The sequence below is a fragment of the Lactuca saligna genome, chromosome 9, assembly GCF_052625555.1.
Source record: "Lactuca saligna cultivar CGN05327 chromosome 9, ASM5262555v1, whole genome shotgun sequence".
In the NCBI taxonomy this organism is placed as follows: domain Eukaryota; kingdom Viridiplantae; phylum Streptophyta; class Magnoliopsida; order Asterales; family Asteraceae; genus Lactuca; species Lactuca saligna.
The window spans coordinates 48,888,774-48,960,862 of NC_136425.1; the positions used below are offsets into that span (position 1 = coordinate 48,888,774).

Below are 72,089 nucleotides of genomic sequence, written 5' to 3' on the forward strand. Positions count from 1 at the left end.
ATTAGTACGTTTGACTAACAATAGAACATTTCTTTTGCACCCCATATAGTTTTATACAAACACAAAATAAACATATAATAAATATATTATCGTTTATAACTATTTTAAATAGAATGTATATAATATACATTAATTGATTTATTACTATACACGCTTGCGGTGCGGTTCGGTTTTGATGAACCGGTTTTTAGGATAGAAACCGCACCGCACCGTTGACCTTCGGTTTTTGCAAAAATTAAATCCGCACCATTGGTTTTTAAATCGGTTTCAGTTTTTCGGTTGTGGTTTATTGCAGTTTTGTTGGTTTTTCTTTAGTCGGATCGGTTTTTGCTCACCCCTATGACAAGCCCAGAAACACAGGTGTTACAGCTGCTGCCCGACAATTCTTCTGAACTGCGGCCCCACTATCTCCCCGAGCTATCAATACCAATATAACACTTAGTCAAACTATCCTCCGAAAGTCAACTAATTCAACTCTGGTAAAAGTCAAAGTCCTGGTCAAAGTCAACCTTCCAGGTCAACCCTACTCGCCGATGCCTACTGACTTGCCGAGTTCATATGCTCAGAGTCCTTCCATTCACGACTCGACTTGCCGAGTCTACCGATTTCCGAGTCCTGACCTGTCCAACTCACTGAGTCCCCACTCAAATCACTGATCCGAGTCTTAACTCGAAGGGTTTGGGTTTTCGCGACTTGACTCACCGAGTCCAAGGCAATCTTCAACAGACTCGCCGAGTTGTCCTTCCAACTCGCCGAGTTTCTGCCCAACTTCATCCAACTCGCCGAGTCCACCCATGTGACTCACCGAGTCGCTCTAGTTCTTAATCCATTCAGTGGCTTTCGAGTCATGCAGGGGCTCCAAATCATAGATCCATACTTCCAAAGTCCATTCCCCATGTAAAGTTGCAAACTTTACGTATAACTAAGTAGATCAAGGCTCAAAACACTACAAACTAGGGTTTAAGACAAAGAGGCTTAACAACCAACCCAAAGATTGATGCTTTATGATTTTCTAGGCCAGAATACACTTAGATCTAAAGTAGCAACTTCAGATTTGGGCTCCAACTCGAAATGATTCAAGGATATGGCATAGAAGCCCCAAAACTCATAACCAAGATAGATCTAGATGCAAAGGAGTCCAAGTACTAGTTTATTACCTCCTAATGCTCTGAAATTTCTTCTTAATCCCGGATCTATATCCCCTTCTCGCACCTCCAAGATCCTTCTTCCTTCTCCAAGATTTAATGCACTCTTCAAGGCAAGAATTAGCCCAAAAACGGATATGGTGGCTAGGGTTTGGTGTTCTGGGTTAGAGATGCAGTAAAGGAACCCTAGGGAAGAGAATGAGACGTTTAAATAGGCTCCAAGTCCTGGATTTAGGGTTTTCCTCGTTCAGACCAGACTTGCCGAGTCCCCATTGCCGACTCGCCGAGTCGGTTACTTAATTGATCCCCTGGATCTCGCTCCGACTCATCAAGTTCCTCCCTGGACTCGATGAGTTGACCCTTTGACTTAGGTTTTCTTTCCTTTCTTGACCTTTTTGAATTTGGGTGTTACAATACTCAATCCCTGGTCTCTTTTATAGACCGATATAACAATTATATTCAACTATAATTGTTCAACAAGACTCTCTACTCTAGATAGTTTCATTTGATTACAGTTATTCAACGTAGCTCAAATACTTAGCTTGTATTGTACAATATTCATTATCTAAAACCGTTTGTGTACATTTCATAGCAATAAATTGTTGTATCAACATACTATAATTCATAGGCATAAATAACTACACTCACACCTCACAGCTCGCAACAACAAACAATAAGACTAGTTATTTAACTTGCATAACATAGTGCAAGTATAAGCTCAACTACGTCAGTTCTTTACTTTGCATGATAATAACTTGCTATAATACTTAGCTATACCAGCTTAATACCATTTACAAAAACATGCGAGTTTATTATCCTTTTAAGAAATAAAGTATTGATCACACATATAGATATCTATTGTCATATTTATTTCAACATATAATAATATCACACATATAGATATCTATTGTCTAGAATAGAAGTATGGTTACTCACCTGGAAATATTGTTAACATATGGAGTTCCAGCTCTTGAAGTCTCATAACCGCTCTCATTCCACATATTGTTAAAATAACATATAATCATGAGTATTATAATTTAAAATACTACCTATTTACTCATAAATGTAACTTAATACTCCTATTAAGTCTTATTATCTATTTACCTCCAAACCAACCATATTTCAGCAACTAGACATCTTAACTCATTAAGACATTAACCAATATCTCATTTAGCTACCATATTATCAATGTAGTCATCATAACTTCAAATAGCACCAATTTGACATGAATTAATTACATGTCTTAATATATTAAGTCAAAGGTAATTATAATCCACAAATATGCTATCGATATCACCTAATTTATCCAAATATCAATTCAATTTCAACCAATTCAACATTTCACTAATTAGGGTTCTTAATCACCCATTTCACTAGCTATGAATCTAACCCTAAATTTGGCGTAAAACTATAGGGGTATACTCTCTAAGCTCCCCACAACCTCACTACTATGATTTTCTACCAATTCAAACATTAGGGTTTATAAACCCTACCTCAATTTCCAGCTATATATCAAGAATTATCCAAGAATTAAAAGATTATACCTTTGATGAGAGTAAAGATCAACTAATCCCTATACTCCTTTTGATTTTTCCTTCAAAACTCAAGCTCTAATATAACCAATATTTCCCCTCCCATGCGTTTTTCATACATGTGTAAAAGAATTAAGAACCAAAAAAATATTATGGGTGATTATACATCATACTGAAGTTGGCCTCTACATGTCGCTTCCAACACTAGCATGCCTTACATGCTTATTTTAATGATGTCAACTTAAGATTTCTTACATGTTGCGTCTGACATAAGTACACACCATATTCTCCCTCTTTTAGTCGGAACCTTGTTCTTACTATACGTCCTGTAATACTCATGTATACGTCACGCACATTGTCACAAGACCACTTTCAAGATTTATACATCATTCTTTTCATAACTTAGTACCAACACACATTCCACACACATATTCAAAAAGGATTCATGTTTACATCCTCTTAATTTTCATATAAACATGCTACACCCTTCATTATAATACCTACCATGAAAAACAAATATTACATAATAGATTGTGTTAGTCCACCTTTAAGCCAGGTAAACTTAACCAAATTATGTTAGTCCACCTTAAATTGAACAATTTCTTAGTAACACTAAAATGTGACAATTTGGCAAAAATTCTTGGGTTATTTCCATAAAAGACCTTATGTTTTGACTTTTTTTTCTTTTTAAACCTAAAACATTTTTCTTTTCCGAAAAAAAATCCAACTTTTACCTCTTACTTGTTATTTTAGACCCTAGCATGTCACCAAAAAGGAATTTAAGTATTTTTATTTCATAAAAGACCCTACATTTTGTACATTTTTCCAATTTAGACCTAAATGTTTTTATTTCAAAATAAACTCAACTTTAAAATTGATTACAATCTTCAAGACTAGTTGTATAACGTACTTCTTAACTACACCGATTTAGTGAAGCTTAACTTCATCCATGCATAAAAAAGTGATTATATCATGTTAGTTTTTACATAGACATCGATTTAAATAATGTAATTATTATGTCTATATTTATTTATGATTGGGCAATTCTTTGTCCACATATATTTATTAAAAAGAAAAAGAGTAGTTGTAAAAGCTATTTCTTCCTTACACCAAGTTCATGTAGTTTAATTCCGTCAAGGCATAAAAAAACATAATTATATTCTTTTAGTTTAAATAAAAAATACCGATTTAACTTTTGCATCTTTTGGTATCATATTGCTTTACGCATGAAACATTTTCTTTGAGCCATTACACATACAATGAAATTGTTGAGTCTAATTTATTTTTCATGAATTTAATATAAATAATAACAAAATGTTTTGTCTACATTTTGGAAAATTACGTTATCATTCTTGTTATTTGGATTTTCAACTTATGATGAAATGGTTTCATTCACAAAATATAGTTTTATGTATTTATATGTGATGTTAACATTTTTAAGAAAGTCTTAAACTTGAATCTTATATATCTAAACAAAACTATTATGAATGTTTAGTATTAATATTTTTATGTATCTGTTTGACATAATTATAACATATTATTTAATAACGGGCTAATGCTATAAAATATTCTATAACTTTGGTTTAAGAATACGATAGTGAATGCGTTTGTTAACTGTTTTAAAAAAAATTAATTAAAAAAATCGGCCAACAAAATAATATAGAAAAGTGAGAGAAGGAAATATGTCTAAACTCACCAAATAAGTATAATAGACAAACTAAAAAAATAGTATACAGTTTGTTTACATGGTAATTTTTTTCTACAAATAAAAAAATGGTTATTATGTTAAAAGATTCTTCCTAACCATGTATTATCCATGTTACCAAAAAAATATCAAATTAACATAAAACTTTTTTTAGCGGTAATAATAACATTTTTTATACACAATATATCAAGTTTAATGATATAATATATATCCAAAATAAAGTTTAATTATATCTTTTAGATAAAAATAAAATTTTGCAATTCTTCTAGTTTATATTTGCTAGAATGATAATAGAGTAGATAACATTTTTTAGTGTATAAATGTATACTTTCTTTTTCGGTGTAGTGAAACAATATCTTATATATTTGGTCTTGAAGATTATAACCAATTTTAAAGTTGTGTTTATTTTGAAAAATAAAAAACATTTTAGGTTTAAAATGGAAAAAACTACAAAATATTGGGTCTTTTATGAAACAAAAATACCTAATTTACATGTTGGTGACCTGTAAGGGTCTGAAATAACAAGTAACATGTAAAAATTGGGTTTTTTTCGGAAAAGAAAAAAAAAATTAGGTCTAAAAAGAAAAAAATCAAAATATACGGTATTTTATGGAAATAACCCAAAATTCTTGCCAAAATATGACACTTTCGCTAGGATTTCTCAAAAAATGTCACATTTTCCCAGGAGTTCATCCTAAAACATATGAACTTCAAATCAATACTTTTAAATGTGAACGTTAAACCCAAGTTTGTGTTCGTATGCATCTAAGTGTTTAACCATGCTTAAGAGAATTTTATGTTTGAATTTTTCTAAAAATTAAAGTAAAAATACAAAGCTTTGGTTTCTATACGGGAAAAACTATGAGACCTCAAAAGTATTTGGAAAATACCTCAAAATGATATCTTTTTGTGATTTGGTAGTATTTTTTTTTTTTTTTTGGAAAGGGAACTTCCCTAACGAGGGTTTCCGGGCCAGCTTTCGCGCACCGATTAATCCCCCGCTGCAAACATAAAGCTTTGCCTCATACCCTGAAATCACTGCAGGCGAACCTCCATGACCACAAGGGCTGAGTGGTGCCAGGATTTGAACATGGGTCAATAGGTTATCCACCATATCTTCCACATGTCTTACCAAATCACCACAACCCAAGTGGTTTGGTAGTATTTTTCATAATTTGGTAGGAACCCCTATAAAATGACTACTTATTTATGTCATTGTTTAAGTTTTGTCTATTTTCTTGAACGAAGTTAAAAGATTTGTATTTTTCATTCAATATGGGTGGTTTTAATATGATTTATAAAACCAAGGGGAATAATAATCAACTTCTTTGGAAAAAAAAACAAATAAAACGTCGAACATATAACGGATCATGCATTATAATGGTATATCCTTTAATTCTATGAATGTAGTCTTTAAAAGATTGAGCTTTGCCATACAAAAAGGCGTAGCGGCGCAGCTTGTTGCCTGTTTGTTATCTCACTTGTTGTACGATGATAATTAAATTTATTTAATTCTTAAAAAAAATATATATTTAAAAGTTTGAAAATGCAAAAATGAGGTACCAACTTCCAAAACAAAAAGTAAGTTATCATAATACACGAGGAAGTATCCATTAGTTCTAAGACATAGTTCAAATGAATCTATTACTAAGGCATTAAACTCGTTATCTTTATTCATTTCTCTCTAAGCTTATTTGTTATGAGGACATTTCAAAATACGTGTGTTATATGTTAGGATTGGAAAGCCTATTGAGCACATTTCAAAGTACATGTGTTAGGATTAGAAAGCCTATTGAGTATACCCGATGTTAATTATTGATGAGTTTTGGATACTGCTGATTATCCACGCTTAAAGTCAAACAACCAAAACTTGTTTTTAAGACCAATATATCATATATAGGAAGAAGCTTAAACCAATTATCATTGCTTTTAAACTTTAATCATATCCCCAAACTAACACATATATAATTAAAGGATACAATGAAAATGTTTATAATTCCAAACGAATTCAATGTTAATACCCAAAATCTCCCAAACATGGTTAACAAATTTGGTAACAGTAAGAACAAAGCACAACTTTAAACTTTTGTCCATTCTAACAAATTAGGTACTTTTGCCCATTCTAGAATATTTTAAATAGATGGGCTGATGATGTTATAAAAAATTATATAAAAAAAATTCATTATTTGAGATGTTATTTAATATGAGGTTTAAATTAATGAAATAACAAGTAACAATATTTTTAAACTATAGCATAATTTTATCATCACATCGAAGATGTTTTTATAAAGATGTTGGACTTGGTTGAAGATATTCTTACAAAGATACGGGACTTCGTCGAAAGGATCAAAAATAATGGAACCTGACGATTCATTTGACCGTCGTTACCTCGAATTATAACCGTTGAAAAAAATGTGAATTTTGGATATAAAAGTAGACAAAATATCGAACTAATTATCCGAATTTGACTTTAATTCTTTATGGAGAAACACAGCTTACTTTTAAAAACTAAAATCTATTATTTTCTTTCTAAAAGTTCTACTTAATAATAAACATGTATCGAATAACGCACCAGTATAACATTCGTTTAACAGTAACAGAGATAAAAAGTCGTACACTTTTATATAATATATATTTTTTTCCTTTCATTCGTTTTAATTTTACAATTAATGTAGGATAAGATAAAGGCGTGGGAGTCTTTATTTAGTGGGTGGAAGCCGCCGGTTTGCACTTTAAAGATTGCTGCAAGTCAAGACTTAACAGGTCTTCAATGGCGGATCACGACGACCACCATAAACATCACCCCAGCTCGATTCACCACCTACTAGACCCTGCTTCACCAGAAGAAACGGACGGCAGTGGTGGTCCTACCCGCCGTTCCCGTGGTCGTCCACCAGGATCCAAGAACAAGCCCAAACCACCGGTCATCGTCACCCGTGATAGCCCCAACACCCTTCGCTCTCACATTCTTGAGGTATCCGCCGGCGCAGACATCGTCGAAAGCCTCAACGTTTTCGCTCGCCGTAGAGGAAGGGGAGTTTCTGTTCTGAGCGGGACAGGCTCCGTAGCTGACGTCACTTTGCGTCAGCCTGCGGATCCTTCGAACAACGCGGTGACGCTCCATGGGAGGTTTGAGATACTGACGTTTTCAGGCACGGTGCTTCCGCCGCCGGCGCCTCCCAATGCTGGTGGGTTGTCGGTATTTTTGGCCGGCGGAGGAGGACAAGTGGTGGGTGGGATCCCGGTTGGTACATTAGTTGCTTCCAGCCCGGTGGTTCTTGTGGCGGCGTCTTTTGCGAATGCGGTGTTTGAGAGACTGCCGTTGGATGAGCCGGAAGAGGAAGGTGGAAGCGCACAAGTTCAACCGACGGCTTCTCAGTGTTCGGGGGTAACAAGCGGCGGCGGAGGGGTTTCTGTTTTTAACACGGCAGCGGCAGGAACCAACAACAGCGGTTCCGATTACCCGTTTACAGGTGATGTAATGGGTTGGGGATCGAATTCAAGAACTCCTTACCAACGAGATTAATATTTGAAAATTTAAGTTTTGTACTTTTATCTTATCAATGCAATTATGCAAATGAAAACGAACAATAATTTGGAAATTTTGCATGTACTTTTGATCATTAATTTCATTGATAAGTTTTTATTTATTCTTTTTTAAATAGTATTTTAATCTTAAATAAAGCAACGAGTAAACAAGTCAATTCAACTTCACCTTCATAGTATCTAACGAAATATGAGTTCAATACAACTCTTTAGCAGTTTAGCTGAAAGACACATATTCTTGCTCCGATCACTTATTCACAACCTTGTTAAGACCCTAAACGAACAGATCAAACACAAACACAAATAAAGTCATGTTAATCATGTTTATATTCATTCATTTAAATTAGCCTAACAGGAAGGAATAAAATAAAAAAAATTACAATATTCATGTTCACAAACATGCTTTACCAACAAATATAAACAAACACAATCGAACATTTAATATGATAATGTAATAAAAAAATAATTGAACATAAATAAATATAAATAAGTTTAAATGGACTAAAACATTCACAAACAGTGACGGATCAGCCCCATTTAGCGGGTGCATAACCCTACTTAGAAATGTGTCCCACCATTTTTATTATTAATAAACCCTTCAAAAATCATATTTTTACTAAAAACACCCTTTTTAACACTTATTTGTACATTAAATCGCCCCAATTGACATTTTATTTACCTCAAAACCCCAAAAAAGTTTTGAATTTTATGCGTTTATATTTTTTTTTATGAAAATGGACCCCACTTATATTTAGTTGTGGATCCGCCACTGTTCACAAACATAAATGAACGAACAAAACCATTGTTTATGTTTGTTCATTTAACTAACCGAACGAGAATATTTGTTTATATTCGTAGTTTATTAGATAAACAAATATAAACGAACTTCCCATCAAACGGTTTACTAAACGTTCGGTTCGTTTACAGTCTTAGATTCAAACATTATAAAGTTGGTTAATTATGTCAAATAGCATAACAATTATTTAAATGCAACTTTAAGAGCATATTTTATATTTTATATGATTATGGTGAAGTCGATCGAAAATCAACCTTCAAAGTTTGAGGCTAACGAATCTTCCTAGAAGCAGTGAAGGAAAAACTTACTGGGTTTCTGAGATATGAAGTTGTAAAAAATAAAAATAATAATAATATATTTTAATTTTATGATTTTGGTGTGGTAAAGCTACCCGGTTGAGCGTATTTTGCATGTAGTCGGCGTGAACACCTCCGCAAGGGTGGCATGGTTGGCATTGTCATTGTTGGTTGCAATTCGAACCATGGTTGAAGACGTCGCATGGAGGAGACATCAATCATTTGGTCGTTTAAATAATATTTATTTTCATCTTTACAAATACTAAAAATATCATCTAGCATTTTCACAAATTTCACTCTTTTTACTCGATCTTTTACACAAACACAATTTAGTTATGAAAAATTATTCATCATCGTCTTCAGATGAGGAACATGTTTTTCTTTAATGCATTCCCTCAAGTGGCTGGCACAATTAGGTGAAAGTTTGAATGCCCCAAAAAGAAGTAGAAGATATCTAAATAGGGATCGTGAATCTACAAACGAACATTTTGTACATGACTACTATGATGATGATTGTTTGTACGATAATGATGCATTCAAACTTCGTTATCATTTGAGTAGATATGTATTTATGTGTGTAGGTAACGATTTGAAAGATAATTACAAGATCTTTCAACTGATAACTGATATGAGATGCTAGAAAGAGACGTGTGTTTACGATGATACAACACACTTCGTTATTTGGCATTACAACATGACGAAGGACGTATAAGTTGAATATGTGAAGATGTTTGAGAGATGAGCACGAGAGTATATATGTATTAATTTTGTGAATATGTGGTAGAGCTTTATGGTAACATATATTTACGATATCCAATGAGAAGTGATGTCGAGCAATTATATGCGGCACATAGCAATAAACACGGTTTCTCATGAATGATTGGATGCATTGATTATATGCATTTGATGTGGGTAAATTATCTCAATGCAGGCGGGGTCAATAAACATGCATATCCTACAACAATGCTAGAGGCAGTGGTGTCACAAGATCTATGGTTTTAGCATGGATACTTTGGTATGTCATGATCAAACGACGATCGGTGCATCGTCGATAATGAACAAAATTTTGTTGGGCAAAACACCTAATGAATTACCTTTTATTATGAATGGAAATGAGTAAAAATATGGTTATTATCTTGGTGATGAGATATATGCATGGTACATTATATTTGTTAAATTGTATCCATATCTACAAGATGAAAAAAGAAAATTGTTCAAAACAGCACAAAAATGGATAATAAAGGATGTGGAACATGCTTTGGATTCATAAAGAAGAAATGACATATACTTAAATACCCAAAACGATCAAAGGACATGAAAAAAACTAAGAAAAGTAATGTATGATGTTCTACTTTTACATAAGATGATAATAGAAAAAAATGGTTATGCTATTTTTATATATAATCGGAACAATGAATTTAACTTGCATTCACAAATAGTACCTAGTACAATACCATACTTTGCAAGCATTTTAGAGATACAAAATGCATAAACACACACAAACTTTGTTATAATTTTACGGAACATATATATACGAAAGACAACAACGGTATATAGATGACGATGATGTGGACGAAAATGACTAGAAACTGTTTAACAATTTGTTGTTCGTTTACCCGTTACGTTTATGTAAAATTTTCTTTTTTAATTAATATAAAAGAAAAGTATAATATTAGTTAGGCTTAAAAAAAATATTTTTATATTGTTAAAGGAAATATTATATAATTATATGTTTATTAAAATAAATAAGAAATTAAAATGATATTAATAAAGTGAAGTATAGATCATTTTCTAAGACCAACTCCAACCCATCTCTATTTTTTTCTCCATAAATGAAGTAAAAAATTAAGTAAATAGTGTTTCATCTCCAACCCTACTCCATTTTCTACCCCAAAAAATATATTCCTAAAATATTCTATTTTTATAACTTATATATATTATCAAATATACCCCTCTACTAATTAAACTCTATATTTATGATTAATTAATATAATATAAATTAGTATATAATGTGATATTATAAATATTAAATATTGCATTTAAATTATAATTAGTAGATAAAATAAACTAGAAATGTATAAAATAAAAATGAAAGGGACTAAAATTGGCAACCAAACTTCACCTCCATTTTTGGAGATATGAATATTATTCACATCTCAAAAAATGAAAGTGAAAATGAGATAGGGTTAGAGAAAAAATGGAGAAAGAAATGGAGTTTAGGAGTCGGTTGGAGATGTCCTAACGATAAAACTATACTTTTGGAATAGTCAAATAAGTGGTAGTCACTCCTAATAACCAAAATTATTTATAATAACTACTAAGCTTGTATGCTTTTGTATTCTAACTTACAAAATAGTTAAGATTTGATTATATTAAGGGTATGTTTGGGTTAGCTTTTTTAAATGAAAAGTAATTTTTAAGAAAAATGTTTATTAGCTTATGACTTTTAGAAAAAGCTGGTTTTAAAAAGTCTTTGGATGCGAAAAGCTGCTTTTTCATCAGTAAAATGGTTATAAAGCTAAAAAATTAAGATTTTCCAGCTTTTTGAAAACTTTACTTTTTCCTATCCTAAAAACTGTTTTAAAAAAATACTTTTTAAATAGATAAATACTTTTTTAGCTTATTAGCTTTTTAAAAAACTAATAAGCTTTTTTTTAAAACTATCCCAAACACCTACTGATATGATTTAATTTTAAGTCGCCCTTTAATAAAAAAAGAGTTGGTTGTCATAAACTCATGGTGATTTAATCATATATTGTCCACTCCTTTGTAATTTTATATTTTTGTTTTTGCTAACTTGTCTCTAATAAATTATTAAGACTTTCAAAAAGAATAAAAAAGTTGGTTGTCTCAAAATATAGAAACATAAAAGATGTTTTTTATTCAAAAATTATAATCTATTATTTACTTAAGAGGTCATTGAATGTGAACATATAAAATGATCATGTGATATTCGAATTCGAACATTGAAATTAGATATAATTGTATTAACACATGATACACGAGATGATTATAATGTGATTTTGATATTTGATGCTGAAATTATCAGAAAATCAATTATTTGTATATTGTTTAAAAGATTTGATTCTTTAACATATTAATATATATAAACCAATAAGAAGGTTTTTTTCTAAAAAATAAGAGTTGTGCATTGAATTGCAAGTAAAACTTTTAAATAGGTTGTTTTATTTTACTTTTGATAATAATCCAGATTGATACGAAATTCTTTATCCAAAAAAATTACAGTAACTAACATGAGATTGGAGATAAAAGAAAGGGGAAAAAATGGTTCAAGCTTGCTAAAGCTATAGAGAAAAAGAAAAGGGAGTTAGAGATCCAAGATGACAACGGCCAAGTTCTACTGATGATGAGGGTATTAGAAGTAAGCACCATTTTCATGGGATTGGAGTAATGTTTTTGCTACTTATGTTGCAAAAGCATTATATGATAATACAAAAATTACAATATACTATAGTTGGAAGATAATGCGTGACAATTATTTGATCTCCCATTAATATCAATTATTAACCACACAGGAAATTGACCAAAAAAATGTCAAACATTAATTGTAATTATAAAGATTCCACACAAAAACATAACAAAAAAACAAGTAGTTGCATTCTAACTGTTTTGCCTTTAAAACTGAAAAGAGAACTCATACTCACTAAAATTTTGAGAAAATATAGAAAACCTGAAAGAAGAGTACACACAATGAGTTGAAAACATCCTCACCTTGTACTGCTTCCATCACTCCAACCGCTGTGAGGTCATGACAGATAGAATATCAGTCACTGATGACATGGCACTCAAAGCCGCCTTCAAAACATCCTGAGAGCACCCTGGTTTCACTATCGTTCTCACCTGTAGTACAAAATACAAATTAACACAAACTTAATCTCATAATAAATCTATATATACATACATATGATATGTTTTGACATAACACAGAAAGAAGGATTTAAAATTCAGAACCTTGTCAAGGTATTCGTTTAATTCCTTAATACGACCCATGTAATCAAGATCCTCCACACACAAGCTGACAGCTTTAGAATCAGCACCTGGCCCATCAAACTGAAGGGGCCCGGGGTTTCTGTACACATCATCCATCAAGAATCTTGTTGCATTTTGTCTAAGCAACCTGTGCCATTAATGAGATTGCATTTCAAGTTTCTTTCTTTCTTTCTTTCCATAAAAATAAAAATAAAAAATGAAATGATATCACATACTCGTATACTCTGCCTCTCAAGTCCACAGTAGCAGGATGGACTACAGGTTTGCCAAGTGTTATGGCCCCTGACCCTGACCCACGGCCATAATGCTTCACTGTCATCATAGCCTTCAAAAAAGGTCAAAATAAGTCAACACATCATACGTAATAAAAATCTGATATTTAAATAAAAAGTATATGACATACTGTTATTGGAGCAGCACCACAGCGCCATTTGTTTGAAGGATTCTTGAGGTTAGTGACAGTTGCCATGTAACCGTTTAAACCAGATGCTAGAATATGGTAACAACTATGTCCAAGCACCTACAATAACAAAATTACTTCCAATTTAGTTAAATATTTTGAATTTATATTTTACAATTGGTTAAAAGTGAAGAAACTTACATAGGCATAGTCACAATCGAATTTTGATGGTAAAGAACCCCGAGCTTGATACCCAAAAAAGTGACAGATGGCGTTGAATTTCTTCCCCTTGTATGTACCTTCTTTCTGTTTACATATCCAAAGATAATGAATCATAAGTATAACCATAAGTACAGCTAGAAGCTTATTTATAACCATAAATTATAGGGTTAAATGGATGCTAACATAAGCAACTAAATTCAAAGTATTTTGCTAATTTTGTGTCTTACCAGTCGTTTATTGATTTCCGCTTCCACAAGTTCTGCAAGAAGCTTTTCTGTTTCAATCTGAGACAACTGAGCCGAGTCATCTGACTCAGGGTGGAGGAGAATCTGCAAAAATAAAGATGATAGATATGAGCATTGAGATAACAGGTTTTTACAAGAAATGAATAATTAATTAATTAGTAATTAACTAATTACATATATTTTTTTTTTTTAAAAAAAAAAAAAAAGAAAAACCTGTTTCCTAATAAAGGGTGGCAAAAATTCAAACAAAGCAGAAGCCCAAGGTGAGAGTTGTGTCGATATTTTATCAGCAGAAACTCCTTGTCTCAAAAGACTATGAATTTCCTGAAAGTACAACATATTATATTAAACTGTTAATATTCATAGCATTAATTAACTAACTGGAAAGAAAGAAATTACTGTTGTAAAAGATTTAGTTACCTGCAAAAGTGCATAAACTTCTGGAATGCTTTCGATAAGTCCTTCTGGAAGTAGGATGACTCCATGATTCTTGCCTGAATAATAAAAAATAAAAAAAAAAAATCAAAACAATATGATTACATCAATAACCATTATTACCATATCAACAACAATAGTCAAATACCTTGTTCTGCCCTAGCTTGCACGGCATCACAAATCTGTTTTGTTATGTCAAAAATGGTAAGCTTTGAAGCAGCAACTTCTTCAGCAAGAATAACCTACAAGGAAAGATACACAAGGGTAATTTGGGGAACAAGATAAATTAGATATAAAGTGTGTATAATGGACAGAAATGTAAGGGTACCATGTTAGGATGTGATTGGAGAGTGCACTCCACAGCAACATGAGATGCCTTCCTACCCATGAGTCGGATAAAATAGTAGTACTGTAAAGAAAGAAAACAAATTAGTTTTTAAAAATAAAAATTATAAAGAATCAATGTATTCAAGAGTCAAGTGATTATTACCTTTTCAGCAGAAAGAGCATCTGTGCAGACGTTACTGATGAGTTGAGAGTTAACCTTACAGATAGTATCAAAACCAACATTTGCTTCAACAAATTGGTTCTTAAGATCTCCATTCAAGGTAACAGGTACTCCAACAACCTGCAAAATTACAAATATTCTAGTGGCATATACAAGGAAAATGAAATTTTGGTGTGTGACAAATTATAAACCTTTGTAGTGCACTTTGCTTCAGCAAAAGTCTCAGCAAGTTGAGCAGCATCTGTGTTAGATGTTACACCTTTAAAGAAAAACAAACAAGTGTTGTTAGTATATAATCTGACAAAAAACATTATTGTTGATAATTGTGTTACATTATACCTCCAACAATGACTAAGCCATCTAAATTCAAGGCCTTGCATGCAGCCATGGCAGAATTTACTTGCTCTGTGGTTCTTATTTGGTCCTTTGTTCTTCCCAATAGATCATAACCACCTTCAAAGGATTCAAATAGTCATATATGAAATTACTCGAAGAAACTAGAAAGAAAGAACAACCAAATTATATTTCTCATTAAGTACCTTGATTTTTGTAGGTTGCAAGAATGTCGTCTGTGATCTCGAGAGTTTTTTGAGCAAATAAACCTTCAGAACCACCTAAACATGCGCATAACAAAATTCTTATGAGTAAAAGACTAAAACCCAAACTCACAAATGAAAAAGGAAGTGATAAAATGTTTACCAAGAAATCCAAGCAAAGTGCTTTTAGGGTTGTGACTTTTGAGAGCTTCATGAAGTCCCCAAACAACATTATGTCCTCCAGGAGATTGTCTACCACAAAAAACCAGCCCAACCCTGGAACAATGATATTATAATTTATACCCATGTTATTATTTGTTCATGATATTTTCATATGATTATTGCAAATCTGACATGAAAGAAAGAAACTGAATAAAGGGAACCCTTACTTTACTGCAGGGTGCTCATTAATGATCTGAGCATTGGATCCTTTAGCTGTTGCTCTGAGGAAATGAGCCAATGGTTGACCATAAGTGTGAGGAAATGAACGAGCAATGGCATGAGCACCTGAAGGATCAGCTGCAGCAGTTGCATCACCAAATTCTACTCGCACAGTTGTTCCCTGTGCACAAAGACATGTATGAATTAAATATGACCAAAATAAGGTGTCAAAAAAGTCAAACATGATGTACACTCTTTCAAGCACAAAATATGATAATAGGTATAAGTTCAAAAAAAAGTCAAACATGCATCACTCTATCACCACTAAATGCAGTTTCTTCAGTATTTCACATAACATTGAATCGCTCTCTTTTAAGAACATGATAGTTATTAAGTTAGGATAAGTTCAAAAAAAAGTCAAACATGCATCACTATCACCACTTAAAATGCAGTTTTTTCAATATGTGAAATATCATCAAATCACTCTCTTTTAAGCACATGAAGGTTATAAGTTTGAAACTTTATACAACATTACAACCTATCTTTTGGATCCCTAGGTCATATTGCCCGTATCTTATGCCACACCAAAAAAATGTTTGGTTTAATATTAGAAGCATGATTGATGAAAAGAAAACTAAAACCCAAACTAAATCTCTGAAATCGCTAGATTTATAACAGAAGAAAAGAAACCATAGCATTTAGATGCTATTCGAACAATTAAAGCAGTCAAACTAAATCCGAAAACAGACCCAAAGCAATCAAAAAGGTGACGCGAATAAAGGGCGAGAAAAGGCGAAACGAAAACGAATAGATCACAAAACACGTGATCTACATATGTCAGATCTATTTCGCTTTCAATCTCATCGAATCACCGAATATTCAAAACCTTTAAACATAAACCCTTGATTCGATTCACGATTTAACTTATATGAAACACATCAAAATCAATACAATGCCAACAGATGCATGTAGATATGTGTACAAATCTGAAGAACACAGTTAGTAACTTGCGACCTAGATTGTAAAAGAGAAACCTGAAGACAAGGGGGAAGCTCAGGTTTGTACAGAGATCGATTCTTTTGCAGATCAGAAAGCTCTCTTGGAACTCCATAATCCGAATCCATTGCTACACAGTAATTCTAAGTTTTACCTAGCGATTCGTGCGTGAATCTCTCTCTCTCTTTCTCTCACCAAGAACAAACAGCACTCACTCTGCTTTCTTCACCTAAAAACACACACTGGGGCGGATGATGTGGTGAGTTCTACAACTTCTATAGAATGGGGGCGCTACTATAGGCGACTTCACCAACCAACCAATACCTTTTGGAATTTTGCACTCTCATCCCTCCAAATATATGTTTCTAGACTTTGGTCCCTTTTTTCTCAAAAACATTTCAAACATGTAATCCTTGAATATAAAAGGACTTAAGTACCCCTCGAGTTTAACTGTTGATAGGGAATATATTTAGCAACGATCATTTTTATATACAGATTTTGTCTTTACATAAACGTTTTTATTATATTTGGGTATAATTTAACAGTTTCCATAGGAACACTTTACTTTTTCGTTCTTGAGATATATATGGTTTTAAAAAAAAAAAGATATGGCATAAATATAGGATTGATTCTGTTAATGGATATTTATAAAATAAACCTTAAATTTGTCTTCATTTTTTTTTTCGTATTATCTTTAGACCGGATGGAGGGATCTCGGTGAGTGACTCGGTTACCTCAACGAACATCGGGCCCAGAACTCGGCATGTCATGTCAAGCTCGGCTCGGCAACTCGTTGGGAAAATGTCAATGAAAGACAGTAAAGTGGTTGGATATTTTAACTTTTTAACGTTACCTTGGTCAAACTGTCCATTTTTTTCAAAAAAAATGAAAGAATACCCTCTTTTTACCCTATATAAATATCATATATTAATCCCACTTAACCTTTTTATTTTTTCACTCAAACAACATAATTTTTGTGAAAAAAATAGTTTCTCCTTCCAACCCAAAAGCTCCAAAAAATACCAAAAGAAACACCCAAAACATAAACTCAATCTCACTTTCTTCACCAAATTCCATTCAAAGCTAAACGTTCAGCTTATTTATTCACCTCCAAATTTACACTTTGGTGGTGTTTACTGCCCATTTCAATCTCAAAACCAACTCAATACCAAAACCAATCTCAATTTCAAAAACCAACCTCAAATAAACTTATCATTCCAACTTCAATCTCAAATGGGAAATGATTCCAATCCATTTGACGATCTTCACAAATCCAATGAATTTCCAAACCCAATTCCAAACTCATGGAGAACCTGAACTCGTCCCCGAAATGGAATCGAAACCAGAAGAGATTCGACCACAGCCCAAGAAAAATGGAAAGGCAACTCCAAGCCAATGGACACCGGCCGAAGAAAATGTGTTGACTCGTGTGTGGGTGGATGTTTCTAAATATTCGTTGGTCGGAAACAACCAAGATTGTCCAACTTTTTTTTTTCCGGAAAATACACGGCGTTTTCCCACGGGGATGAATCTTGGAGGCTACCAGAAAAAAGACCAAATTTACTCGAAGTGGAGAAATTTCAACAAAATGGTGACGGAGTTTGATGTGGTGTTTTCAAGTGTCAAACAACAATGGTAAAGTGATGCAAATGACGAAATAATTTTGCAAAAAGCTCTTGAAGTTTACCGGAATAAAAAAGGGGCGAATTTCAAATTTCTTCATGTTTCGAATATTGTGAAATTGTCAAAAAAAATGGCAAGACATCAACACTTCTGAAATCTTTACAGGTGGTTCTTCTAAAAGAACCAAAACATCTGAAACGACGCATAATCAATCGTTCGATGCACATGTAAGGATTGACCTCAATGAAAATGAGCCTTTTGAGGTTCTTACTTGTCCCATGGGAAGAGACCGAGTCAAACGAAAGAGAAAAGTGACGGCAAGTGGTTCGGGTGACATCGACCAACTAACAACCAAAACGAACAACTTCAAGTTGTTTTTGGAACAATATTTGGTGGTCGCATAAGAGAAAGAAAAAAAAAATGTTGTGGCGATCTTAACGAGAGACACTAACATTCTCACCGGACGTGAAAAAAAAAACTGACGATGAAAGCAAAAGCGGAGGTTGCGAAAAAAAATACAACATCTAGAGTTCGTTATTTTAGGGTCATGGTTTCATTGTTTAAATTTCTAGGTTCCTAGTTTGAAATTTTATGTTTTTTTTATTGTTGTAATTTTCTTTTGAAGTTTAATGAAAATTTAGTTTTAAAAAATAATAGTTTGAAATGTTTATTTTTTATATTAATTACTTTTAGGGAAAAAATAGCACGACAAATGTGGCAACCCACACTATATAAATGATAAAAATTTGAAGGGGTTTGGCAAATCCTAGGTGACGCCTACGTGAACCGTGAAAAACTTGACACCACTCCTTCGAACCTAAGTTAATAACATATAAAGTATTATATTTTGTCATTATGTTCATTAATTTTAATCTGCATTAAAAAAAACAACGTAGTTTTAAATAAAAGTCCTACCGCAACTATTAGAAAGAGTAAATACCGATCAAATAGGTAATATCTCTTATAAAAGAAAAAACAAGTTTTTATACATTTAGAAAAATTGTTGTGTAGGAATGACTTTCATTTTTTAACGGAAAATTTAATATGCTACTAAACTACTCTTACATCCACATATGTCTCGGACTGGACTTGAACTTTTGACATCAGTGAGGTATGACGACACTTGATACTAGTCCGCCACTGGGCTAGAATTTCTTTAGTTTTTATACCATTAAATAAAAAGAAACCCTACAAATAAGTATCTATACAAAAAAAAAAAAAAAAAAAAAAAAAGAGCAAACATTTTTATAAGAAGAAAGACAAAAGTTATGTTGAAATACATAAAATATATACATGCATATTATATAACTAGTTTATAAACCATTGAAACCACGATTACTAAATTAATTAAACTTTTATAATAAAAACTCAAAATTATTAATTAATTATTTTAAATAAAGTATTAATTAAGAGTTTTTTTAGTTATATAAATTTTAATCACTGATTTAAATAAATATGTGAAATTATATTATTTTATAATGTGAAATTGGTCCCTAATTTTCATTTAATCTTAAATTGATTAAAATCGAACTTACTAGTTGCTTTGGTAAACACATTATTGAATTATAAGATCCTTGAAGTTGTTTTAAATCATTTGGTCATAGCTTGATGGAGCATACTTGAACTTATAGGATTCTTTGTTCAGTGAGTACTTGAACTAGAAGATATGTAACACTCTAAATTTAAACTAAAATTCTCATTTTTAAAGTAAAGATAATCATGCAAATCTCATTCTCAAAAGAGTAATAACAATCATTTGTTTTAAGTTTGACAAACCATAATAAAAAAAACCAGAGTAATAACAAGATAGTAAAATCAAATAAGCGTGAATCTCCAAAACATATTCATGGATGTGATGCAATTAAATCGTGCCTTTTCTTTTGCTACCAGAACAACTTAAAATATTTAAACTTAAACGAGTAAGTACAAATTTTAGTGAGTTCTCCAAAGTATCACGTATGCATGTGAATATTAGGGTCCCCCATAGTCTTATTTTCACTTTAGTTGCTGCAGTCCCCTTGCAGTCTTTCCTATTATGGTCCCCCCATAGTCTTTCATGCAAGTGTCATGGTCCTTCCAAAGTCTTTCATACATATGATATGGTCCCCTTATAGTCTTTCATACAAAATTTACAAAGACAATCTAGCATGTATTGACACCAAGTGTCCTACATAGTATAGTAAGAAAACTCGCATGATGTTAACAACTACAAACTTACAATCTTAGAGGAATGAACTGCTAACATGAACCACTTTTAATTTATCAGAAGTCCAACCTCAATCTATAACTCAAACCTAAAAAGTTTGACCGAGAAGTCAAACTTGTAAAAAAACAAACGATCAACAGTCAACCATATCACGACCTTCTCCTTAGTCACACTGTAAACACTACTAGACAAAACAGTCATGACTAGCCAACATGACTCGTGTCGTTGCACCCATAATTTTTGTGTTGTGCTTTTTGGTGATGCAACCAACTTTTCACTAAGGTTTTAATCCTTTAAGTTTTAAAGTGATCAAACTCTATATATATTTCATCAAAATATGGTCTTGATAACTTTATCCATTTGGATACTCCAAATACCAATATCTCTATATCTATGTCAAAAAGAATAGAAATGTTACCACAACCTTACATTGCACAAAATTGAAGACCAAAATCATATTCAAGTGTCACAAATAAGACCCAAGTCTTAACCTTTAGGTTTGGAGTTTTCCAAACTCAATCCAAACAATAAGTAGGGACCATGAATAAGCTTATAAACCTAGATCTACAACTCATGATGTATGAAGTTTGGACCTTGAATACCATAAAGGTCTAAAGGCAAGGTAAGATGTTGGAAATTCTTTGCAGAGGGCCTTCCTTTACACCATGAAGCAAACTTGTTCTTCTAAAAGCACCAAAAGACACCAAAGTTGTAAAATAAGCTCAAGAGCACCAAGAGACACTAGAGTTTTCTCTGGAAATGATGAATGATAAGAATAGAGAAAACCCTAAAAAATCATTCCTTAAATAGGGCTCAAGGCCCAAGACCTAGGGTTTTGGGTTGTGACGACTTCGCGATGCGACCAACATAAGATCACGTCGCTACTTAATGACATAGCTCGCACCACGAACATCAAGTAGCCGCACATGTAAGCCACTAAAAATGTTAAATACAACTTAGCTTAAAGAAGATTAATACATAAACCACATACTAGAAACCAGGTGTTATAAGATCCACAAGGTTACATCCATTAACGGCTCAAGCCTTAACAAACAAAGATCAACCATAACAATCTAGTTAGCAGATTGTAATGACTTTATCTTCAAGGACTTTTTTCTTATATGACAATTATTTATTTATCATGTCAATATAAACATGTTATTAAGATAGATTATTCAGACTTATAAGTTTGGTTAATGGTATAGGGTTATTTATTCCAAGGTTTGTCACCATCTAATGAATACAATTAAGTTGGTACTAACCCTTATTTTTCATTATCGTCTTAGGGCTCTTATATGCATTTATACGCCTTTTGATGGTTGAACATTATCCACTAGATCTTCCTTAGTTGAGTAGGAAAGTATATACTCTTTTGAGCCATTATGTTATCCACCAGTTCTTCCTTGTCTTAGGGCATCTCCTTGTGTTTGTGCTTTAAGTTGTCCTTGGAATCTACTTATCGGAAGGTAATTGTTGAATCATATTTACAACATTATATGTTTCACTAATGGTCATTCTCCTAACATAGAGGTCATGAAGCATAATACTTACTTTTTTTTACCTGAATCGTTGTGATCTTTGTATAAACCATCTTAAAGATTAAGAAGCTCACCATAAAATTTCTAGTCCTAATATCCTCTTTTTTTTTTACTTATGGTTCAATAATTCCATAGTTCTTAGGCTATTGATGATTTGCAATATATGTCGTATAAAGCGTCCACTGTCCCTTAAATATGCAGTTATGACACATTAAATTTGAACACTTTTAAGCACCTATCATACATACTTTATGATCATAGCCTCATATTCAACAAGTTAGAGAGCGATTTCGGTCAAGAATGTCGCAAGGTTTAATGTGGCGAGATAGAAAATAGTTGTTGATGCCTTTTCAATTTGAAACCAAAATTATTAATCTAGAAAATAAGTGTTAATTAACCTTTATTAAAACATTTTAATACCGAGAACTAACGATCCTAAAAAGACAAGGAAATTAATTTGGGATCATAATTGCAAGAAACTAAACATGGACATATTTGAGTATTAGGTATCAGGAACAACAAGTCGGACAAGACATGCTGTGGAAAGAAGTAAGGTTTTATCCACAGTAATAACAACAGCCCTATAACAAGTATTTTCCTCTGGTATATTGCTTCTCCCTGTTGATTCGAGCTGTTAAGTTCATATTTGCATAGGTGATTAATGAACCTCCTTATAAAGCTTTAAAGGCATAAAGCCCGGCTGGTAAAACCAATGAGACAAGAAGGCACTGATTGAAGTGTTTGCATCAAGAGTCCCAGAGGGACGGGTAAGTTGGCAGATTATTGTTGCATCTTATTCGCTTTTCGGGGAGTAGTGATCCCCGGCAAGTAAGTTGATGTGTCAGTCCCAATGGCTAATAAGATTGATTGTTAATATGCAATGAATCTAACTTTCAATTAATAGTAGTGGAATTTAATCTAAAACCGAAAATATTAATTTTGAAGATAAGTGTTAATTAACATGTACTAAAAGATTTTAATACTGACAATTAACAATCCTTAAAAGAATATTGTTGTTCCAAATAAATTTGGGGTCGTAACGGCAAAAAATAGATTATGGATACATTTGAGTGTCAGTTATAGGCTAACTTGATGTGTCAATCTCAGTGGCTAAAAGGTTGACCATTCAGTTCACAGTAAGTCAAGTCGACACAATGCTAGTTAACAAAATTGTTTAGCCTAGGCATTGACACAACCATTTGTCTAGTTTAATTTACATATCCATTTGTTTAGTTTAATTTACAATCAACTAAATAATCAGTCTAGTGGAGTTTGCTTGAGGCGGCCCAACCAATGGTCATTTCGAGCACTAAGTCAACTTAAACATCTACTCAGTTCACTAGGTCCAAGTTAGCTTGACCAGTCAACTCTTGTTTAGTAGCAATGTCCGACAATTTGCTAAATGGAAGGCTCCTTATGCTCCATTGCGTACACGCACAATTCACAAAATCAAGCAACTATGGTACCACCCATGTTTTGAAAACCAGATCGGACCGACCGGTTCAACCGGAAACCGGTCCCGGATCCGGTTCCTAAATGCCATAAAAATTGGTATTCATGTGAACCGGTGAAAACCGGTCGAACCGGTAAAAACCGGTCGGTTGAACCGATAAAACCAGTCAAAACCGTAAATTTTAAAAAATATTTATTTTTATTTTTATTTTTTATATAATTAAATATAATCATGATATCATCCGGTTTTTGAAACCAGTCTGACGATTGGACCACCTGAATCATTGAACCAGTAAGATGACAGGTTCGGTCTTTGGTCCAGTTTTCAAAACCTTGGGTAGCACACAACGTGGGTGCTTTTGTGATACCTCACTTGGACTCTTACCATTTAATTAAATGGTAAGAGATCATATGCTTTATAAATCCAATAAATTTTTACCTTTCCATGGATCCGTGTGGTGTGGGACAACTTAATTTTTTTCCACATTGAAGTTCCGTTTTATTCAAACAACTTATACATTCAATATTTCTTTCAAATTAACTCCAATTCGGACGTGAAGTATATCGTTACCAAGGTCTCTTGAGGGAAAACACAATCGAATTAGACATTACATAAATGTATAAAAAAATATACAGATTTACAGGTATCTAGAGTAAGTAAAAAAATCAACATTTTTCTAATTAAGAAAAATAATGCCTTTTCAACACTTTTATATTTAATAAATGCATTTTAAATATGAAAAACTATGTCAAAAATAATGAAACTTAAGGATGAAAATAGGATGAGGTGGTCAAAGAATGAACCGGATATCCACTTTGGTAATTTGGCATATACCGGGAAGTAACATCCTGCCTTGTATCCCACTTTGTAGTCATCCTTAACGACGACACTTCCCTTTCGAATATCATCCAATTCCTTTTGTTTTAAAGTTATTTTGATTTTCAATATCGAACTTCAAGAGTATGTATTCATAACCATGACAAATGGACATTACTCAAAGACCTTAATCGTGCTTGATGGAAGAAATCTAGGAGGAAAAAATAAAGAATGACAAATATTAAAAAGATTGGTGTCCTGAATACATTAAGCCAGGTTATTTGGCTTAACCTATCAAGTCATTTTGTTCAGATTTTATAAAAAAGAAAAACACTCGTGTATAGTTGTCCGTCCACATTAATCTTTTAACTCATTTAGTGAAAAAAAATCCTTATATTTACATTTCCAACACTACGATACATATAAATCACTCTTGCCTTTCTAAGTAGGCAAGTTAAACACATAATTGTAAAATCTCATACGATTAAAATGTTTGCTTGTTACCAAACCACATAAAAACATAATATAATATTTCGATTGGCACAATTATTTAGATATATAGACTTTCCACATGTTTTCAGTGAAAAAATCATGTATCATGTCCTTTTCTATCAATCTAAGTGAATAAACATGTATCACGCCCTATTTATTTAATCAATTAAAACAGTCTATATGGAGATTAAAGATATGATCCAGAAATAAAAGATTAATTGCAAAATCTATTGCATAAGTTAACCATAAAGACTGGAGCTAAAATCCCATTAAAAAAAAAAAAGTATAAAAGAAATAGAAAAAAGAGCATAGCTCCTTCTACTGTGAACAACTGTATATTGTAAAAGCATCTATCAGTCTACTTTCTTGTTTGTTTTCTCATCTACATCACCTTCACCACCAACAGCCGTTTTAGACTCATCAAATTCCAACAACTGCCACAACCCAAAACTATCATATTAGAAATATATTTTTTTTAAGAAAACAACAAAAAATAATTTAGTCGGAGTCTTGAATATTTTTTTTTTGAAAACATTATTGTTATTGAAGCTAGAGAAATCAAAGTAATTTGGATTTGTTTGATGTGGATATTACTATTAGTAGTATTAAGGCTTACCGGTTTGACCTCCCCATTCCATATGCAATGAGCACCCAAGAACCCGATAACTGATGGCACAATGTATAACAAAGCAGGCTGAAACCAAAACCAAAAAACAATATCAGATTTAATTAAATTTAAAAAAAATAAAAATAAAAGATGTCAATCATCCAATCATCATTCATCACCAACCTGTGCAGCTTGAAACCAGTTCATGACAACAATTGTAAGAACCACACCAACTGCATATCCCAAGAAAGCACTTTTGAAGTATTGACTCTTTTGCCCTCTTGACACGTCAAATCTCAGTGCCAATGCTACAAAAATGCCTGATCACCAACGCACACATATGTTCATTTTATGAGTTTTTTTTTTTTTTTTATTTTATTAAATTCCATATAATATTTTAATGTAATAATTGCAATAAATGTAGTAATAAATGGATATCAATTTCATTAACAAACTTACCTTTTAATTTTAAAATTCCTAAAATTAAAGCTTATTAGTTTCTTTCCTTTATTTAAATTATTTGTTTAAATTTAAAAGATAAAAAACATTTCCATTATAATAATTCATTATTTTTTTTTTATTTTCTCAGACTTTTATATTTAACTTTTTGTTAAAATTAACCATGTAATACGTTGGCCTCACGACTAGTTGTAAATAACCACATCAAAAGAAATTTAACATGATTAATAATTTAAATTGAACATGATATTTAACAAGATCAAATAAAAAATTAAATTGATTTGGAAAGAGAATAGGCTGATTCAGGGGCAAGAAGACAATGGAACTGGAATAGGTTTATTTAAAAAATAGAAAAGAGAGAGAAAAAAAAAGGGTAGCACATGTAAAAAAGGAGCTCTTAATGGATAAATAAATGCCCCATCTTCTCACTTAACCCATTAAGCTCATCTTTATATATTAAGTAAAAAAGAAACACCATTATATATCTGTCCAGATTAATTCCTCTCCTCATTAAGTCCATTAAGTCCATTAAGTTAAAAAAAAATGGCACCTTAGTAAGAAAAAAAAAAAACCCTAAGAATAAATTACCTGGAATGACAATATCACCTAAACCAAGCATAGAAAATGGGCGTACAGCATCTCTTGTTGGGAATAGAAGCTGAAAAAAGATTAAAAGTTTCAATTAAAACCTCAGAATATGGTAAGAAAGACCCTATTTCAACCAAACAAAGCATAATACCTTTATAGGTGCATCAAATGATTTGGCAACACTGACCATCACAGGGGTAAAAAAGACCCAGAATATATCATAAAAGAAAAGTCCAGCCTGTAGATTGAGATCATAGTATTAATCCCATGCTTTACAGAACAGGGTAACTACAATGCAACTCACCAATAGAATAGCACCAGTCTTGAATGAGCCGAGTGAAAGCATTTCAATTCCCTACAAATTTTTGCAAGTTTTCATGTCATTTTGTTCATCATGGCATACATGAGATACAAAATAATAAAATGATAAAAAAAAACTCAAACCTGAATACAGAAAGCAAGTCCCAAAATATTGTTAGCCAGCCAATGCTTCTGTGCTACATACCACACACAAAAAAAGGTCCCGGGAATCCCAGCAACCACTTGAGACCTTGTGAACTCAACATCCAAAGCTGTACAAAAAAAAAAGATTTTTAAAAAATACATCTTTACACAAATCACATCACCATAATGTAAGTAAACAAATATAGATAACCAACAGTGAAAATAGGGGAAACGCCAAGTTATAACATCTTCATTCCACTTAGTTGGTAAAAACCGCCTGATTGCAGGTAAAAGTGTTGCCCTACAATTGAAATTTGAAAGAAGTCAATAAAGAAAAGTGATTAGTCAATTACTGATTAACAAAATTAGCAAATACTTAAGAAAAGAGAGCATACGAAAGCGCGATGATGCCAAGAACAAAGAAGTAACAAGTCAAGACAGCATTGACCAAGTCTTTTGACAGGAACTTAAAGAGCAAGAACAGAGACAACAGCATTGCACTACCAACTAAAGGGAAGCGCATGGCATGTTCATTAGACATTGTTTCCTGTAAAAAGAAAATGTAATTTTTAAGCACGAAAAAGATGTATGAATCTTGGAATGATTCAAAACATGGAAGCTGTGTACTTACAGAAGGAGGTGTTGGCTTGACAGAGCGATAACAACCCACAAAAACTGTGAGGCATGCTGTCAAGATGACATTTATATTTGGGTCTACCTTCATAACCAGTGGTGCAAGTGTTAAACCTGCAAATCCAAAATGATGTAGTACATGATTTCTCTTGTTATGAAATAATCCATGGCAACTAGGATAGAGCTAAAAAAGAAAGATGATTTTCAGATGAAGGTAATGTAGATGTATATAGATCGGAAGGAGATACAGAACCTGCTAGAGCAATATTGGCAGCTCGCTCACCATTCTTCATTGTCAAAACTATGTCCCTACATTAATAAATCCAATATCGGTACATGATAATGTTGATGAACAGAAAAAAAGAACAAGTTCAACTGTTTCTTAATCTCTCTAGCAACCAGAGAATTATAATTCAAATGGCGACTGAATGGAGTATACAGAGATCCGAAAGGAATGGCAGGCCCAATGCAGTACAAAAAAATACCAATTTTTAAGCCTAAAAATTAACAGTTCGTGTAGAAATGAAACTCAATCCAAAGACACTACGTGTAACTGTGTGCAAATTTGAAAAGACAAAGAACACGAACCGTAATTAACTGTAACACCAGAAACGACAAGTAGATGCAGCAGATGGACTAGATCGATTGATCGATCGACGACCCTCTCGAAGTCTATTCTGAAACGGCAGAATTTAGGGCATGAACATCAGAATTTTTGGTGATTAATAGATTTAAGGCAATGAATAAATCTCCTAAATCGTAAACTGATAAGGTCAGTACCTCCGACGGAAAAAGAAATTGAGAATCGATGATCGCCGGGATGGGCCGGCGATGGTTGTTGCGGAGGTTTTAGCAGATTTCGTCTTTCTTCTGTACGTCTCCGTTATGTCTTCGTCTGGTAAATGCTTTCGAACACGTATTAACTCATTTATTTACTTTTGAGATTTTAATTATTTATTTTGCATTTAATATGCATTAAATACAATAGAGGTTGTTACCGATTCTTATTTTCTCCATGATATCTTTACGTAAATGATGACTACAAACGTCTATTTTTACTATTTTATAAAAGAAATCTAACTATTTTTAAAAATAGATTGACTATAATAATAATATTTTTTTAAAACGTCCAAATGATGAAGCTGATAGTACAAGTAATCATTAATAAAATAATATTAAATTTTAACCCTATTTTGAATTCAAATATTTATCATCAAATCTCCTTATATTTCTCAACAATTTGATATGGTTTCCTCAAATCTCGGATTCATTCAAATTTTGAACCCTTTTAAATATCCTTAAATTTAGCATGTTGATTCAAATATCCCTCCAATCGCATATACCTCTTTGCTCCCTCCTCTACTATAAAGTTCACCGTTCAGGAACAAAAAATGACTTTATTTCCCAAATAACACCATAGTTTGATTATTTTGTCTTCGACATGTACTTTCTTTTGTAACATAACATTTTTGTAGAGGAAACATATCACCGAAAGAATTTACACGTCCCGCCGCTTTGCGCGGGTACACTGCTAATATATATATATATATATATATATATATATATATATATATATATATATATATATATATATATATATATATATATATATATATATACACACACACTAACCGTCTACCTTCACAAAGCGGCGGGCAACGAATAATTTGATCTCTTTAGAGTTAAAACCATTTTGCGTTCACTTCGAGAAATGAATATTAAATGTCATATATTTTTCAAGAGCATTACCATACCATATTAAGGGGATGTTTGGCTAAGCTTTTTTAAAACAACTTATTAGGTTCCACATCACTATAAGTTTAAAAAGTGTTTGGATTAAAATAACTTATTCCGGTGGGGAACCTCTAATACGTCATTTTTTCATAAGTTACCATACACTTACTTATTAACTTATAAGCTAACAAACTAATAAGCAATAAGCTTTTTTGCCAAACACCCCCTAAATGGTTATTACTTTCATTTATACATACCCAAACCACTTGTACTGTTTATCGTCCTCTTTTTTTTTCGTTTTCCTTAATTCATTTATTAATTTAATATCCTACTAAGTAAAATGCTAAAATATATAAATAATAGTTTATAAAAATAAACCTTTAGAATATCAGGTGTTGTGATTCAAAAGTCGATAAATAAGCCTTTGAGAAGGTCAAAATACTCAGGTGTCAACTTGTTCATTGTGATTTTAAACCAAGTTTGGTCACAAATTAAAACATTTTCAACGATGGTATGTAATTTAAGGATTCATATTTATTTAGGTTCTCGAAACCTTAAAATATTGAACAAAATCTATATAGAACCTTATAATAAGGACAATAATCACCGTAATCAGGAAGTCCATGTGATGAAACTTGATATTATAAGGACCAATGATGAAAAATGTTTCATTTTTAGACTGTACAAGATGAAAAGTATACAAACTACCTTAATCATGTCAAATCTTGTGTTTAACCGTTCTTTATTGCAAAAGTAAGATGCCAAAATATACAAACTAATGATAATACAATGCTCTAACACATTAAAGAAACATACTAAAAACCTTTTAGGAACAAACCTGATATAATAAAGCCTTCACCCAATCTATTTATAACATAAAAATACAAAAAGTTAAAAATGATGAAATCAATTACAAGTAAGGATTAAAATAAAAATCTGCTAAGAAAGAGCCATCTGCAGGAGGGATATTTGAATCAACATTTATTTTCTGATGGTTTCAAATTTTGACTTATCCGAAATTCAGGGAAGGAGATAGAATTTGTTGAGAAATATAATGATTCAAAACACATGTTAAAATTTAATATTATTTTATTGATGACTACTTGTACTATTAGCTTAATGATTTGAACGTCTTAAAAAAATAATATTAATATTATAAAAGAAATATAACTATTTCTAACTATTTCTATAAATAGATTGAATATAATATATCTTTATATATATATATATATATATATATATATATATATATATATATATATATATATATATATATATATATATATATATATATATATATATGTATTTACTACTTATAAAAGAAATCTAACTATTTCTATAAATAAATTGAATATAATAATATTATTTTTTTAAGACGTCTAAACTATTAAGCTTGAAGTACAACCCATTTATAATATAATAATATTAAAACTTTAACCCTATCCTTTATCCCCTAAAAATCTCGTATTAAATTAATGACAAAATTACACAGATGGTCCCTGTGGTTGGCACGAGAGACCAAAGATAGTCCTTATGAGGAATTTTGGACGAGTATGGTCCCTGTGGTTCCAAATTGTTGCACGAATAGTCCTTATGACATACTCCGTTTAATTGTTGTCGTTTATCTAAATCACGTGACCCTCACACGAGGGTATTTTCGTCATTTGCTTATCCCTTCTCTCTCATGATCTGCAAAAGATAGTCCCTTTCCCTATAAAAATTAAACCCCCATCACTTCCTTCTTTATTTATCGTCTCCTCTATTCTCTCTTCTCTCTTCTCTCCTCTGTGTGTTTGTAAGAAAATTTGCATAAGAATGGTAAATTGTTTTTGTGGAAGGCAAGCGGTGATAGTGACATCATGGACGGATCTCAACCCAGGGCGTAGGTTTTGGAAATGTCCTAGCAGTTGCGGTTTCATTGCATGGTTTGATGAGCCCATGTGTCGAAGGGCTGTGACTGTCATTCCAGGTTTGCTAAGATCCAAGAACAAGCTTCAAGAATCTCTGCTGCAAGCAAGTTTTGAAGCAAAAAAAGTGAAGATGATGCTAGTTTTTAGTTGGGTTTTCTTTTTCATGTATGTGTACAAAAGATGCTAATAGTATTAGTCTGGAGATGATGGTTCTTTTGCTTGTGGGTAGATAGATGATGGTTCTTTTGCTTGTGGGTAGAATCAGATAGTACTATTAATTTGAAGATGATTTCGTTTTTTTGTTTGTGATGTAAGAAATGTTCGTATGTATGAATGGAATGCTTTTTATTTGGGAAACTTTTAGTCTGCAACCATTGAAAAATATTGGTCTGGAACGTAATGAGTGTAAAATATTGGTTTGCAACTTAATGAACTATCCAGATCTATTAAAGTATAAAAAATGAAAGTGAAAGGTTTTTATAGGGTTTAGACCATTGTAGTATAATGTGTGAACCATTGTAAAGCCATAACAACATTAGAAATGTTCAAAAATAAAATGCAAACTTTTGCATAGTCATAAAGTTCATTACATAACCTTAAAGTCAAAGTCATAATACCAAAAAAATATCAAAAGAGCTTGCAAACTAATGTATCATAACCAAAAGAACCATCTTAGTCTAGCACCCTGTGTGAACCATAATACCAACAAAAGATAAAGACACACAATAACCAACTTAGTCTGACCTTTCTAAGGTACCAAAACAAACAACACAAAAGACCTTTCTAAGGTTCCATAACAAACAACACAAAAGACAACAAATCAAACTTTTTCCTTCATTTTGGATTTATCCTTTTTTCCATCTCCCTGCTTCTTTGCCTTGCTAAGCTTCTTGCCCCCTGCAACCACATTTCTAACTTCAGTTTGTCCCCCTTGTCCCTTGCAACTCCTAGATTTGTGACCCTTGTTCTTGCATTTGCTACAAGTAACTGTAAGGAACTTCCTGGTCAAACTTTTACCTTGATTATTTGGTTCTTCAGTTTGAGCTCTCTTTCTCTTCTTTTTTGGTCTCCCTACCTGCATAATTAATAAATTATAAAACAATATAAACGTATACTGACTTGTAAATTGAAAATTATTTACCTGTTTAGTATGTTTGGGGGGTGTTAGTGTTGTGGGGCAATCTGACTTTGGCCACATACTTCTTCCATTGATTGGTTGAACTTTGTACTTGTACATTTCATTCCATGTGCTTAACCTATAACATGGATGTACCCACTCCTCAAGAGGTGGGACAATTTTTGCCCCATGCTCAACCTTATCCCTAATGGCACTAACAAGACGAGAGCATGGTATCCCAGTGATCTCTGTATGCCTGCAACTACAGTTCCTGTCCCTCCAATTAACCACAAATTGTTCCCCCATTGTCCCAATAACTTGAGTCTTCTCAGCACCATTAAATATGCAAGTGTATTGAGAAGCATGTTTCTTAACTCCATCTAAAAGTTTTGTGGCTGTTGGGGTAAGAGGCCCTTGAGACTTATCTATCACATTTTGCACAATACAAATTCGTTTCATTAAGTATTCCCTAATATATTCTAAACATGTAATTATAGGTTTGTCTCGAGCATCTAACAACTTTGAGTTGAAAACTTCACATAAATTATTCAACAAAATATCTGTATGTGCTCTTCCTGTAAAATGCAACAAAATATCTTATAAGAATCTGTCAAAGTGTAAATCTTCCTTGAATCTGTCAAGGTGTCTAACTGTTATATAAGGGTAAATATACCTGAAATATGTGCTTTGGCCCAATGTTTGGGTGGAATTTTCTTTAACCAATCACATGCCTTTGAATTGAACTTATTAAAATCTTCCATGAATCTGTCAAAGTGTCTAACTGTTGTTGCTGTTGCACATTCCCATAAATGATCTCTGTGCTCCTTCCCCCTCCATTGTAGCTTCATGTTTTCGTGAATATATCTTAAACAAAACCTGTGTTCAGCGCTAGGGAATAGGTTGGCAATGGCAGGTAAAATCCCCTAATAAACAAGTAACAAAAATGTTATTTTTTAAAGGTAGCAGACAAAATTACACAGATGTCATGAACAAGTATCATAAGAAGACTAACCTTTTGCCTGTCAGAAATAAATGTGAAGTTTGAATTTGTAGACAGCTCCAAATCTTCACCTAGACACTCTAGAAACCAACTCCATGAGCTTATGTTCTCGGCTTCAACTATGGCATATGCTAGTGGGTAGATCCCATTATTGGAATCAAGACCCACAGCAGTGAGAACCTGTCCAGGGTAAGGTCCCTTCATGAAAGCCCCATCGAATCCTAAGAAATCTCTTAAACCTGCCTTAAAACCCAGTTTTAATGCACCTAAACAGACATAAATTCTCTTAAACATCCTAGTTTCCAAGTTTGCATTTGGTTCACTGTATACATCAATCTTCACAGTTGTTCCTGGGTTGCACTGTTGTAATTCTAGTACATAATCCCTGAGAAGGCTGTATTGCTTTTCATAATCTCCGTGAACATGTTTCTGTGCAAGCTGTTTAGCCCTAAAGACCTTCATTCTTGACATCCCCACCTCGTATGTCTTTTGTAACTCTACACGCAAAGCTTTGGCTGGGATAGTTGGGTTTCCTTCCACTTGTTGAAGAATGGTGGTTGCAAGAAACTTAGAAGTACACGATTTAATAGATCTTGACTGCACACATCTATGCTCATGAACCAAAGTTTTCACCATCCAATCGCTTTCTTCATCAGATCTAGAAATTAATACCACCCAAGGGCATTTTGCTTTTTGTGAACTGACTGTTTTGTCCTTGCATTTGATTCTACTTTTTGTCCATGGCCCACCTGTCATTTCTGGGACCACACCCCTGCATTTTTCCCTAATTCTTTGTTTATCATTTTTTGCAAAATAAATGTTTCTCCTAGTTCGAATTGAATGCATTTTAATGTAGTCCTTCGCTTCTGATGAGGACTTAAATATTTGACCCAGATAGAATGCAGTTTCATGTACTACTCCTGATGAACACGTGGTTGGTTTGTTTAACCTTCTCATTAACTTCTTCCTCTCATCTTCTTCTACACCAGCTGATTCAAACAACTGTGTATCTATCACCTCCAAATCGTCATCAACTGTGACATCAGGTGCATTGAATGATTGATGGTTATCTAGATTTGGAAAAGAATAAACACCACTGTGGAAGTCTTTCATATTCACTTCGACATCCTCCACCATATTAAGTTCATCCACTAAAAAGTCACTATCCTCGCTTATACTTCCATTGGTACTAGTCTCATCACTAATAGCATCTCCAATTTCTTCATTGTCCCCCATCTGTTGGTAATCATCGTCCCCCATCTGTTGGTAATCATTATGATCCATATAAAAGAAAGGATCAAAGTCTTCTGAAGGTCCAACAACTTTCAATACATCTCTATCAAAATGTCCTGATGTCACTTGCAGTTTGTTAAGCTCCTCACTTGCAGGATGAACTCCAACATCTTTCAATACATCTATATCAAAATGTCCAAAAGGTACAACAGACCTAGAAAAGTCATAGTTCTCATTCAAGTCCAATTTTCTACTACATGATCCTACCTCTGTACTTGTAAACTTTTTTCGATTGAGTTCCGAAGAAATAGGCTCATTGATTTCTTCCAATACGACCTTATTTGGAGACATAAAGTATGTATGGAGTCTAGTAGTTCCATGTTCAGTATACTGTTGGGTTATGAGCATTCTAACACTCCTAAGTGTACATGCAACCCTAAATACCTTGGATCTATGTTTTCTCTATTATACATGCAAATATGAACATCCAAGGTATTATCCTAATCTAGCATACAAAATAATGGATATAACAAGATAGAATACATACCTCTTTGATAGTGCTTGTCTTCATGAAGCTTGAGTGCTTAGTGCCCCAAGTGTGACACCTCAAATGGTTCACACAACACCATAAGCACTTGGAATAACTTAGAGAGAAATTAGAACACTTCATGAAATCGTGTAGCCCTTATACATACACATAGTTTTAGTCATAGTCACGATTTCTTGAGCCATGGGTTTCTTTTATATGGTGGCTATTAGGGTTACACCATGTAACTCATGACTTTACCCATTCCTTATGCTCCATGGGTTTTAACCTCCATGGAGTATCCATGGGTCACCCCATGGACTTAGTCCAACATAAGGAATCTTGGATCACAAGCCCACATATATAAGAATGAATGATTTACACAATCAACCCATATATTTAATTAGTCTTCTTTTGATCACTTAATTAATACTAGATTAATTCTTGATCAATACTAATTAAATAATCTCATTATTCTTATTATTAATATACTAGAACTTATAATATATTAATAACCGTAAGTGTCTTATTTCTCTCATTATAGTCTATCCAAGTGCATGATGCCATGCAACCCAAATGGACCATGCCGGGTCGGGTCAAGTCTTACCAATTATAGTTATGGACTTAGACATTAATCCAACAGTCTCCCACTTGGATAAGTCTAAAACTATTATTGCGTATGACTTCAGGAACCAACTAGCAATCGTAGCTCTCAAAAGCTTCTGTCGAACTCTGACCTTGTAGATGAACTCTGATCTTTGTCAACGACTTGTCCATTAGATAAGGGATCATATATTCCTCCATTCTAGATATCATATAGACTGAGACATGGATTATAATCATTCTCTCTGTCCATTTGTTGTTTCCCGATTTCCGATTTATGACGACTGACTAATTGAACAAATCAAATCAGTCCTGGCCCGGCCGAGCACTTCCATTTGTCATCATCAAATCATCGAGGGGCCCACAGATATCGCTTTCATCCCGAAGGTAAAAGGAATGGATAAACTTCGACTCATATGGCTTGTTCTACTACTTGTTGAATCATACACAAAGACACGTTTTATAGCACCGAGTTACCAAATGCAGTTTCGTGCAATCAATGTACAACCAACTCATAGTAACAACTCATATCTCTAGGTTTGAAGAATATAAGATATTATCGTCTCATGATCACTCGTGATAAAATCCATGAAGTGATTCCAATGAGCGCGGGTTGAATCCAATACTCAGAACTTATGAGCACTCATGAGTGTTGTAGCCCTTTGTCCAACAACTTAGACCTCTACAAGCCAACCCATGACAGTCTTAATTCATATCTACTTCCAACATATGACCGACTGTGGATGGTTTGAATAACTTAGTCATTCCGGAAGAATAATCTAGTTTATTCGGGAAGTCAAAACATGCAAAGTGAAACACAATAATAATTGAATCCAATATGGTCTCAGAACTTATGAATATAAATAAAACTCCTTTTATTTATCACCATATGATTACACATTATTCATTGTATATTGTTTCAGCTATCAACATTATTCTTGAATTTAAAACAATAGTTGTCCCATGCTCCAAGCATGCACACTATGTTTTCTAAACAATAGTCATGCCATACACCAAGTATGCATAATATGTTTGTCTATGATCTTTATTTTGTGAACTAGATCAAGTGAACACAACTTCAATGATTCTCTTTTCTCACTCCCAAATCCTTACTGCAAATGCAAGAATTCCAAATTCATGTCATTTACTGAAATCTGTTAGATTCTAAACTTATATGCATCGATCCTCTTGTAATGATTATGCACAAAGTCAGAAAGACTTAACAACAATCATTACAGAGCATTCCAAAGGAGATCAAGTCCTTGGAACCATCCTTCTTGCATTAAGTTTCCTTAATCTTACACAGATTGAAAATTCTAACTTTGAAACATTTCCTAATTCATTTTGACTATCACTTCTGAACAAGAGTTGCCTCCTTACAGATTATGTCAATATGGTCCTTCCAGAATTATCACTATACTTCCAATTGTCCTTGAGAAACCAATCTTTGGTAAACCTTAGATTGTCCTCGACAATTGTTTAATCCTTTTTAGTCATATCCAGTTCTAAACCTTTTCCATTCTTAACGCCCCAGGCATTTGGAAAATTTTAGAAAGGATGAATATAGCACATGTAGTCGGTCCTATATCCGAAGTATATGGGACACGATTCATGATGTCTCACATAAAGACTAAACCAGTCTTTTGCTATAACATTTCCATTTCAATTTGCCAAGTTCTCATAATTCAGATTATGAAAAGGGATGCCGTAATCATAATCGAATTTAAGAACGCAAATAATGGACCCATATACAGAATTTCCTTATGTTGAGCCATTCCAACATGAAATTCGTATATATTCTTGACTAAATAATTAAAACCTCACGATCTAAGCTTATAGATTTGAGATGAAGTATAATTTCCTCTCCCTTAATTATAGTAAAACAACTTTTTCCCAATTGAAACCTTTTGTTTTCTATAATTAACATTGCTAGCTTGCAATACTTATTGTAATTATCATGCTCCCACTGACATGATGATTATTAGCATAACACTTATGCTCCCACTAGCTTTGACATATACTCAGAAAGCTCGACTTCTAGAAATCAATACTTTATTGACTTTCTTACCAAAGTTCAGATTTCTGATACTATATTGTTTTGATAAGACTTTATCAAAAACATACACCTTCCCTTAGATAGCTCATGGGTGTGTCAAAACGATTTTAAGAACTATGAAAAGGGATGCCATAATCATAGTCTTGATCGTTTTGACCTTTGTCATTTCTCACAAGTCCAAGTTAGTGTGCCGGTAAACCACACACGCTCCACTAACGACTTTGAGAATGCAAATATCACAATTGCTATCTAACTAAAATCTACTTAGTCAAAGTGTTTCCTCACCATCATTTTCATGAATCGGAGAGAAACCTTATGACACTTAGATTTAATGGTGTATGTGTTCTTATCCATGTGAATTGTCATAACCATAGTCACAAGACAAGGATAATGACAAATCCAAACTCATGTGGACTGAACTCAATCTTAATTTCTTGCCACCTGGTAGCTCAAGGGCCTACCATTGCTTCCAAGTTGTTGTGCAACACATTGAGAACTCTAAGAACTCATATGCAAAGCCAACTTTAACTAGAATGGGCACAGAATATGTCAACACGATAGGTTATAAACCTTAAGTCGTGTGCTAGTGAAGAACTTTAGGTTTTATTCTTGATTAGTTCTTGAGACTTTCAAGACCTTTTAAGACTCCCACTGTCCTCTTGACATATAAGACTTCCTTGTCAAATATTCAAGAGATAGTGTGGATTCTAATCAAGACAAACACTTCACACAATTGGCCTAAGTTGGTCTTTGTTTTATCCAAAACATCACAACTTACCAATTTCAAATGTACAAGAGTAGAAAACTTTTACTCTTACATTTGACACGTGTTTTTAAACCTTCTTTAAGACATGTCACTCAAGTTACAATCTTGGAGTATGACTCTAAGACTTGTATTGGAACGAAGTATGACTCATCTTCTTGATTTAACCATTTCAACAATTCAAGATCCCTTCTTCTTAGTCATAAGAATGAACTAAGACTTCCTTAGAGAACTAATTTTGATATGGTTTCTTAATCATTAAGATGATCACAAAAACGATACTAAAGTACTCTCCCATCTTTTCAGATTTGAGAAACTTTTATCCTTCTGCCTAATTTGATTCTTCTTATTCGCTCTGCCATACGTTGGAACCTTTTCCAATGTCTCAGAGTTACACTTACGCTTGTAAGTATAATCATATTTACTAAGCTTTAGTAAACTATGACGAATAGTCTTATATCTTTTGTGGTGGACTTAATCAGTGCACATGACTATGTACTCGATCCCTTAGTCCATTACTTGACTCACACATCCATGTGAATAAGTAATTAGTCTTAATTTTTCCAATAATTGAAAGTTCTCATTCATCATGCTATACAACTCGCATGATTCCAAGTCCCGGTCCAATTGAGACTTTGGATGATGAGAATCTTTCTTTGTTTGGTAAATTTAGACATTACCACAAATGAAAGAATCAATTTCATATTTCCATTCTTGCTATTAATGGAATCATATAAGCAACAATTTTTCCTCAAATGCCATTGTAAGGATATTTTAAAATAAATAAAAATCAAAATTTTTCCTTTTATTTTAAAACTATGCGGAAAAACTTATCCTTACAATCCATATGAAAACTTGTTGTTATCTATTCCTAAGCAATATCTCATAACTCCTAAGAAGTAGCTCAAGAATCCGATTTTTCAAACTACGCGATAGAAATCCATCTATGCGATCAGATTCAGCATATTCTTTCTTTAAGTTCCTTTACTTTTCTTTGATTCTTAAAACATTACCATGTGACCCAGTCACAACATGTATCAAGAATCTCAGAATAGAAACTTAACAGAGTTAGATTTGTGGACTTTTACCTGAAGTAGAGTCAATCTTATTGACTTTAACATCCTTAGGTAAATTAGGCAGCTTCGCAACTAATGACCCTTACTTTGGCAATATAAACATATGGACCCTTTGATAATGGTACACAGGACTATTACAGACTTAGCTTTTCTTTTTACCATTTGTTCAACCGAGTTGACTATGGCCGATCCCTTTCCATTGGGAAGAGAATGTTTTTTCTGTATTTCCAGTGTCACCATTGTCAATGTCCATAAGTTTCAGGAAGTTGATCTTAACAATAGATGAGATCATTAAGGGTCTTGTCATAGTCTATTTCATAGGTGTCCCAAAGGAACTCACTATGTAACTTAGAAAGTGATTGAACCACCAACTTTCTCAAGACATTGACACCCAACTCTCCCAGCTTGTCAATATGTGACTACATCTCCAAGATGTGATCACACCTAGACCTTGCCTTGCCATTAGGGCTTGAGTGATCTTAAACTTTTCAAGAACTTGTGGGTTAGGGAGAATAATTGGAGGAGGAGAAAGAAGTATGATATCCATGGGACATCATCTTCATTTAGGAAAGCTTGTTTCAAGAGATTTGGGAAGATCATAAATGTCTAATCCAGACATGTTATGGGAGATATTCAAGATAGTTGATCTTTGAGTCCTTAATATGACACCCAATATGAAAATATTAAGGCTAGGACCCAACAAACTATTTTATAACTTAGAAGAGGTATGCCGTAATCCAAGCTATAAAACAATTTGAAGGTAGGTGAATGACGATTCACCAATTTCCACCAAGATAAACGAAATGTATTATTAGGTTTTAATTGGTTTTGAAACTCCTAGATCTTTTGAGATTCATTGAACTGTTCAATGGCATGTTTCAATCTCGAGTGTGCCCTTCAGGTTTTGTGACTGGGATGCCGAGGATCACAAAACAAGGTGTGAAGTAACCATGCAAATTACTTGGTATCCTTAAGTGTTTACCCCTCAATCGATGTGCCGGTTAACCACACACGCTCCATCGATACTATGATAAACATTAAGTTACCCTTTGCCTACCTTGTTAAATACGAGTTAGTGTGCCGGTTAACCACACACGCTCCACTAACCGACTTAAACAAAGTGCAAAGTGTAATTTCATGGATTAGCACCTTATTCACATTTTCCTAAGTAACTAAGATTGGGTATTATTAAGAGTTTAGTTACTTAGTATTTATCATTAATACTTTTAATGAAGGGAGAATTATAGTCATGTCAAACCCGTTCGGCTAACGACCCTCCACCAGTCAAGCGAGCGGTGGGTGAGAGTGAACACCCATTAAGTTGCCATTTTATAGGCAACAAACTTATACCCACCTTATAGACCGGCTTCGTGAATGAGGCGTACTAGCGGTAAGACCGACTTTACTCTTATACATATAAATATTATTAACTTATAATATTATAAAGTATAAGGGTTGAATTTTAACTTTTAAAATTCTAAGGGCTAACTTGGAATTAAAGTATTCATAAGAGAAAACTTTACAAATTCCAAAACTTGAGGGCAAGTTTTGAAACTATTCAAAACTAATTAATTCCATAACTTATGTATTTAAAGTAGTTTTAATCCAAAAACTCTTCAAGTTCCATAACTTGTGGACAAATTATGGAAGACTTTAAACTAATAAAGAATTAATCTTTTTCTTTATTTTATAACTTATGGAATTAATTAAGGTTACATATTTTATTTATTTATTTATTAATGAAGTGACTCTTGAACCTCCATAACTTAAGGACAAGACTCTTCATCGTTTTGTAACCTTTGCCAACTTTATGAGTTTTATGAGTCTTTAATGTGACTCTTCATGTAACTTAAGGATAAGTTACACAAACACATTTTATACTCAACTCTTAGATTAATTTGGATTGAAAACAACTTTTTCACTCAACTTTTCTATTAATCTAAGCAACTCATAAGAACAATATAATTCAAATCAAACTTTTTCATGTAATTAGTCTAACCTTTAAACTAATACAAAAACATGAATCTATTGACAATTATCTTGAAAATGGATTAGCATGAACATTACCACATTTAAAAACAAGTTTATAAGTTCAAAACAACTTAGGGTAATGTTCCTAGTCCATTTCTAGCCAAAAACCTCGAAGATATGCTGTCTAGGGTCCAACTCGTCGAGTGCATGAACACAACTCGGCGAGTTGGATGCATTTTGCCTTGGACTCGTCGAGTCCCTTCATGGACTCGGCGAGTCAGCTGGGCTGACAGCATCAAAACTCGATTTTTCAGCTTCTATTGCAGGTATAACAAGAAAACAAGCCTAGGCTCTGATACCACTGTTGGGTTATGAGCATTCTAACACTCCTAAGTGTACATGCAACCCTAAATACCTTGGATCTATGTTTTCTCTATTATACATGCAAATATGAACATCCAAGGTATTATCCTAATCTAGCATACAAAATAATGGATATAACAAGATAGAATACATACCTCTTTGATAGTGCTTGTCTTCATGAAGCTTGAGTGCTTAGTGCCCCAAGTGTGACACCTCAAATGGTTCACACAACACCATAAGCACTTGGAATAACTTAGAGAGAAATTAGAACACTTCATGAAATCGTGTAGCCCTCATACATACACATAGTGTTAGTCATAGTCACGATTTCTTGAGCCATGGGTTTCTTTTATATGGTGGCTATTAGGGTTACACCATGTAACTCATGACTTTACCCATTCCTTATGCTCCATGGGTTTTAACCTCCATGGAGTATCCATGGGTCACCCCATGGACTTAGTCCAACATAAGGAATCTTGGATCACAAGCCCACATATATAAGAATGAATGATTTACACAATCAACCCATATATTTAATTAGTCTTCTTTTGATCACTTAATTAATACTAGATTAATTCTTGATCAATACTAATTAAATAATCTCATTATTCTTATTATTAATATACTAGAACTTATAATATATTAATAACCGTAAGTGTCTTATTTCTCTCATTATAGTCTATCCAAGTGCATGATGCCATGCAACCCAAATGGACCATGCCGGGTCGGGTCAAGTCTTACCAATTATAGTTATGGACTTAGACATTAATCCAACATATACACCATAATCTCTTTATGATTAGCGACATGCTTACTTAACAAAAGTACGTTTGAGTCATTACCTAAAGGAAGTAACCCATAATCGATTTCAATCTTTGGAATCAAGAAGTGGTAGTAGATAGGCTCACCGTTGATATAACCTATCTCCTTCATCATATCGTCTAACTCATGTACGGAGAACACGTCCATGTCTACGTAGTCAACATAGTCAATACTCCCACCAACGTAACGTCTTCCTGGGTATTTTGTGAACATACCCCCATGGTGAATCTTGAATGTGAAAAAACTACTTAACTCAACTGAAAAACAAATAAATAATGATATGAGGAAAGAATGAAGTCTCAAAATTGAATGTGCATAAATTACTTAACAAAATTGGAAGTTGTTAACTGATCACTCACCATAAGCTTTGATCAGGTCAGGATTTTCTGAGAATTTTGAACGGACATTCCACAAAGTTAGAACCATCGCAAATGATGAAGATGAAAACCCTAGTTTCCGTTTGATGTTTTGCAGTGACGAAGATGATAAACCAGAGGAGAAAAGAAAGGGACGATTTCTTGGGGCAACGTAAATGGTAGCTGGATGTAAGGATCATTTATGTATATGATCATTTCGTGTAACAAAGCAAAAGATGAAAATACCCTCGTGTGAGGGTCACGTGATTTAGATAAACCGCAACAATTAAACAGAGTATGTCATAAGGACTATTCGTGCAACAATTTGGAACCACAGGGACCATACTCGTCCAAAATTCCTCATAAGGACTATCTTTGGTCTCTCGTGCCAACCACAGGGACCATCTGTGTAATTTTGTCCAAATTAATAGAATAATTCATTTGCAAATTGAACCCGTCAATCTCAACACTTCAGCCATTTGAAGCGATCAATGTCAACAATTTATAGAGGATCTCTTATCTCACATTGGTAACAAACCATCTCATAATATCTATCTTCGTAATCGCTTCAAAGTAAGAAATATACGCATACTCTCTCGAAGAACCCTAACCAGTAACCAACACAGTATAACCACCACCACCACAACCGCTCTGCCTCCTTCCGCCTTCAACCAACCACTATCACGACTACCGCCCTTCCTCTCACCCACGACATGAACTTTCTTTTGGAACATAACATTTTTCTTTAAAAAAATATCGTTGAAAGAAGCTATTTGTCCCCGCCGCTATGCGCGGGTAACGGCTAGTATATATATATGGGACGGTTCACTTAAGATTAAAAAAAAATAGAGATATTGAGATTCAACCTCAACCATATATTCTCATTTGCCACTCTAACGTTCAAACGTACCGACAGCAGCAGAGTATGCCTAATCATAAATGATTATATGACATATATGTATAATCATATATGTTTATACATATATGCCTAATCATAAATGATTATACATATATGTCTGATTACAGATTGAGTAATCATATATGATTATGACAGTTGGGGCATAATAGGTGGTGGTGACAGAGGTGGTGGTGGTATAAGTGACAGATATGACAGTGGTCGGGTCAGCTGGTGTCAAAGGTGGTTATAGTGGTGGTGGCGGTTATGGTGGTTGGGATGGTGGTGGAGAGGAAATGAACGGGCGGCGCTGTATAATCATTTATGATTATACCAGGCTTGTCATGCTGGTACGCCGGAGGGTTATAGTGGCATATGTGAAATATGTGGCTGAGGTTAAATCTCAAGATCTCTATTTTATTTTTAATCTCAACGGAACCTCTCTCTCTCTCTCTCTATATATATATATATATATATACACATATATATATATATATATATATATATATATATATATATATATATATATATTGTAACGACCCAAAAAATCACTACTGAAAATTTCGTTTTAAATTAGTAATTAACCCATATTCATCAAACGTCATATAAGAATCAACAACAATATATCTCAAAATATCATAACAACATGTCAAATATATCAGAGTATAAACATCCCATGCTGAACAAATGGTGTGTGCACTGCAATCTTCCCGAGCTCCTCTTTTGAAACTAAGTACCTGAAACCAAAACTGAAAATTGTAAGCACGAAGCTTAGTGAGCTCCCCCAAACTACCACATACCATACAATAACATAATAAGCATCTACTAGGCATTGCCCACTGCATCGGACCGAAGTCCGGAAACTAACCAGGGCCTTGCCCTCTGCATCGGACCAAAGTCCGGAAACTGCATCGGACCGAAGTCTGGAACTAACCAGGGCCTTGCCCTCTGCATCGGACCGAAGTCCGGAAACTGCATCGGACTGAAGTCCGGAACTAACCAGGGCCTTGCCCTCTGCATCGGGTCGAAGTCTGGAAGTAACTGCATCGGATCGAAATCCGGAACTGAATGGGACCTTGTCCCCTACATCGAACCGAAGTCCGGAACTGATTGAATATAACATAGCATAAACATATCAACTAGCATGAATACATAAATTGCATACTACATCGGAACATAGTCTGAAACACATAACACAAAACATGCTTGAATCACAAAGACATCAAGCACTCTAACTACTGCATCAGACCGAGGTCCGGAACTAACTGAACATAGCATAACATACTCATAGCATATAATATAAACTCATATACTCCATATTGTATCGGGTTGTAGCCCGGAACACATAACACATAGATTCTGTCTGAGCCACGAAGGCATCAAACATACTAATTACTGCATCATACCGAAGTCCGGAAACTACTGCTAACTAAACGAACCGGCATTGTGGCCTTAGACCCGTTCCTACTGGAAGCAAACTCACCTTGTGATGCTGACTGCTGAACTCCTGAATGAGAAATCCCCGACCGCTGCTCCGAGTGCTTCCTAGCTATCAAGGGAAATAAAATACTAAATCAAAATAAGGATTCTCATATGGGTAAAATGACCATTTTACCCCTGATATGGCATGGTCACAACATGCCCCAAAAACCCTTAATTTCTTCTAAGCCTATCCATGACCCCACTAAAGGCCCATTCATGGCCCAATTTGCTTCATTGGGCCCAAAGCCCTTTATTGGACCTTACTTAAGCACAATGCTAAATCCTTGAGCCTTAGCAACTGAATTATAATGGCCCAATAAGGCCCAAGGACCCTAAGTCTCAACTCAACCCACACCAAGGCCCAAAAAGCAATAAGCCCAACTAAGTGTGTTACGCGGGGCATACTCTATTGTACGCTTAGCGTACTGACCTGCTAGAGAGTACGCGGGGCGTACCTGCAATTACGCTCGGCGTACTCGTTCTGTTAAGACACTTTCCATTAAGCACTTAATATTCTGACTCAAGAGCCATAAACTCAGATATAGGTCTTATTCCATTCCCTAATCCATAAAGTTGCTTGCTTTATGGATTCCATGACTTACATAAGTCCCAACTCCAAAAACCATGTTCTAAATCCATGAAAGAAGGTCTTAACTCATGCATGAACTCATTGGGACCATAAAGATCGGAACTTTGTTGCTTATGGGACTCATATCACTCTAAGGGAGGCAACCTTGGTCTTAGAAACGAGCTTAAGTCATAAAGTTTCAATCTTGGGACCAAAAAGGTCCATAAACTTGTACTAAGGAGATCTAAGAGGTTAATCATCAAGCTCAAGACTTTTTACCTTGCAGAGGTCCAAAATTAAGCACTTATCCCAGATCTACAAGCTCTAGCTTCAAAGGTTCTTCCTTGCCAACCTTATTCTCTTTGCTTCCAAGCTTTAATCCACCAAAAAGGGTTCTCCAAGGTCAAGATCTCATAAAATAAAGATAGGGAAGTTCTAGGGTTTCCTCTGAGGTTAGGGAGGCTGATATGGGGGCTAGGGTTGGAGCTATAATGTCCTTTATATAGTGCTTGTCCAAGAATTAGGGTTTTTAAGTTGTTAGCGTACGTTGGGCGTAACTCCCGTACGCCGGACGTATGCCTATTAGACCCGCGACCTTTTTGCCCCTTTACGCTGGGCGTACACCAGCCTTACGCTGGGCGTACTCAGCTAAACACGCACACCCCAACACACATGAATGGTCTTCTATGCAAACTTTTCTCTATAAGGGCCATTCTTGCCAATCTTCAAAGTGCCATAACTCCTTCATTCTAGATCCGATTCTGATGAACTTTATATCCACGAAAAGGTGATGAGAAACCCTATGTTTCTAACAACACAAACCGGGCCGAAAATTTCTCAAACAATAACTCCAAATTTAATAAAGGACTAAAATGCCCCTGGCCTTGGCCTCTGAAATTCCATAAATGAATATTTTAGAACAGGGCGTTATATATATATATATATATATATATATATATATATATATATATATATATATATATATATATATATATATATATATATATATGTCACACCCCCAAACCAAGGATGGCGGAAACGTTAGGGGGTGGAGGACTTCATGTATAGTATCATAACCACAATTGCATTAGTAATTTAAGCAAACACAACCAACATATATATAATTGAAAGAGTTACATCATTGTATGAATTACATGTTTCCAAATCAATTACAATATGTTGACAAAATGTGAAATGTTTGACGCCTTAACGTCCCATCCTCAAAATGCACTTGATTACTTATTTAGTGATATCCTGAGAATACAATTTGCTTGAAAAAGTGTCAAAACAAAGCTTAGTGAGTTCATAAGCTTTTGTTTTAACTTGATAAAAGCATTTCTCTTGTAAATGTAATGTTTGTTCCAGAAAAATCCGATATTTTCCTTAAAATGTGTAATGTAGTCTTATATCCAGAGACCGAAATGTATAAGTAACCTTTCTTACTTATAGTAAATAATGCAAGTTTAAATCGACATAAACTCTTTTAATTTAAATGAAATTCCCGTAAATTCCTATGTTTGTTAATACTTTTTGTGAGTTACTATAACCATGTTATGACGTAGTTGGTATGAAACGACGTTCTTCAGGCGTCATAAATTTTATGACATTTGTCACCCCAGACCTGCCGGTTTAACTGTTGCATTTAGTTAAGGTGTGGGTTTGTCAAACCCAATATAGATCTATATATAACTATCACGCTCCCCCTCTAGGAGACTCTAGTTACAATACAAGACTTATAGGTAAATGTGAAGTGAATGTCTCACAAAGTCATTAACGAATTTACGTGTAATGTAATGAGAATCCTTTTTTGTATAAATGTACCCTTTTTGTATGAGTGTGTTATGTAATGTATCATAAACTATACCTATTATAGTTTTCAAAACAAGGGTAGTAGTGGTAATGTACGTAAACTATATGTAACATAGTTTATTCAAATGTTTGTATGTAATGGATGTATTTTGATTATAACAATTTGTTATATTTTATATTCCATATATATACATATATATATATATATATATATATATATATATCAAAATACATTTATTAACTGATGCATGTCTATATAACAAGACAAAATGTCATTTATTTACAATAACATATATTCACATAAAGATATACACCTTGTTCGACATGTTACAAGGTGAAATGAAATTGTTAGTATTTTTCTGTTATTAACAGTTTCTATTACCGTTCTTATAAAATTTATAGAAAACTCATAACATGTCCAAATCAGAATCTGTAAATTCTGGGAGTTTGGAAAAAGAGTATAGTTTGTTCATAAAAATTCCTATGATTTTTAGTGACCTCCAACTTAGGTGAAAACGTCCATAAACACAGCCTGGTCCGGATTGGTTCTTGAAATGATGGGCAGTTTTGTAAAAATCACCATAAATTGTAGAAAAATCGTATGGAAACGTGCAAGTAGCCATTTTAAATATATGAACTTGAACTACTTGCACCTTGTACAGTTTTGAAAACTACAATGGTTTAGTTGACCAAAACAGCCCGTGAATGGAGTCCAACTTTTCTGATAAAAGCTGTTAGAAGCATTTAGTTGTGTTCTTGGTGATTTAACTTGTATTCCCCCCTCCCCCCTCTTAAAACTTAAGAAAAGATGAAAATGTAGGGTTATGAACTCATATTGTGTGATTTTGGTGTATGAATGTTGCAGAAGATAAGTGTTCAACTCAAGAACACTTAGAAGATTGCTTGAAGATTCGAAGATCTAACACAAATATGATGAAGTTTGTGTAAGTAACCGATGATTTGAGTAGAAATAGGTGGGGTAATCATATGAATGATAATATTACCTACCAAAAGTGGAAGAATACTTGATGATCATCCTTGAAATCTCAAATTTTTAGAGAGAGAAAGTGAGAGGAAAGTTGTGTTTGATCTTTGGTGAAATGAGAGAAAATGAGTGAAGTGAGGAGATAGGAGGGATTTTCCAGCTCTAAAAGCATGGAAAATGGTTGGAAATGATGAAAAAAAGTACATTGATATGACCTAGGCATGGTAGAAGGAGTGTGGCTGGTCAAGGAGTGGGTGTGAGTGGTTGCTTGTGTCATAAGCTAAAGGAAAGTCAACATTCCACCTTAATTACTCCAACCACTAAACATTGGATAAGATTTGCATTAAAAACATGATTAATTAAGACATATGGGTCTTAATATGTTAAAATAGAGTTTTGGGTGAAAATCCCGCGTTAAAATGATGAAAAATAGGCTTAAAATGCTAAAAATATTGAAAACCGAGTAGAATTTGCTGAAATTCGAAATCCAGGCCGAAGGTGCGAAGGTTAGGCTCCTTAGGAGCAGAGCCAAAGGTAGGGTTTGGTTGGTGCAATGGAACCGAGAGGGAGGAGGTTCAACTGGGAGGTGAGGAGCGAGTCTCGTTCCAGGCGAGGAGGCGAGGTTCGATCCTTCTCAGGTTCGGTTCTCAGGCTTCTCTCGGCTCTTCCTGCATCGGCTTCGGTTTCTTATGGGCTTCGGCTCCTTAGGGGTTTCGGCTCTTTAGGGGTTTCGGCTCCTGAGAGTTGTTTTACTAATTTTTTCTCCGTTTTAAGTGCTTTTTGACACGGTTAAGGGTTGGGATGGCCCGAGTGATTATCAAAAGTTACGGGAACTTTTGAGAGAGATTTGGGAGAGATTTAAAATAAAGAGAGATAGAGTGAATACAATTGAGAGAGGTTTCGTTTGTGATATTTTCGAGTGTCCGGCTTCGCAACGCAAAGTCCGTAAACCCCGTTAAGCCATGTTTTAATGCCCTACACACTCCCGATGAGTGTGTAATATCGTTTTATCGCTTTGGTTCATTGTTTAGCATTATCAAGGCTAAGGAAAATTAAACACGCGAATTTTCAAATTGATGGTTTCTCATTAAAATATCGAGTTGTTTAGAAATTACATAACGTAAATCCTAATATACAATGGTTAATTGAGTTGTCCGGTTTGACTTGTTGACTTTGTTTGACTTTGACTTGACCCGAAATTGACTATTGTCACAATATATATATATATATATATATATATATATATATATATATATATATATATATATATAGCTAGGTTCATATGTTTTTACTAACTATTGTGTGCATGTATACACCAATGAGATTTCAGGAAATAATAAATCATTAAATAAATTAAAAAATGGTATAATGGTAAGCTTAAAATATCTAATTATGGTAAAAATAATAAATCATTTAATATCTCCTTTAAATAATGGAAATCAGTTTAAAACCCTAGATATCACCCTCTTTTTCGTCTGGAATCGAACGACCAGTCTATCTCACCCTAAGGCTTTGTGTTCCTCTTTGCATCCTTTCTCAAATCCAAATAGCTCCTCCCCCTCTACAATATTTACTTGCTAGAATCCTTTCTCAATCAAATCAGGACTTCAGCGACATCAAGTGGGAACGATTTGGCAGCAAGGGTCGACGGAAGGAAAAGAAAGGTTGGAGGATAGATTGTTCAATGATTAGAGGTCAAATGCAGAAGGTATCCTAGTTTATGAATATGATCCCCACCATCATTGCTCTATCAAAGGTCCTCACGCCTCCACCTTATCTTCATCTTCTTGCTTTTAATTGTCACAACTAGGGATTCTGATGCTTTGTAAACACTTAACAAGGATAACATTGTAACTAAAACTTGGAAGCATGTATGATGCTTATTCAATGACAATAAAATTCCATCAAACACTCAAATAGTCAACAAAAGGTTGGAAACCCTATAAATCCCGGTTTAAGTCCAATATGGACTTGGATTTCCTTATTAGGCCTAATGGGCCAATAAACTTCCAACTTGACTATTTTGGGCTTATAACTCTTAAATGGGCTCTTATTGGACCCACTCTCATGAGACTTAACCTTTTTAGGCCTTGTAAGCCTAAAATGGACTAGTTTATCTTTAATGGGCCTTATTGGGCCATAACAAATCCAATTAGCTTTAATGGACTGAAATCCATTCTTTTATGCAAGATTTGGGCCATGAAATACTCTAAAGGCCTAATGGGCCTAAAATCATCAAACTGGGCCTCATATTATGGACTCAAGCACAAAAGGCCCGAACCATTCTTTTCCTTTACCCCCTCTCAGTCCAAGTTAAAAAAAAATGAATAAATGTCCATGACACCTCATTGTTGTTTAGGGGTTAATTATGGGATTATCCATATACATCTAAGACAAATCTCATGTTCTCATGCACTCATCTTTCTCTTCTCCTTATCTTCTTATCACTCACGGCCAAAGATCACAAAACACACACACACATACACATTTCATAAACTTCTTTCAATTTCACTCTCTCTAGAAAAACTTCATCTCCTTCACAAATTTTCGAAGATCTAAGGTGGATCAAGAAGTTTCCACCAAAAACTCATCTTTCCTTGGTAAGTCCTTACACCTCTAAGTTGTATAACTTCATTCTTATGCTACGATCATTCATTCTAAGCATTTTTGTGATCATACTCTTAGAAAACCTCCATAAGTTTGAGATCTATTCAAGGAGGGCTTACTAAAGCCGAAACTTCTTCCATTTCTCTTCAAAACCGAACCCACAAACCCAAGCTAAGTTCATACCCCTCTATTTTCGGTTTTCATATGATTTATGGGGGAGAATACAAGTAAAATGTGAAGATTTATGTGTATTTGTATGTTATATGTGATTTCTTGTGCTTATGTGGTGAATATGTGCTAAAAATGAAAGATATTTCGAGATCTATAGTTCAAAAAAAGAAAAATATGTGATATAGGATATATTTCACTTAACATGTCAAGATAAACTACCATACAAGGTTATAATAAGCATAATACAACATAAAATTTGTAATTGGACTATTTTTGATAAATAAACAAAAGATGGGGAAAAAGATGTCATTTACGGTTTTTACAAGGATCAAAAGGTCAAAACAGCTAAAATAAGAGTTTTTATAAATATTATGCTTTTTAAAGGACTAAAAATGTAAATTTTAGCCTAATGGGTTAAAATTTGGGCTTTTCGGCTATTTAGGCCCAAATATGCGAAAAATCAAATTTAAAGGGGATGAAATGGAAAGTTTTCTCAAAACAAGGGCTATAAACGTTAAACCCTAAACCCTAAACCGTAAACCCTAAACCTATTTTAGGGGTTAAAATGACCTTATTTATCAAAAGGGACTAAAAATGCAAAGATTTTGGATTTTGGGTAAAAATTGTAAAAAATATGAAAAGTGTGGATTTAAATGCAAATCTTTTAACTAAGGGGCTGAAACTGTCCAAAATAAAATTTGACGCTTAAAACATTATTTAATTAAGTGTTTAGGTCAAAAATGTTAAGAAAAATAGTTCAAGGACCTAATATGTCATTTTTCATAAAAAGGGCTAAAAATTTCCCAACTTTACCAAAATAAGGGGGCTGAATTGGTCAAACTAATATTTTTGGTCAGTTGTGTTAATAATAAAATAATTGGGTCAAAATATACAAAACTTTATAACTTATGGGTTTAAATAGAAAAATATCTATTTTTATAAATCTATGAATCGTTATCAAACAATGTGGTAATTATTATGTGACATCCCCAAAATCACGGCCAGAAAAAACCGGTTTGTTTATGCTTTGTTTAAAAATCAGAGTAACATTTTAAATAAAAGTGTTGCGGAATTTGTCCCAAAACAATAATATGATAAAGATTTATCAAAAGCATTTCCATAGAAATGTATTTCATTAAAAGACTCGGGATGTCATGTTCGTACAGATCAAAAGCATAAACAGTACAATACAAGCCTTACTACATTATTTCATATCTACAGGCCTATATCCGTAATCCCTCGTCCAAACATCATATATATGCTCAAGCGCCACTACCTGTAATACATAAAACTAAGTGGGTCAGGCTTGGGAGCCTGGTGAGCACATAGGGTTTTCAACCCACAATAAATAGTTTATTAATTTCATCAATCAACAATAACCCGATTACCCGTTCCCGTTATCCTCACTTTACGTCCCTAAACACCTATCATAAGGACCTAGCCTAAGGATCATCATCGGGACGGACACTGCTACTAAGGGGATTCCTCTGCAATAAATGTCCTAATAGGCAACCATGTGGGGGATGGAGTACATCTGGTGAGCACACAGTTCAAATAAACACACAGTTCAAATAAACACCTACAGGTTGCGAGCCTGCTAGTGTTCCACTGGACTGTCTAGAATAGTCCGTGGTCGTCATCTATACTCCGCTAGATGACTGGATCATCAATAACATCTATAACGAGGCCTCTCATTATTTTATTTTGTCACACAGCAACTATTACATCTGCCCATGTTTTACCCAACACATTTTGTAGATATAAAATACATATACAGTTTAAATCTTTGAAAACATGTATAAAACGTTCATCCAGCATAGATAGCAAGTATTCAGATAATATGCACAAATAGCACGTAATTTATATTAAATACTTCATATCTATGTGTAAGTTGAAAGTAAATATGCACTCACAACACGTAAATTATATAATAAATACTTCATATCTATGTGTAAGATGAAAGGGACCATGCACTCACCTGAAAAGGTGGTGATTCCGAACTCAGACAGCGCTTCGCTTCTTAAAAAGATTTTTCTTCGACGAAACCTAGTATTATTACCACTAGAGTTTAGTTTATTATTCGTCGAGACTAATTAATAGTCTAGCTATTATTATTATTATTATATAAGCGTCAAAAAAATACTTATATAACCCATAATAATAGCCCAAGTATTTATTATAAGTTCCTAATAACGTTACTATAATTAAATAAAAGCTATATTAAAAATAGCGTAGGCGTAGCTCACTTACAGCGGGTTTTATAGAAAACTGGGCTTTGCTTGGAGCAGCGTTCCCGAGCCGAAAAGCTCTTCTTCTCGGAGCCTTCAAGCACTCCGGGGCTTCCGCCTCGTGCTAGGGAGGTTCCCTAGGCTTTTCGGGGGATTTCGGGGCTAGAGAGAGGTTCTAGAGAGAGAGAGAGAGTAAAGAGAAGAAAGAATGGGAAAGGTGTGAAGAAAATGAGGGTGGGAGAGGTGGTATTTATAGGGTGAAATGTGGCTGAACTTCGTGCCACATGTCACCATCTGGTGGCAAGCCTTGGGGAGAAAGCAATGGCCAAGATTGTGCCACATCACCCATTTTCGCACAGCACACTTCCGACTTCTAAAATCCGTAACTTTCACATACGACCTCCGTTTTTGACGTTCTTTATATCCACGCGTAGGTAATAATAAGATCTACAACTTTCATTTTGACACCGTCAGCTAATTCTCGACCGATCTTAAATTTAACAGTACAAGGAGATTATACTGTTAAACGTCTGCGTAAAATTAATAACTTCTACATACGGACTCTGTTTTTGTCTGTCTTTGTACCGTTGATTTCCTATTAATGAGATCTTAAACTCTCATTTACGTTGCGTAAACCAAAAACCGCTCGAACTAAAATTCGAGTTTCAGGCCGTGCACTGCTAAGCCGAATCTTAGAAAAATCATAACTTCTTCATACGAAGTCAGATTTGGGCGTTCTTTTTATCGATGTTCTTAGTTTAACATATTCTACGACTTTTGTTTAGATTGATAAGGCTAAAAAGTCTTCTATCGTAAATTCACTATTTACGTCTCCCGGTGCCGTGCCGGTTTTGCCGTAAAACTTCGGCGGGCCATAACTTATTCGTTATAGCTCGGATTTCGGCATTCTTTATATGTACGGAAACCTTGAGACGTATTCTACAATTTTATGTAGAGATATCAGGATTATCTCACACTTTAATTTTGATGCTCATTTTTATTCTTTATTAATTATACATTTATAATTAAATAATAAACACATAAACACACATAATTCACATAATACTCAAATATTTTATATTTATTACTTCAAAAAGAGTTACAATAGTTGACCTAGACTATTACATTGACAAAAATGCTTAGCCCTGAAAACCCGGGCGTTACAATTCTCTCCCCCTTAGGATGATTCCGTCCCGGAATCATGCATCAGCAAACAGATGTGGATAGCGACTCATCATGTCATCCTCTGTTTCCCAAGTGAGATTCGGCCCATTCGAATGTTTCCATCGGACTAGCACCAAGTTGACCATCTTGCGTCGTAACTTCTTAGTCTTACGGTCAATAATTGCCTCAGGCTCTTCGATCAGCCTTTTATTCTCATCCATCCTTAATTCCGAGATTGGAATTATGTCGGGAACATCTCCCATGAATTTCCTCAAATAACACACATGGAAGGTGTTATGAATACCATTGAGTTCTTCGGGCAATTCCAGCTTGTAAGCTTGGTTCCCAATCTTCTGAAGAACTTTGAACGGTCCAATAAACCTTGGACTCAACTTTCCTCGTTTCCCAAATCGTATAAGTCCCTTCCACGGTGAGACTTTAAGTAAAACGGAATCCCCAACTTCGAAGGTTATCGGTCGTCTTTTCTTGTCAGCATAGCTCTTCTGACGATCCTGAGCTGCTAACATTCTTTCCCGAATCACCTTCAATTTCTCAGCAGTCTCATGGACTATCTCGGGGCCCATAAACTGCTTCTCTCCGGCTTCAAGCCAACAAGACGGCGTACGACACTTCTGTCCATACAAGGCTTGATAAGGTGCCATCTTGATGCTCGAGTGAAAACTATTGTTGTAGGAAAATTCTACTAGAGGTAAGTGTTCGTCCCAATTCCCTTGGAATTCGAGGGTACATGCTCTCAGCATATCTTCCAACGTCTGAATCGTTCTTTCGCTCTGACCATCAGTTTGCGGATGGTAAGCAGTACTCAAACACAACTTTGTACCCAACTCCTCTTGTAGACTCCTCCAAAACCTCGACGTGAAACGACTATCACGATCTGATACAATCGTAAGAGGGACACCGTGAAGTCTTACAATTTCCTTCACGTAAGCATTTGCGAGCTTATCCATAGACCACTTCTCGTTGGCTGCTATGAAGTGTGCACTCTTGGTGAAACGATCCACGACTACCCAAATCATGTCGTGTCCGTTCTTCGTTCTGGGCAGTTTAGTCACAAAATCCATGGTGATGTCTTCCCATTTACCCATGGGTATAGGTAAAGGTTCTAAACTCCCATACGGTTTCTGATGTTGTGCCTTAACCCTCGTGCATGTTACACACTCAGCCACATACTTCGCAACATCGAGCTTCATCGTCAGCCACCAGTAGTAGGGCTTTAGGTCCCTATACATTTTAGTGCTACCGGGATGAATCGAGTACATGGTCTTGTGTGCTTCTTCCATTAGAAGATCTCTTATTCCTCCCGTCTTAGGTACCCAAATTCAATCTTGGAATACCTTCAGTCCTCGACTGTTCGTACCGAACACTAACGTTTTTCCCAAACGTTCTTCCTTTCAGTCATTATTTTCTAAGGCTTCTTCTTGAGCTTTCCTGATACTTTCCACAATCGTCGAGATGACTTCAATTCTTAACGCTCTTGGCCTTTTTCTTTCAAGATTGACTTTCCGACTGAGAGCATCAGCAACAATATTTGCTTTACCTGGGTGGTAAAGTATCTCACAGTCGTAGTCCTTGAGAAGTTCTAGCCAGCGTCGTTGCCTCATGTTCAACTCCTTCTGATTAAAGAGATACTGGAGACTCTTATGATCAATGAAGAGCTTGCACTTCGTGCCGTAGAGGTAATGCCTCCATATCTTTAAGGCGAATACTACCGCTGCCAACTCCAGATCATGAGTGGGGTAGTTATTTTCGTGCTCTTTCAATTGTCGAGATGCGTATGCTATCACCTTTTCTCTTTGGGTCAGAACACAACCTAACCCGACTCCAGATGCATCACTATAAACTGCGAAATCTTCGACTCCATCGGGTAGAGAAAGTATCGGTGCTTCACATAACTTCTTCTTTAGCTTCTCGAATGCCTCATCGTGTTTCTCACTCCATTTATACGTAGCTCCTTTATGGGTCAAAGCTGTTAATGGAGCAGCTATCGAAGAAAAGCCTTGGATAAATCGTCGGTAATATCCGGCTAATCCTAGAAAGCTTCGAATCTCCGTGGGATTCTTCGGACGTTCCCACTTCATTACAGCCCCGATCTTGGCGGGGTCAACCATTATTCCTTCCTGGTTAACAACATGACCCAAGAATTGGACTTCCCGTATCCAAAAGTCGCATTTGGAGAACTTTGCAAAAAGCTTCTCCTTCTTTAACACCTCCAACACTTCTCGTAGATGCTTGCCATGCTCCTCCTGGCTTTTCGAGTAAATGAGAATGTCGTCGATGAACACTATCACAGATTTATCGAGGAATGGTTTACAAACCCTATTCATCAAATCCATGAATGCTGCGGGAGCATTGGTTAGTCCGAATGACATAACCAAGAACTCGTAGTGTCCATATCTTGTTCTGAATGCAGTCTTCTCAATATCCTGCTCTCTCACCTTCAGCTGATGATATCCTGACCTAAGATCGATCTTTGAGAAGTAGCTCGAACCTTGCAGTTGATCGAATAGATCATCAATCCTTGGCAATGGATACTTGTTCTTCACCGTTGCCTTATTCAGCTCTCGGTAGTCTATGCACATCCTCATGCTTCCGTCCTTCTTCTTCACGAATAACACCGGAGCTCCCCAGGGTGATGAACTAGGTCGAATGAAACCGCTGTCCAACAGCTCCTGAAGTTGCGTCATGAGCTCCTTCATCTCCGTCGGTGCTAATCGGTAAGGTGCCTTTGCTATCGGTGTTGTTCCTGGTAATAAGTCTATACGAAACTCTACTTGCCTATCAGGTGGTAATCCGGGAAGATCTTCGGGAAAGACTTCCGGATAATCGCACACAACCGGTATATTCTGCACCTCTTTCTTTTCCTTCTTAGCATCGATTACGAATGCCAAGTATGATGCACATCCTTTGGACAAACATTTCCTGGCTTTCATCAGGGAGATGATTCCAGAATTTACTCTGCGTTTGTCCCCGTACACCATAAATGATTCCTTTCCGGGTGGGTTTATCCTAACTATCTTCTTTCGGCATAATATCTCGGCATCGTTGGCGCTAAGCCAATCCATACCCAAAACGATGTCGAAACCGTTTAACTCTATGGGTAATAGTTCCTCATGGAATTCGTTTCCGTTTAGGTCAATGACGATGTTCCTAATACGATTACTAACAGGTACGAATTTGCCACTGGCAACTTCTACAATCAGGGCATTATCTAGTTTTTCTACAGGTAATGCTAATTTCGCACTAAATTTATGCGACACAAAGGAGTAATTGGCTCCGGAATCAAATAGTATATTTGCAGGCAAACCATTTACAAGAAAGGTACCTGAAGCGACGTCTGCTGCCTCCTTCGCAGCCTCGAGCGTCATCTGAAAGGCTCTCGCCTTTGGCTTTGGTGGTATGTTGGGCCTTCCCGCATCTTTCTTCCTTGGGCAATCCTTAGCAATATGCCCTTCTTCACGACACTCGTAGCACACCTTCTTGTTGGTGGTGCACTCATTGGCATAGTGCCCTGTTTTCCCACACTTGTAGCAGGTTACTTCATCGCCACATTTTCCCGAGTGCTTCTTCTTGCACTTCTCGCACCATTTAAATTCGTTTCCTCCCCCGAATTTTTTTGAACCGAACTTGCTCTTCTTTTTGTTGGGTTTAGCAGACCCTTCAAATTTCCTCTTCTCGCCAACCTCGATTTTTCTGGCAGCTCTTCCCTTAATCATGTCCTCCACATACTTGGCAGCCCAGATAGCTGCCTCCAAAGTAGGTGCCTGACGTACTGGCACCGCGTATTCCCATGGAAGTCCCTTTGCGTACTTATCAATTTTCGTCAGCTCATCCGGAACAAGATGCAAGGCAAACTCCATCTTTTCTGTGAAGTTGTTCGTGTATTCATCGATTGACATGCTTCCCTTCTTCAGGGTTAGAAACTGGTTCTCTAACTCTAGCAGGTTTTGAGCCGAGCAGTATTTTCTTTTGAATTGCACCAGAAATTCTGCCCATGTCAGTTGCAGGGGCTTGTTGGGGCTTAAAGTCTTCCCCAAGGTATTCCACCAACGTACATCGCCTCCTCGAAACTGACGTACTGCAAATGTGGTTTGTAGCTTTCCTCTGCAACCGCACGTCATGAAAGCTAACTCCATCTCTGAGATCCAATCCATGACCCCGATTGGATCCTCTTTTCCCGTGAAAGTTGATGGCTTGCAAGTCAGAAAATCCTTGTACTTGCATCCATTCCTCTCGACTTCGTCACCTTGGTTGTTTTGTTGAACTATTGGTGGGTTGGCTTGACCAACGGTTCCACTGTAGTCTCCTTCCTCAGTCTGCCCTTCGTTCAACTCGGGCTGTTCGATTTGAATAGTTGCTTCCTCTCGATTTTGCTGGAGCAAACGCCTGGTTTCCTCCATTTGACGATCCAACATTGCCTGGATCATCGCTTGCACTCCGGCCATCGTTATTGGTCCGCCAGCGGCTTCCACAACTGGTATTTGCTCGATCACGGGGGGTTGGTGTCCGTTTCCATTTGCGTTTACGTTTCCGCTACGGGTCCTTACCATCTTGATCTATACACCGAATAAGGTGAATTCAGATCTTTATTTAGGAGAGACGTTTTAAATCGTCCTTATCACTCCGAAACGTTTACATGCTAGTTCTAATAGCGTAGTCGTACGTTTAGAATCCTAAACACATAAGGTTTCCAGATCCGGTTGGCAATAGACCATAGATCCGAACAAAATAACAGCATATCATGCATAAAGCATTTAGCACATAAAAGCATTCTAGGCACAATTCCTAAAATAAACTAGTGCTCACACCTCACAATCATCGCTTAGCATTCTATGTTTAAGTCTAGAAATCCTACAAATTCCTAGTTCGCTTAAACTAATGCTCTGATACCAACTGTGACATCCCCAAAATCACGGCCAGAAAAGACCGGTTTGTTTATGCTTTGTTTAAAAATCAGAGTAACATTTTAAATAAAAGTGTTGCGGAATTTGTCCCAAAACAATAATATGATAAAGATTTATCAAAAGCATTTCCATAGAAATGTATTTCATTAAAAGACTCGGGATGTCATGTTCGTACAGATCAAAAGCATAAACAGTACAATACAAGCCTTACTACATTATTTCATATCTACAGGCCTATATCCGTAATCCCTCGTCCAAACATCATATATATGCTCAAGCGCCACTACCTGTAATACATAAAACTGAGTGGGTCAGGCTTGGGAGCCTGGTGAGCACATAGGGTTTTCAACCCACAATAAATAGTTTATTAATTTCATCAATCAACAATAACCCGATTACCCGTTCCCGTTATCCTCACTTTACGTCCCTAAACACCTATCATAAGGACCTAGCCTAAGGATCATCATCGGGACGGACACTGCTACTAAGGGGATTCCTCTGCAATAAATGTCCTAATAGGCAACCATGTGGGGGATGGAGTACATCTGGTGAGCACACAGTTCAAATAAACACACAGTTCAAATAAACACCTACAGGTTGCGAGCCTGCTAGTGTTCCACTGGACTGTCTAGAATAGTCCGTGGTCGTCATCTATACTCCGCTAGATGACTGGATCATCAATAACATCTATAACGAGGCCTCTCATTATTTTATTTTGTCACACAGCAACTATTACATCTGCCCATGTTTTACCCAACACATTTTGTAGATATAAAATACATATACAGTTTAAATCTTTGAAAACATGTATAAAACGTTCATCCAGCATAGATAGCAAGTATTCAGATAATATGCACAAATAGCACGTAATTTATATTAAATACTTCATATCTATGTGTAAGTTGAAAGTAAATATGCACTCACAACACGTAAATTATATAATAAATACTTCATATCTATGTGTAAGATGAAAGGGACCATGCACTCACCTGAAAAGGTGGTGATTCCGAACTCAGACAGCGCTTCGCTTCTTAAAAAGATTTTTCTTCGACGAAACCTAGTATTATTACCACTAGAGTTTAGTTTATTATTCGTCGAGACTAATTAATAGTCTAGCTATTATTATTATTATTATATAAGCGTCAAAAAAATACTTATATAACCCATAATAATAGCCCAAGTATTTATTATAAGTTCCTAATAACGTTACTATAATTAAATAAAAGCTATATTAAAAATAGCGTAGGCGTAGCTCACTTACAGCGGGTTTTATAGAAAACTGGGCTTTGCTTGGAGCAGCGTTCCCGAGCCGAAAAGCTCTTCTTCTCGGAGCCTTCAAGCACTCCGGGGCTTCCGCCTCGTGCTAGGGAGGTTCCCTAGGCTTTTCGGGGGATTTCGGGGCTAGAGAGAGGTTCTAGAGAGAGAGAGAGAGTAAAGAGAAGAAAGAATGGGAAAGGTGTGAAGAAAATGAGGGTGGGAGAGGTGGTATTTATAGGGTGAAATGTGGCTGAACTTCGTGCCACATGTCACCATCTGGTGGCAAGCCTTGGGGAGAAAGCAATGGCCAAGATTGTGCCACATCACCCATTTTCGCACAGCACACTTCCGACTTCTAAAATCCGTAACTTTCACATACGACCTCCGTTTTTGACGTTCTTTATATCCACGCGTAGGTAATAATAAGATCTACAACTTTCATTTTGACACCGTCAGCTAATTCTCGACCGATCTTAAATTTAACAGTACAAGGAGATTATACTGTTAAACGTCTGCGTAAAATTAATAACTTCTACATACGGACTCTGTTTTTGTCTGTCTTTGTACCGTTGATTTCCTATTAATGAGATCTTCAACTCTCATTTACGTTGCGTAAACCAAAAACCGCTCGAACTAAAATTCGAGTTTCAGGCCGTGCACTGCTAAGCCGAATCTTAGAAAAATCATAACTTCTTCATACGAAGTCAGATTTGGGCGTTCTTTTTATCGATGTTCTTAGTTTAACATATTCTACGACTTTTGTTTAGATTGATAAGGCTAAAAAGTCTTCTATCGTAAATTCACTATTTACGTCTCCCGGTGCCGTGCCGGTTTTGCCGTAAAACTTCGGCGGGCCATAACTTATTCGTTATAGCTCGGATTTCGGCATTCTTTATATGTACGGAAACCTTGAGACGTATTCTACAATTTTATGTAGAGATATCAGGATTATCTCACACTTTAATTTTGATGCTCATTTTTATTCTTTATTAATTATACATTTATAATTAAATAATAAACACATAAACACACATAATTCACATAATACTCAAATATTTTATATTTATTACTTCAAAAAGAGTTACAATAGTTGACCTAGACTATTACATTGACAAAAATGCTTAGCCCTGAAAACCCGGGCGTTACATATTACGACATATCGATTAAATAACTTCGCAACACTAATACTATATAAAACAAGTAAACATTGTAATTGTTGGGCTTGAAAGATTCTAATCATGCTTAATGGGCTTTCGTGACCCATTAACATGACTTTTGGGCCTAACATAAATAATACATGTATACTGGGCCTCCTATGACCCAATTACATGCTTAAGGGGCCCTTAATGGCTTTTACATGCTATTGGGCCTCAGTGGCCCATTAGCATTGCTAGTAAAGTGTGACAACCTGAATTTTTTTTGCTTTGAAAGCTTAGTCAATCAACTCAACTCAGTGACAGACTCACTCATGCTACTATTTAGCACAATTTAGAGTATGTTTGAGTGTTTTGAGCCTAGTACACTTAAGGAATGAGTGTTAGGATTTATCTGTTAAAGCCACAATTCAAGATTCAAGCCCTAAACTCCAACATGAGGATTTTATGGCCGTAAACATGTAGTTTACGTGTTTCGGGTCAAGTCAAAGTCAAACAAAGTCAACAAGTCAAACCGGACGACTCAATTAGCCCTTGTATATTAGGGTTTGCATTGTGTAAGTACTAAACAACCCGTTATTTTAAGGAGAAAAGAGCAATTGAAAAATTCGTATGCTAAACATTGAACCAAAGCGATAAAAATATTACACACTCATCAGGAGTGTATAGGACACTAAAACATGGTTTAATGGGGTCTACGAACCTTGCATTGCGAAGCCGGACACTCAAAAATTGTAAACCTCCGTTTATTTATTAGTTAAATAAATAAATTAATGAACGAATGGTAGCCTGAAATAAATAATTATATATGCAGAGTGTTGGGTTCGAGGAGTTAGTTGCCACATTTTTAGAAGTCGGGGGTTAAAAGCGTGAGTTTGGGACTCATTTTATAATTATTTATAAAGTCAGGGACTCCGTAGTAATTACTTGAATTTAATTTAAAAGGGAATGAGGTTGAGGGGCTGAAATTGCCATTATGGAAACAAGTTTGCGGGATCAGGTATATAAACCCGTCACCCCCGGATTTAACCCTAAACCTAATTCTTCAGCCGCCATGCTCGGTTCTAGCCGCCACCCTCTCTGCCTTCAACCTTCGACCTCCACCTTCTAGCTGTTGTGATGTTGTTGTGGCCACCGGATATGTATCCCCGATGAGGGCCGACGAACCCGGGACACATTGAAGAACCGATCGACTACCTCTTAACCTCACCGGAAGCAACGGAGCTACAACTGCCGCCACCACTCTTTTTCATATGTTTTCAGATCAGTCGAGGCCGTGAAGTGATTACATTTGTCTATGCGAGTCGTGAGTGGAAAGGAGCTCACGGTAAAGTCCGCTGCCACCACCTACACCTTCTTCTTCGTCCTTTATGCGACCTGACGTCGTGTAACTCAACGGGAACCGATGGTGGACGTTGGTCGCCGTTGTTGGGTTTCCGATCGTCGCTTGCCACCTGTAGTGGCAGAGTGGGGAAAGTATTGCTCTTTAGATCGTGATTTCGAAGTGTGTGCTTGGGTTTCTCGATTGGGAATCAAGAGAACTGGTGGTAGCTGTCATCGCCGACTTCCTGTTTCTACCTTGCTGCCGCCGGCTTATGCCACAAAGTGGGTGGTGTAGTCATTCCTTCACTGGTGTGGCTGAGTTCGTAGTTCCCAAGCGGGTTTGGATGCTGTTGTATTGTGCTAATTTTCGTGTGTGTGTAGGTTCCGTCGAATGGTTGCTGTGAAGAACCATCATGGCAGCCGGCCATGGTGGCTGCCACCTCAAGGACCGCCATAGCAGTTGGGTTTGCTGATGTATGGGTTAATTTTGTGTGTGTGTTGATTTCATTAGTGTGTGTTTGGCCGGAGTTCTAAGTACAAGGCATCACCACCACTGTGAGGTGGTGGCTGCCACCATCTACCACCGTCGGCCACCACAAGGTGGTTGTGCGTATGTATGTATGTTGTATTAGTGTGTGTGTTCTTTGGGGTTTCGTATTGTACATTGTAACGAAAATGGAATAATGAGAAAGGAATTCGAAACCACCACCGTGAGGTGGTGGCTGCCGCCTCGTGCCGCTACCGGCCGCCGTGTCGGGTGGCGGTCTGCTTTGATGGTGTTTTGACTCGTTTGGATGATTGGACAAGGGACCAATAAACCCTAATGGGCCCAATGAGGCTTAATGGACTTAATGAACCCTAATGGGCCCAATAATGCTTAATGGACCCAAAATCCCAAACATGTGACTAATAGGTGTAATAAACCCTAATTGGACTAAGGAAAACCCTAATGGGCTTAATGATATTTTAATGGGCTTAATAGGCCCAATAAAGCCCTAATTGATCTAAAAGCCCAACAAATTAATTATTGGACTAGTATTGGGTTGGAAACCTTATTTAGGGTTTGGAAAACCCTAATGCCAATAAAACCTTAATTTGAGGAATTAATCGAGACACTCAGGAATTATTAATAACTTGAAATATTAAATAATGAGTATTGGCAAGATTAATCTAAGCGATATTGGACTTAATGGATTAAGTCCTTAGAGGATTAAGTCCTGATTGGGTTAAGTAGGAAACCTAACCCTAATTGTCATTTTATGTGAAACCCTAATTTCATTTGGGTATATTATTGGGCCTTTATGTTGGGCCTAAATGATTGAGATAATAATGGGCCATCCAAAGTCAAGCCAATGAACTAGAATAATTTAATGGGCCTGGGGTAAGGCCCATGTAAGGGGCGTGGGCCCAATTTGGAAAATTGGGCCTTATATGGGCCATAGTTTGGGCCTTAATGATTATATGGTGTTGGGCCTTAGAATGAGACCATGTTTAGCCCTAGGCCCAATTTGGAAAATTAGGCCATGTGTTAGGTTTTGATTTCTAATTGACTTTGGGCCTATGGATTGGGCCTTGGGCTTGAATAAGCCAAGTTAGGGGTAATGTAGTACATACCCAAAGAATATACTTATGGTTATGTATTGGGACCCAATTATTAATTGGGTGTTATTTTAGTGTTGACAGTTCGGGAATCTGTCAGCCAGCAGCCGGGGTCGAGTTTGCAGGACTACATCAAGTGTGGGGTTGTGTCTTCAGGACTTCAGCAATGCGAGGTGAGTTACCTTCCAGTAGCGGTGGGTCTAAGGCCACAATGTCGGCCCACCAGTAGGAGATGTATGATAGATGATTGTCCTTGTGATATCATCTAGGTTCGCTACTACCTGATATGTTATATGCTAGCATGATATGTTGTATGTGATAGTAGTAGAGTTCGGTTGTTAGGACCGAAGGGTAGTCAGACACCCCAGATATGTCTGACAGTATGTGATGATATATTTGCATGCTGGCTTGTTATGTTATATGCGATACAGGTAGTAGGAGGGGACCAGTCCCCGAGTTCGGTTGTTAGGATCGACGGGTAGTTCAGGCACCCCAGATATGTCTGATATTATGTTTGTGTTATGTTATATGTGATAGTAGTAGTAGGGGGTGAAATAGTCCCTGAGGTTCGGTTGTTAGGACCGAAGGGTAGTCAGCACCCCAAAATAGCTCGACATGGGTAGGTCAGCGCCCCAGAATGGCTTGACACGGGAAGGACGGCAACCCAGAATGGTCGCATGGGTAGGTCGGCACCCCAGAATGGCCGTACCGGGTAGGTCAGGCACCCCATAAATGCTTGGCAGTATGTATGTGATATGATTGTATGGTATGTGGTATGATGGGGGAACTCACTAAGCTTTGTGCTTACGGTTTTCAGTTTTGGTTTCAGGTACTTCGTGTCTAAAGGAAAGGAGTCGGCTTGATCGCAGCGCATCACACTATGGTTTTCCACACAAGAGATCTTTGGGATTACACTCTGATATTGTTTTATGATAACATGTTTGATTATTTCTACTTTGGTTTTGAGATGACATAATATTACAAATGTTTTATTACATTGTTGGTTTTTAAAATGACGTAATTAAAAATGAAAATTTTGGCCTGTATTTTCGGGATGTTACAAAAATGTCACAAATGGAACCTCTCTCAATCGTATTCCATCTATCTCTCTATTTTAAATCTCTCCCAAATCTCTCTCAAAAGTTCTCATAACTTTTCATAGTCTTTCGGGCCATCCCAACCCTTAACCAGGTCAAAAACGGCTTGAAACGGAGTAAAAACGAGTAAAACAACCTTAAGGAGCCGAAACTCCTCTTAGGAGCTGAAGCCCCTAGGACCGAGACCTCAGCAGCTGAAACCGAAACCTCTAGAACCGAGAAGCAGCCGAAACCGAAACCTGATGAGGACCGAGACTCGCTGAAGACCGAGACCCTGAGAGCCGAGACCACCGAGGACCGAAACTCGCTGCAACTGAATCTCGCCTTCGGCCCTTCCTCCTCGCACTTTCGGTTCTTTCCTTCCTCTTCTCTCGGTCCATCTTCTACTCTTGGTCCATCTTCTACTCTCGGTCCAATGCTCAACTGAACCATGCCTTCGGTTCTCAGCTCCTTAGGAGCCGAACCCTCGCAAATTCGGCCATAATTTCGGATTTTTACCGTTTTTGCCCGATTTTCAATATTTTTAGCGTTTTAAGCCCGTTTTTCATCATTTTAAAGCAAGACTTTCACCCAAAACTTTATTTTAACATATTAAGACCCGTATGTCTTAATTATTCACGTTTTTAATGCAAATCTTATCAAATATTTAGTGGTTGGAGTAATAAAGGTGGAGTGTTGACTTTCCTTTAGCTTATGACACAAGCAACCACTCACACCCACTCATTGACCAGCCACACTCCTTCTACCATGCCTAGGTCATTTCAATGTACTTTTTCATCATTTCCAACCCTTTTCCCACATTATTAGAGCTGGAACATCACTCCTCACTCCTTACTTCACTCATTTCTCTCATTTTCACCAAGGATCAAACACAACTTTCCTCTCACTTTCTCTCTCTAAAAATTCGAGATTCAAGGCTGATCATTAAGCTTTCTTACACTATTGGTAAGTAAAATTCATACTCCTTGTGATTATTACACTCCATTCTACTCAAATCATAGATTACTTACACAAACTTCATCATACTTGTGTTAGATCTTCGAATCTTCAAGAAATATTCTAAGTGTTCTTGAGTTGAACACTTCCCTTCTCCAACATCCATCCACCAAAATCACATAATGTGAGTTCATACCCCTACATTTTTCATATTTTATTAAGTTTTAAGGGGGGTGGGGGTGGGGGGGGGGAATACAATTTAAATCACCAAGAACACAACTAAATGCTTCTAACAACTTTCATCAGAAAAGTTGGACTCCATTCACGGACTGTTTTGGTCAACTAAAACATTTTAGTTTTCAAAACTGTACAAGGTGCAAGTAGTTCAATTTCTTAGTTTTTCTACAATTTATGGTGATTTTTACAAAACTGCCTATCATTTAAGGAACCAATATGGACTAGTCTGTGTTTATGGATGTTTTCACCTAAGTTGGAGGTCACTAAAAAGTATGGGAAAATTTATGAGCAAACTAGACTCATTTCCAAACTCCCATAATTTACGGATGCTGATTTGGATTTGTTATGAATTTTCTATAAATTTTTTAAGAACAGTGGTAGAAACTGTTAATAACAAAAAAATGCTAACAATTTCATTTCACCTTGTCACATGTCGAGCAAGGTGTACATCTTTATGTGAATATATGTTATTGAAAATAAATGGCATTTTGTCTTGGTATATAGACACGCATTAGTTGATAAATGGATTTCAAGAGATAACAAATTGTTATAATCAAAGTACATCCATTTCATACAAACATTTGAATAAACTATGTTAACTATAGTTTACGTACATTACCACTACTACCCTTGTTTTGATAAACTATAATAGGTATAGTTTATGATGCATTGCATAACACACTCATAAAAAAAGGGTACATTTATACGAAAAGGGATTTTCATTACATTACACGTAAATTCGTTAATGACTTTGTGAGACATTCGCTTCACATTTACCAATAAGTCTTGTACTGTAACCAGAGTCTCCTGGAAGGAGAGCGTGATAGTTGTATATAGATCTATATTGGGATTGACAAGCCCACACCTTAACTGCATGCAACAGTTATACCGACAGGTCTGGGATGACAAATGTCATAACATTTCCGATGCCTGAAGAACGTCGTTTCAGGCCAACTAGGTCATAACATGGTTATAATAACTCACAGAAAGTATTAACAAACATAAGAATTTATGAGAATTTCATTAAATTCAAACGCGTTTATGTCGATTTAAACTTACATTATTTTCTATAAATAAGGAAGGTTACTTATACATTTCGGTCTTTGGATATAAGACTACATTACACATTTTAAGGAAAATATCGGATTTTTCTGGAACAAATATGACATTTACAAGAGAAAGGCTTTTATTAAGTTTAAAACAAAAGCTTATGAACTCACCAACCTTTGTGTTGACACTTTTTCAAACAACTTGTATTCTCAAGAAATCACTAAACATGTGACCAAGTGCATTTTGAGGATGGGACGTTAAGGCGTCAACTTTTCATATTTTGTCAACATATCGTAATTGATTTGGAAACACGTAATTCATACAATGATGTAACTCTTTCAATTATATATATGTTGGTTGTGTTTACTTAAATTACTATTGCAATTGTGGTTATGATACTATACATGAAGTCCTCCACCCCTGGATGTTTCCGCCATCCTTGGTTTGGGGGTGTGACATTACGGCCGTAAACTCAACCCTGACCGTGAACTCCCCTATATAACCTCATATTCTTCAACTTTCTTTCATTATTTCATTCCCAACTCAAGAACACTTCCAAATCCTCACAACTATCACCCAAATCTTCATCATTGATCTTCAAAAATTGTAAGTGTTCTTTCTCTAGTCGTTGTTAATCCTTCTTAAATAGCATTATCTCATGATTTCATCCGTGAAAATCATGTTTTCATAGATCTTCAAGTTTCACCAAGAACACACACTAGTGTTCTTGGCCAAGATCGACCATTTCAAGCCTCTGTATCGTAAGTGTTCTTCCTTACACTTATTACCTAGTTAGGACTCATGCTTCGAGCCTTGTAAACATCACCAAAATCATCATTTAGAGAGTTTACAGCCCAAGACTAAACACCCTTGGTCGTAAACTCCAAGTATGGTCAAGTTGTGGACCTGAAACACATCTAGGCTCTTGCCTAACCTTAGAACACTTGAAACCTTGGGACTCCTAACCTTTAAGACCCTAAATGTGACCATTTAGAGAGTTTACAGCTAGGAGTAAACTCCCTTGGGCCGTAAACACCTCAACACTCTCCAATGAGTGGGTCTTTCTCATCCTCTTGCAGAGCAAAAGTCCCTCAAGCTTCCCTAACCTTCAAACAAACACTTATACATGTTTGTCCATGATTTTACGACTGTAAACTCCCTTTGGTCGTAAACCCATGGTAGTAAACTCTTGTTAGTGCCATTCCACACCCTTTAGGTCAATCACATGTGATTCAACACTTCATTCTAAGTGTTTCCTAGTCCCGTGAGGTGTTTCCTTCCCTTTGGTTGCCTCTAAACCCTATATTTATGTTAATATATGTCATTTATGGCTTGTTAGGTCTCGAGACATCATTCGTGGCGCTTCTCATCCATACACGCATACCCGTTTGAATCACCCACATTAGGTGAGTTCATACTTCGTCATGAATCTTTTAAACTGCTTTAAATGCTTTTAGGGGGGATACAAGTTGAACACAATTTATAATTGTGTAATTGTTTGTTAAACAACTTTTAAAGGATTTCTTATGTCTTTATAAGAAATCAAAAACATTTCAAAAGCTATTTTAAATTTATGTCACTTTTTAGTTTAGCAAAACTCCGTTTTTAAAGTACGGGCATAACTTAGTAGTAAAATGAGTTTTTTCAATAACAGTTCAAGTAAATCACTAGTAAACTATAATGGGTATAGTTTAGAGGTTCAGTTCATACTAGATATAATACAAGATAACATAAGAGAACACACAATAAAGTGAAACAGGGAGGAAGATACAATACACGATAACAGAAAAAACATACTAAGATAATAAAACATAACAAACATAATAAGGTGTTATAGCATGAGACAACTACATGATCTAACTATACCAATGAATCACTAACACATTGTTCTAAACAAAAGGTGATAGTTATATTGTGTATACATGATCATATAACTTTAATGTGGATGTTCACGATGCAACCACCGGTTTGCCAAGTCGTGTTTGGTTCCCATAATCTTTTGACAGGGAGAACGTATAGTACAGGAACTAGATATCACATTATGACCTTAATAAAATAAATATGTTTTAAGGTATTTAGTACGTTCAGTGTGTCATTTATAAGACAACTGAGTACTTATATTTTCCCATTACTTTCATAAAGTGACAATTCTGCTTGAAAGTTAATGCAAACTATTTTCGAGTCAAGATAGTTATAAACTAGGGAAAAACTTACGTCTTTTAAAAACGACAAACAGAACAGTCATGTCTAGTACATTTAATAGAAAAGGACCATAATGCTAACCTTATGATTCCTTAATGTATACATCAAGATATATATATATATATATATATATATATATATATATTAACAATATCTGATAGGTAATAGGATGTGTACTTTCTGCTTCATTTCCTATTCCTTGTTTGGTTGTGGGCTTAGAGCGGATTCACTCAGCCTATTATCCATTCAATATAGTTATATATATGTTCCGTGTACATTAAGTCATCATAAGGGGTACTAGGTATGGGTCAGGTCATAGGATACTAATTCAATGCATAGTTTTCTAGTACAAAACATACTTTTCAAATCAGAACTTTGGATATACAAAACTAGAAACTTCTCGGTAAAAGGTTTAATCCATTTTATTAAACCATCATTTCAAAGGACCTTAGGTAGTTAACTCTATAATACATTAGTTTATACATCGAAGGTTATATATAATTAATATCCAATTGGTAGTTGAATGTGTGCCTTCCACCTCATTCCTTGTTCCTTGTTTGGTTGTGGGCATAGGGAAAATTCACACAATTAACTATCTGCTCGATATTAGATTATATATATAGCTAGTATAAACTAAGTGATTATAGAAGAAACCACTATGCTTACGATATTATTATAAGAAATATGGGTTTTCTAAAAAGGATATTTTCATAAATTATAAAGTAACTATTACAGTTAACTCAGTGAGTACCAAGGGAATACACCATGGTTATATACAACAAGGATCTAACAACCAATGAGATGTGTGTCATCTACCTCATTCATTGTTCCTTGTTTGGTTGTGAGTTTAGGGCAGATACACACAATTGATTGCTTGTTTACTCTGGGTTTCATATAACTTGTATCCATTTAGTGCTCATGGAAAGGATTGTAGAGTCATTTTTACTTATCTTTCATCAAAGTAGGAAATATGGGATTTTCTGGAGGAACAGGTGGACTTTTCTAAACATAATTTACACTTTACATAACTTACAACTTACTATATTTTACAACAATTTTTCACAACTTACTTACATCACTAAAATCTTATGAACTCAACAACTTAATTGCTGATAAACTCTTTCAAATAACTTGTATTCTCAGGAAACTAGTAGACATGTACTCGCGCCAGGAATTCAGAAGATTGAGCAGTATAGCTCCAAGTATTGTTTTTGATATTTGCTAATGTATTCTATGTTTTGTGAACACACACATTGTAAA

The 72,089-nt window shown here is 35.3% G+C and overlaps 4 protein-coding genes across 5 annotated transcripts; 1 reads left to right on the top strand and 3 right to left on the bottom strand.

Moving 5' to 3' along the window:
• The first annotated feature begins 7,046 nt into the window (after positions 1 to 7,046).
• On the top strand, positions 7,047 to 8,032 carry LOC145014072 (AT-hook motif nuclear-localized protein 27-like). Its single transcript, XM_078972441.1, has one exon. The coding sequence runs from the start codon at positions 7,153 to 7,155 to the stop codon at positions 7,906 to 7,908; it is 756 nt and encodes a 251-aa protein (XP_078828567.1). The 5' UTR covers positions 7,047 to 7,152; the 3' UTR covers positions 7,909 to 8,032.
• Positions 8,033 to 12,560: 4,528 nt separating this feature from the next.
• LOC145014071 (pyrophosphate--fructose 6-phosphate 1-phosphotransferase subunit alpha) lies at positions 12,561 to 17,043 on the bottom strand. Its single transcript, XM_078972440.1, has 17 exons — positions 16,793 to 17,043; positions 15,767 to 15,939; positions 15,541 to 15,653; positions 15,381 to 15,455; positions 15,181 to 15,294; positions 15,033 to 15,100; positions 14,824 to 14,961; positions 14,662 to 14,742; positions 14,482 to 14,575; positions 14,319 to 14,392; positions 14,112 to 14,222; positions 13,881 to 13,982; positions 13,633 to 13,737; positions 13,435 to 13,551; positions 13,247 to 13,356; positions 12,993 to 13,158; positions 12,561 to 12,881 (listed from the first exon to the last, which is right to left on the bottom strand). The coding sequence occupies exons 1-17, from the start codon at positions 16,880 to 16,882 to the stop codon at positions 12,768 to 12,770; spliced, it is 1,845 nt and encodes a 614-aa protein (XP_078828566.1). The 5' UTR covers positions 16,883 to 17,043; the 3' UTR covers positions 12,561 to 12,767.
• An 8,035-nt stretch (positions 17,044 to 25,078) lies between these two features.
• Positions 25,079 to 28,544, bottom strand: LOC145018371 (signal peptide peptidase-like). 2 transcript variants are annotated; one of them, XM_078976268.1, is made up of 13 exons: positions 28,394 to 28,544; positions 28,202 to 28,290; positions 27,867 to 27,922; positions 27,612 to 27,727; positions 27,376 to 27,527; positions 27,196 to 27,281; positions 26,981 to 27,108; positions 26,841 to 26,891; positions 26,688 to 26,774; positions 26,537 to 26,606; positions 25,673 to 25,809; positions 25,499 to 25,576; positions 25,079 to 25,316 (listed from the first exon to the last, which is right to left on the bottom strand). In XM_078976268.1, exons 3-13 carry the CDS (start codon positions 27,904 to 27,906, stop codon positions 25,236 to 25,238), a joined length of 1,026 nt encoding a protein of 341 aa, XP_078832394.1. In that variant the 5' UTR covers positions 27,907 to 27,922; positions 28,202 to 28,290; positions 28,394 to 28,544; the 3' UTR covers positions 25,079 to 25,235. The 2 variants fall into 2 exon arrangements, with proteins under 2 accessions (XP_078832394.1, XP_078832395.1); XM_078976269.1 differs by having other exon boundaries at positions 28,202 to 28,285; positions 28,394 to 28,537.
• Positions 28,545 to 32,495: 3,951 nt separating this feature from the next.
• Positions 32,496 to 34,958, bottom strand: LOC145016322 (uncharacterized). The gene is made up of 4 exons (XM_078974676.1): positions 33,387 to 34,958; positions 33,048 to 33,297; positions 32,594 to 32,949; positions 32,496 to 32,513 (listed from the first exon to the last, which is right to left on the bottom strand). Exons 1-4 carry the CDS (start codon positions 34,956 to 34,958, stop codon positions 32,496 to 32,498), a joined length of 2,196 nt encoding a protein of 731 aa, XP_078830802.1.
• Between the last annotated feature and the right edge of the window lie 37,131 nt (positions 34,959 to 72,089).

Excerpts from the sequence above, each read along its gene's own strand:
- LOC145014072 (XM_078972441.1), top strand. The coding sequence starts at position 7,153 with ATGGCGGATCACGACGACCACCATAAACATCACCCCAGCTCGATTCAC.
- LOC145014071 (XM_078972440.1), bottom strand. The coding sequence starts at position 16,882 with ATGGATTCGGATTATGGAGTTCCAAGAGAGCTTTCTGATCTGCAAAAG. Across the intron at positions 15,654-15,766 it reads AATGAGCACCCTGCAGTAAA|GGTTGGGCTGGTTTTTTGTG; the intron begins GTAAGGGTTCCC and ends TCATTGTTCCAG. Across the intron at positions 15,295-15,380 it reads TGCAACCTACAAAAATCAAG|GTGGTTATGATCTATTGGGA; the intron begins GTACTTAATGAG and ends AATCCTTTGAAG.
- LOC145018371 (XM_078976268.1), bottom strand. The coding sequence starts at position 27,906 with ATGAAGAATGGTGAGCGAGCTGCCAATATTGCTCTAGCAG. Across the intron at positions 27,528-27,611 it reads TCAAGCCAACACCTCCTTCT|GAAACAATGTCTAATGAACA; the intron begins GTAAGTACACAG and ends TTCTTTTTACAG. Across the intron at positions 25,577-25,672 it reads ACTGGTTTCAAGCTGCACAG|CCTGCTTTGTTATACATTGT; the intron begins GTTGGTGATGAA and ends TTTTGGTTTCAG.
- LOC145016322 (XM_078974676.1), bottom strand. The coding sequence starts at position 34,958 with ATGTCTCCAAATAAGGTCGTATTGGAAGAAATCAATGAGCCTATTTCT. Across the intron at positions 33,298-33,386 it reads TTATTTCTGACAGGCAAAAG|GGGATTTTACCTGCCATTGC; the intron begins GTTAGTCTTCTT and ends CTTGTTTATTAG. Across the intron at positions 32,950-33,047 it reads GGCCAAAGCACATATTTCAG|GAAGAGCACATACAGATATT; the intron begins GTATATTTACCC and ends TGCATTTTACAG.